General features: G+C 32.1%; 5 protein-coding genes across 6 annotated transcripts; 4 read left to right on the plus strand and 1 right to left on the minus strand.

Annotated features, from left to right (window-relative positions):
* Positions 1-4,293: 4,293 nt before the first annotated feature.
* LOC117908918 lies at positions 4,294-8,943 on the plus strand. Its single transcript, XM_034822770.1, has 6 exons — positions 4,294-4,775; positions 6,761-6,872; positions 6,971-7,142; positions 7,269-7,456; positions 7,880-8,024; positions 8,558-8,943. The coding sequence occupies exons 1-5, from the start codon at positions 4,378-4,380 to the stop codon at positions 8,003-8,005; spliced, it is 996 nt and encodes a 331-aa protein (XP_034678661.1). The 5' UTR covers positions 4,294-4,377; the 3' UTR covers positions 8,006-8,024; positions 8,558-8,943.
* Positions 8,944-9,598: 655 nt separating this feature from the next.
* On the plus strand, positions 9,599-10,306 carry LOC117908919 (putative lipid-transfer protein DIR1). Its single transcript, XM_034822771.1, has 2 exons — positions 9,599-9,934; positions 10,085-10,306. The coding sequence occupies exons 1-2, from the start codon at positions 9,628-9,630 to the stop codon at positions 10,099-10,101; spliced, it is 324 nt and encodes a 107-aa protein (XP_034678662.1). The 5' UTR covers positions 9,599-9,627; the 3' UTR covers positions 10,102-10,306.
* Positions 10,307-10,404: 98 nt separating this feature from the next.
* LOC117908917 (sodium/hydrogen exchanger 4) lies at positions 10,405-16,597 on the minus strand. Its single transcript, XM_034822769.1, has 14 exons — positions 16,412-16,597; positions 16,143-16,261; positions 15,878-15,975; positions 15,677-15,736; positions 15,528-15,574; positions 15,227-15,421; positions 14,253-14,299; positions 14,056-14,122; positions 13,114-13,214; positions 12,896-12,997; positions 11,751-11,895; positions 11,588-11,650; positions 11,360-11,443; positions 10,405-10,987 (listed from the first exon to the last, which is right to left on the minus strand). The coding sequence occupies exons 1-14, from the start codon at positions 16,565-16,567 to the stop codon at positions 10,706-10,708; spliced, it is 1,566 nt and encodes a 521-aa protein (XP_034678660.1). The 5' UTR covers positions 16,568-16,597; the 3' UTR covers positions 10,405-10,705.
* Positions 16,598-31,398: 14,801 nt separating this feature from the next.
* Positions 31,399-39,971, plus strand: LOC117908535 (glycerophosphodiester phosphodiesterase GDPDL4). Of its 2 annotated transcripts, none has more exons than XM_034822171.1 (9): positions 31,399-31,646; positions 33,023-33,316; positions 34,789-34,904; positions 35,019-35,520; positions 36,477-36,515; positions 36,662-36,946; positions 37,823-37,968; positions 38,375-38,858; positions 39,314-39,971. In XM_034822171.1, exons 1-9 carry the CDS (start codon positions 31,541-31,543, stop codon positions 39,613-39,615), a joined length of 2,274 nt encoding a protein of 757 aa, XP_034678062.1. In that variant the 5' UTR covers positions 31,399-31,540; the 3' UTR covers positions 39,616-39,971. The 2 variants fall into 2 exon arrangements, with proteins under 2 accessions (XP_034678062.1, XP_034678064.1); XM_034822173.1 differs by lacking the exon at positions 31,399-31,646 and adding an exon at positions 31,675-32,507.
* A 25,201-nt stretch (positions 39,972-65,172) lies between these two features.
* LOC117908133 (exopolygalacturonase-like) lies at positions 65,173-66,669 on the plus strand. Its single transcript, XM_034821800.1, has 4 exons — positions 65,173-65,316; positions 65,415-65,729; positions 65,832-66,350; positions 66,430-66,669. Exons 1-4 carry the CDS (start codon positions 65,173-65,175, stop codon positions 66,667-66,669), a joined length of 1,218 nt encoding a protein of 405 aa, XP_034677691.1.
* Positions 66,670-71,701: the final 5,032 nt, after the last annotated feature.

Consider the following 71,701-nt stretch of genomic DNA (forward strand, 5'->3'; position numbering starts at 1 on the left):
ACACATCAAAACGAAAATGACACCCTTAATGTAGGATTCGCAACTCATCCACCTTAGTTTTCTCTCATTCGGAACGACCCATTGCTGAAGGCCCATTGTTTGTGTGAGAAGTTTAGTCTCATTCATCATGGCCCATGTTCCTTCAATATTCACATATTCAAACGATGCACTCCCTTTTGCAAACCTAGTACAAGCCCAAAAATTTAAATTCAAGTATTTAACTTCTCCAAAACTCACCAAACACGTTTTGCAGGTCATGCCCATATGCTTATTCATATATCTAACTCCCCACTTTCTGCTCCCCTTAAGCCTTCCTCTCACCATCGGTGGCGCGCCTCTCATGCATGGGATCATAAGGAATTTTCATCTTTGCTGATCAACAAAGACGCCCAGGATCTTAGCTTCCATCCCTTTTTCCTCATTGACTCCCTAAACCGCCGCTCCACCTTGCTCACTTCATACAACATGATATCACATTCCACATTCTTCATCACAACCTCTGCTATCATGGTTTCCACGTCCAGTTTCGCATGCATGGGGAGTGGGGGTTGGGGTTGGGGTTGGTAGGAGAAGGTTTTGGTGATGAAAATAAGTGAAAACTATCGAGTATGATGGGTGTACCTGGATGAGGTGACCATACACATGGCGATAAGAGAAATGGACGTGTGGGTGATGAATGGGGGTGAGAGAAATGGGTGTGAATATGCTTAGAGAGAGAAGTGGGTTTATGTGGGGTGGCTTGATGAGTATATATGCATGGGAGTATGGGATATGGGTATGATGTGGTCATGCATGGCCATGCAAAAGTGGGAAGGAATGGAGTACATGGCGTGGTGTAGAGAGAGAAAATGTGATGAGAAAGAAAGTGAGGGAAAGTGGGTTCGGTGGTAGTGGGTATGTGGAGTGGTGAGCATTTGCATGGGAATGAAGATGAGGGTTATGAGTAGTGGGATGAGTGGTAGAAGATAGAGAAAGAAACGGTTTTGTGGATATTAAAATATGGGTATGTAGGTATTAAAGAAACGATATGCATGGATGGTTAGGATGGGTGAGGTGATGAGCTTGGGTGTGGGTAGGAGACAAGTATGGTGATGAGTATAGTGGGCATGAGGAGTGAGAAAATGGGTATGTGGTGATACGGGTGATGGAGGGCACATATGTATGGTTCCCATGCTTGTGGATAGGAAAATATAGAGAGAAAATGGGTACGAGGGATGTGAGTGGAAATTTCCATGGGCATGGGACTTGGAAAGGTAGTGAGAAAACGGGTACGAAGGGTGGAAGGTTAGAGAGAGAAGTGGGTATAAGGAATGGTTGATGGAATGGGTATGGGGATGTAGAGAATGAATGTGGTGACGAGTACGGTATTAGTGGGGTATGAAGAAAAATGATGATGGGTATGTTAGAGAACGAAGGATGGCCTTATATGCATGGTTACTGTGCACCGTTTCTTGATCCAATATGTTGAAAGGCTTCCTACTTCAAGCCACTGTGAATGTGCATATGAAGCTCTTAAGCTTTTCTTCTTGCAAGATTTCTCATGAAGAATTTTAGAATGTCTCAAAATACTTGGGCAGTTATAATGGGAGTGATCCCACGATTCATCCAAGCCAGCTACAAGCAAACCAACACCATATGGCTGTTTCCAGGACCCGTGAGTGCGAACTTGGACCTTATTGTCAAATGGAATGACCAGTCGACTAACTCAAAATGGTGACTCGTAAATGAAGCTGTAATGGACACATTCAAATCGCATGTACCGAGAGAGGATTCTGCCATCAGAGATGAGGCTGGCGATGGTTATTTGGGCGTGGTCGGTGACCTTAAAAACTACATTCTTTGCCTCATGGCTTTCATGGTGTATCCTGCTTAAGAGAATCTGTCGGTCGAGCTCCATATGGTCATTTCTGTGTCATATTGATTCTTGAACACTTCAATGATACCGTTTCCACAGCTGTAAAATGTATGAGGTCTTCTCGACATTCTGAATCCCAGATTCAGTCACCAAACCATATTCAAAAGCTCTATAAGACCCATATTCAACCGATTCCATTTCAGTTTTTCTATGAGACATCAATCATCAAAGCCTCTAAACCCATTTTCTCTTTGCAATTTCGACCCCGAATCTTGATAGCATTCAGAAAACACCTCTCTATAACAGTCACCTGGTAGCACCCATGATGCTATGCACCCAAAATATCCACAGAGAAATAAAGGGAGACAACCAAACAAAAGAAGAAAAGAAGGAAAACAAACAGAGTAATAAAAAAAACAAGACAAGCCAAAGATAGCCACATTTCATGGTTTCTCAATGAGCCCATGCTGGTGAGAAGAAACATAAATGGATTCAAAACAAAAATACCATACGTATATCCAGATGTCCCACAATGGATATGATAGAGACCCTCATCCATTTTTCAAGCCAAATTAATGAAACAGAGAAGGAACCCACAACATATGTGGAAAAACGTCAAATAAATCAAGCAAGACATCTTGGGGGAATCATACTCAGAATAAAAGAAAGTATGGTTAAATATGAGCATACCTGAAAATGCACTAGATGTCCTCTCTAGCTTCTCTCTGACCAATTCTCTCTTTTGAACTCCTTTTCTCTTAGTCTCTCCCTCTCCAGCCAAAAAGAACCCCTATGCCCTCTTTCCCTCTTCCTCTCCCCTTGACTTGCTCTGTCCCCATCTCTTTGAAAAACTTCCCCTCACCCGTTCCACTGCTCCCATACCCATCATCTGTCATCCATTCCAGAATGAGTCCCATCTCAACCACCACCATGGCGAGGTGGTGGTGTCCTTGGCCATGCGTCCCATGCAGCTAAGCATGGAAGCTGTCCCCCATTCCTCCAAAACGAAGTGCTATCTAGCTCCTCCACAGGTGCTCCCCAAAGGTGGCAGAACCAAAATAAAAATACATAAATAAATAAAGGGCGGTTGGAAAGGGGACCTTGCCATTCTGATGTTCACTAGTAGCCAGTGGAGAACAGTTAAATCCCTTGAACGTGATGTGGGATGCAAGTTTGAGTTAACTAGCCAACTGTCGAAGAGGTTTTGGAGCCATCACCTGAGCAAGTTGCTACTACTCTTAATGGAGTTCATCTCGAGTATGTGGAGTTATTTACCCCAGTTGCACAGAAATTGATTTGAAAAAAAAAAAAAGGGGGAGGGGGGGTCTACAATATGAAATTTATTTTCTTTAAATAACTTTTGGCTATAATTTGCAAATCGCTTTAGGTTATAACTGTGATTTTTACATAGTTTTTGTCTATAAGAATAATATTTACATAGCTTTTGGCTACATAATAATTTGTGTATAACACCCGACAATAATGGTATTAGATGAGATTTGTATATAGCTTTTGGCTATGGCCAAACAAAATAATTTGTTTATAACTTCAACTTTTATATAATAAAATAAACATTAATAGAAATATATGACATATATTCTACATTAATAATCTTAAGTTTAAGATAAATAAATTATCTTTAAAGCAATTTCTTATCGCTAATATGTTATAAAATTAGAAATAAACGAGAAATGAGATAATATAAAATATACATAGGATAATGGGGAGAATGTTTTCAAAAAACATTTTTTTTTAAGTAACTAAAAGTAAGGATATTTAGGGTATGATTGGAACCGTTTTCATTTTTTTTTTTTGAATAAAAATAAGAAAATATGTTTGATAAAAAAAAATTATGATATTTTTTTAATTGTTTTGTTCTTATTATCTAAAAACTACTTTAAAGAGTTGTTATTTTCACATATTAAAGATTGTTTTAAAAAATAATTATAAAAAATAATTAAAAAAGAAGTATTACAAATAAAAGTTATTTAAAAATATAAAAAATAAATTAAGAACATTTTAAGAGTTATTTTAAAAACCAAGATGGAAATAATTTTTAAAAACATAAAAAATAAGTAAACAACATTTTAAGATATAATCCTCTTTTTTAAAAAAGATAAACAAAAAGTTTAATCCAGATATATGAAACCTCTCACTCTTCCATGTCAACATTCTCTTGACCTGATGCACCCTATGAACCATTCATGTCAATTCAGATTGTGTTTCGTACAGGCTTTTCACCAACCAGTCATCACATCAGACGGAAAGCGAGGTACCACCGCTTAACTCTTGGGAACGTGGCAACTCCTGGTTCGTCTTATACCATCCCTTCCATAACAACTATGTCAACCGATCCCCACTCAAGGGCATTTCCGTCATTTTAATATTTATATAGAGAGGAGAGAGAAGAGAGAGGAGAGAGAGGTAGAAAGAGAGAGAGAGCGAGTGGCAGAGAGAGAGAGAGAGAGAGAGAGAGAGAGAGTGGCGGTTATATATATGAAGCTTACGGTGGAGGAGCGACAATGGTTACAGACGAAGCGATAGCAGAAGCCCTGGACTCCCTCATACGCGAATCAACCCCGTCTCAATTCACCTCCATAAACGGTGTTGTTTTACAGCTCGAGTCCAAGCTAGGGCTAAATCTGTCCCACAAGCTCGACTTCATTCGCTCCCAGATCCATCTCTTCTTCCAATCCCACCAGCCACAGTCACAACCGCCGCCCCCGCAGCCACCCTCACAACAGCAACCCCCGAAAGACCATTTTACCCTACAGCAAGCAACCAATTTCTCAACTGGCCCTCCCAATTTCGCCCCTCACCGCACCGAGGACCTCAATTTCCGGCGCGACCCAACTCCTGCCCCTCCGGCCGAGCCCACTGGCGGCCCCGTTGCAGTCCCCGAGGCTCCGCCTCAAGAAAGGTTTGTTTCTTTGTGGTGTTTGTTTCACTTGATTAGCTGTTTGGTTCTTGGGAAATTGGGGGAAATGGGGGAAAAGACTGAAATCTTGAATTCGACGTGATTGGTTGTTGTGGGCAGGAAGAAAGATTGGGTCTTGACCTAACTTTCTGTTTTTGTTGGTGGGCAGATTTGGAAAAAAGGATAAAAAAAAGAAGAAGAAATTTTGACTTGGGTTTGACCATGGACTGAGGTGAATAATTGTAATATGCTCGGGTTAAGTGTGAAGGTTTAGTTTTGCTTCTGTGGTCCAAAATTGGAGAAAAAACAAGGTCTGAAGTGTCAATTTCTTCTCGTCTTCTCATTTTTCCAAGTAGCCAAACGGAGGTTTTTGTTTTTTTATTTGATTACGTGAAATTGGTTTTGGAATCAAATTTCAGTTCTGTTGTTTAGTCATCCTTGAATTTGTCTACGTTTTCAAATAACAAAGCATATATGAAATTTGTCAAAAATGCTATTCTGGCACAAACATCTTTTCACATTGATGGATGGAAATCCACGGGACTCTTGTGCTTGGAGATCGATGGAAAGTGGAGGCAAACATCAAAGTTATGGGGGTGAACTTTCATATGAGATTGATGTAAACTAGCCCCAACACCGATGGTGGTTTTTTGAGTGAAGATATTGTTGCCAGAGTAACAGAGATTTAAGTGGCATTTGACACAACTTTGGAAGCCTCTTAAAGGGCTTTTTAGACCTAAAGGTTTTTTAGAATTGGCTAATCTCTCCAAATGAGTTTTTGAGGAAGTATTTCTTTCCAAATTCTGTCTAGGACAATACCATGATTGGCTAGCTTTTTAAATTTCAAACTCAAGGAGCTGCCCAAGCACTGAAGTGGAATTCACAGGTCTCAGGTCTGAATTTGTCTGTCATAGACTACCTTCATGCTAGTATGGCCACAAATCATAACCTTCAAGAGTGATACAATAGAAGATCAGAAATATACTTGAAGAGAATCTATCAAAAAAAGAAATATGCTTGAAGAGAGGGCATGGGTGGGTCTTTGTGATGATTCAGTTACAATGAGTTAACTTCTCCATTTAAAAAATCTGTCAGTGCGATGAGGGAGGTAGACAAAGTTGTATATGTATACATAGTGTAGTTGAAACCAAAGATTCAAATGAAGGTGGAATACTAGACTTGGCTTTGGGTTTAGCTGGATGCCTCGGTGGAGTAGGTGGTTGCCATGGTGGTGAGGTTGGGTGTTTTTGTGATTTTGGGTTTGAAGGAAATATACACTTGATTCTGCTGATTCAAGTATGGGTATGGAAGATGCTGGTTCTGTAGTTCCTATCTTATGATTTGTGTCACTTTTGTGACCATTGCATCCTTGCTGCCATTTTTATTCCATCTGATGGGACCAATACTAGAACCTAGGGCTATTCTTACTCAGGTTCCATCCTGCTACATTTAGTACCTGATTGAGAAAGGTAATTTTTCTAATTTACTCAATTTTATTCTGCAACCTGATAATTAAAAAAATGGTTGAATTTTATTTTTTTTGGTGAATAAGGATTAATATCTGAAAATGTGATGTAACTTTTTCAACCCAAAACAATGATTGGCAGATTAAGATTTGATTATATGTAGGCTATGGATCTCAATCCTAGCACAATATCCTAATCTAGAAACCTCTTCAAAGCACTGTAAATCCCTTCACATCTCTGTATTTTGGCCTCCCTCGGTCTGGGTATGCTTAGAACTTCTCATATATGCAGTCTGATCCAGGAAGCCTGTGTGCTTGGTGTCCTTTTTCCCTTGGTCATGGATCTGTTTCTTATCTTCTTGCCACCAAGATATCCTTGACAATCTTGGAAAAGATTTTCTATTGAGTTATTAGTCATTATGCAGAGTGTGTATCTGTCACAACCTTTTTTATGTGTTATTATATGCCTATTGCATTCTGATGCTTGGCCTAATGTTTCCATGTTCATGATTTTTTTCTGCAGTGCTCGAGCTGGAACTAAAAGAAGAGGTGGTCCAGGGGGTCTAAACAAAGTTTGCGGTGTTTCACCTGAACTTCAGGCCATTGTTGGCCAGCCAGCGCTGCCAAGGACCGAGGTTCAGATTCGTAAAAGATATATCCTTAACGATTGTTTGCCAGTTTTATATCATTTCCTAATATTATTGGCATCTAATTTCTAATATGTTTGGTTCAGATTGTGAAACAGCTCTGGGCATACATAAGGAGAAACAATCTCCAAGATCCAAGTAACAAAAGGAAGATAATTTGCAACGATGAGCTACGTTTGGTATTTGAGACAGACAGTACTGACATGTTCAAGATGAATAAGTTGCTAGCTAAACATATAATCCCTCTTGAACCTACTAGTATGTGTCTATAATCTTTTCACACAAACACGCACATGATCGTATATCAAAAAATGTTAATACAACAATAAAATAAAAATAAAATCACTCATATGGATTAAGCTTTTCTTGTTTTGATCCTTGCAGAACAGTCAGGTGAACAGTCGAAGAAATTAAAGGTTGATGCAGGAGCTGGAACAAAAAGTTCTGAATCTGGGCCCTATGTGGTAATATCTGAAGCACTTGCAAATTTTTTTGGTACTAGCGGAAGGGAGATGCTTCAGTCCGAGGTGTTAAGACGTGTTTGGGAATACATAAAGGTCAATCATCTGGAGGTGAGTAGATATTTGTCCATTCTGCTGAATATGTTAACGTGTGTAAATTTATCTGGAAGCAATGTTGTTTATTTATTAGTTGTTCAAGCTAGAGCCGCTAGACAGTAAAAAAGGGCCCAATGCCAATTAGTTGTTTGCATATTTGGATTGGTTTATTGAAATTATTTTGAGAACAAGATATTTTCCCCTTTAGACCTACAAAGATGGATTCTCAGCAGGTATATAAAAAAAAAACAGCAATAGAATTTTACAGAATCTAATCCCACAGAAATTCCATGTGTGTGAGCTTTCAATTTGTGTGACTGTGGGTGGGTGATGGGGGTGAGCTGTCATTTTTTGACAAGGTTATGGTCTTGATAATATTACAGTCTTGCTTAATGTTGACTGTTAAACTGTATTAACTTTCTTTTGAAACATTTCTAGGATCCTCTAAATTCAATGGTGATACTTTGTGATGCAAAGCTTCAAGAGATTTTTGGATGTGAAAGCATTTCTGCATTAGGGATACCTGAAATCTTGATGCGCCATCATCTATGTAAGAGATCATGACAGCTGATCAGATTGACAGGTTAGTATACCCTGGGAAAATGCAATCTCTGTTTTCTGGTGCATGATATTCCAAATTCTTTTCTTTTCTTTTTTTTTAAGATTTAAATTTTGGTTGATCTCCATAATGTTGAGACAGAATCTGTGTAGCACCTATTGGAAACCATGTATTCATTTGGAAGCCTATATGATATGGGCCTTAAATTCAGAGCTTTCTCATTGTCTGAATTGTCTCATCAAACACCCAAAGTTTTGTTGATAGTATGGAGCTCCAGTCCCTTAGCTTTGTTTCAGGTTCCGGAAAAGCTTAAAATCTTCATTTAAGCATTCTATGTCACATGCAGTTCCTGGATTATTTTGTCATACAACTTAAATATATTTTAAATGAATGTGCATTAAAATGAATCATATCATCTGCATTACTTCACTAAATTTGTTCCTATCATATAATTTACCAATCATTTTGGCATCATTTAATTCTCTCATTTCTTTCTTCCTTTGTTACAATACAATACCTGTGGGAAACTGATGGCACACACCTGTCGTTGCTTGCAGATGCGTGGTGTTAATGCGAATCCTCTCCATTCTGACATTTTATCTGATACCACTTGGGAAGTTGATTTGGTTTCTGGGCTTTGGTTGTCTACATTTCATGTTGGCAACTTTGTTATGTAAAGAATGAAAATGTACTGCAGGCAAATGGTGATTTTTATCATGTTGTTGGTACCATTGCCCTAGGGTTTGTGCTTTCTACCTTTGACATCTTAGGTTACATTTTCCCTTGGAAGTTTCTAACACCTGTAATGTGCAGACAGTAGGAAAACTCGTGGAAATGTAAAAAGATGATGTTTAACTTTTCTTGTTCATGGAAGACAATGCTAACTTAAGCTGCAATCATCTGCAATTTGCACATGCAATGTGAGGTTTTGAATTGAAATGAAGGATTTCATTCATGTGTGTGTGTGTGGTTTTTTTGGCCAATTTTTTTTTTTTTTTTGGTTAAATGCTTGTGTCTCTGGATGGCACTTCCTTGAGCTAATCGCCTTAATCCATATGATGTTTTGGTTGATTTGAAGCTGGGTTGGAAATCATCTGTTGAAATGAGAAAACCACGGAAAGTGCATGTAAACGACAAAAAAAAAAAAAAAAAGGCAACCTGAATACATGTCTTGTAGACAAAAGTTATTCTTGTCTCACTCAGGCACGGGCAAGTTGAAATTGAAACCAAGCAATTGCCGAAGGGGCTCTTTACTTGCAAGGGTCCTTTTTAACCATTCTTCCCATGCAAGACTTTGATCATGCTTTAAAGTGAGAATCCGATTCACTTTGGGCCCCCCTTGCACTGTTGCACATGCCAAGTTGTCTTGTCTTTGATGAGTTGTTTCCATCAGCGCCACCTGAAGTCATTTGCTTTTCAAGAAAAAGGTCCAAAAGAGGGCCAAAACAATTATCTGACAAAGCCTCTGGCCCCTTGTCTTTTCTTCTGCCGTCCTCTCGTGACTCCCCGCAGACATGAGCCAGTGACTAAGAATAAAGTGGAAAATGTCAGATTCCTCGTCTCTTACATACTATTTTCCTATAAATCAGTGCCCAGTAGTCGTAGATGAGAAGAGAGGGGAAGAGCCATGGCTAGGACTAGCAGCAAAGTTTTGGCGCAGGTAGTGGTGGTGATGGTGCTGATTGCAATGGTGGGAGGGGCCTCGGCTGCTACCATATGCAACATAGACACCTCCAAGCTGGCTGAATGCCTACCAGCAGTGAGCGGGCGTTCACCTCCACCACCTACCAAGGCTTGTTGCACTGCCTTGCTCAGCGCCGACCTTCATTGTTTGTGCAACTACAAATCTGCCCTTCCTGCATTTGGAATCAACCCAGCACTCGCAATGGCCCTGCCAAAAAAATGCGGCGGTTCCCTCCCACCAAATTGCAAGGGTAACAAGTTCAAACTTCATTTTTCATCTTCCTTGTGACGTTCTTTCATCCATCACATAACAACTTTTTTGACATGAGTGCCTATGCCTAGTTGTTAAGTTGCCGATCACTTGGTGTTGTTATCTAATAAACTATTTCATGTTGTTTCAGTGGATGCAGAGCCTTGAAGCGCTTCAAGTTCCAAGCATTTAAGTTACTAGCTTTTTATCCATGCGTCTCCTTTTTCATAAAATCTAGAAGCATCTTTCAATCTTTGTGTTGAAGACTTATGTTTGAAGACATGTTTGTGAGACTTGGTGTTGGTAGTAGTATTGTACTCGCTGTCCCCTTTTTCTGTTATATCTAAGAATGTATAAATTGGGTTTCTGCTCATTTTGCAAGTAAGGAAGATGGCGAGAGACTTTAGCTCTACAAAAGCAGTTTGATCACAAACATTCACTCGCAAATACCTTCTCATAAGAAATACTGAGAGTTACCTGATTCATCTTTGAAAACCCCCTATAGCACAACATCCAATCCAACCATAGAACCCATTATTCTCCGCAGTCAAATCACTCAACTCATTGTTCTCTACATCCCACTTACTTATGGAAGCTGTGTGGTAAGGTCAAAAAGCAGCCGATTCACACCCAATGCTGTGCTGTCTCCAACTATAACTCTCCCCACATCAGCCATGTGATTAGGATTTAATTAAAAAAAGGAAGGCAAACTCTCATATAAAATCCCATCATGGCTTACATTATTAGAATCCTAAGTTAGCTTTTAAGTCACCTAGCAGGCAGACTGATCTCTACACGGCCCACCAAATACTGGTCTCATGTACGTATCATCGAACTTCCTCCAGTAGTTATGTATGGTGTATACTGGCCTTTCTATTAGCATGGACAAACTCTCCTTTGCTCGAAGGATGTTAGTCTCAGCAGATTCTTCTAAGGATAGCAAAGGCAGGCTGAGGTCCTCTTTGGGTGATCTTGGTTCCCCATGGCTGGTATTGTTATTTGTATGGTGAGGTTGCAGAAAACTTATAAGCGGCTTTGTCAGAAAACCAAACACCTGCAATCAAAATTATGGAGTTCTCAGTAAGTAATAACTTGGAAGCTAAAAAACCTTTAAAGATGTTTGAATACATCAAAATTATCCATCTCAACCACACAACAATTACACTTACTTTTCCTTCTACTTCATCACTCAAAAGCATAAATCATAAGTCATCCCAAACAGGCTCCTATTAAACCCAACTAACATGTTATAAAGTAGTGTTAATAATACAAAACCAAACAAATTGTTCCTCTTGATAGCTTAAAAATGGTGGGAGATGATAAGGTTTGCAATTTACAACCATACAAATTGGAAGTATTCGGTCTAAAGACTTTTTTTACATACATGAGTGAAAAAGAAATCATTCAATAAGATACGTTTACATACCAGTGTTGTGAAGAGCACGACTATTATGGTGGTAGAAACCATTGTAGCATTAGCTGGATCCAAGGTAACCCCCGAGTATGTGAACTTCAGGCCAAGAGAGAAACAGTACAGCACATCACATTTCCATTAACCATAGATTCAGTTTTGTGATTGATTGTATTGGCATGCCTATCAAACTGGCTTAAACCATCAGGCATCAACTGCCTCCTAGAAACAGAAAACACACACCTGTTTGAATGCTAGAGCAATAGAAACAGCTCCTCTCATGAGCCCAGCCCACCAAATTATCACCTAGATAACAAGGCAAATTTATACATCAGTTATCATCAAAGAGTAGTCATTTTCAATAGAAGAGGGAATGGTTATAATGGCAACAAACAGAAATTCAGACCTGGTGTTTGAAAGAAATTGATGACAATCTATCAGCACGTCTATGCACATAATTGGAGAAGGTGGACAGAGGAAATACAAATGCAGCACGGCCAAGCGAGATTAGTAAAACTACAGTACTATAGATGCCCACCGAAGTCCTGAAACTGCAACCAAAAAAGTTGAAAGACCATATTCATCTCAGTTATGTTTCCACATGGATAACCATTGCCATTGGAAATTAGGGTGATTTTGAAAGGAAATGGCTTCTATTGCCTACTGCAAACAATTTATTGTACAATCCGACTGGACATCACATGTGATTTTTTCACCCTGTTGCATGAAAAAGCAGGCACTATCTATCATTTCAAAGCTTGCCAAAGAACAGGTCTTTGAATTGCATCCTCAAATACTATATTTTTACCTTCACTGTTTTTCATGAGAAGATCCTGAATCAAAATATACAAAAATTGACCTAGCCTGTCATGGGAATGACTCTAATCAGTCCCAGACAATATAATCTCCTATGAAGGTCATGGAACGAGCAGAGAGAAAAAAAAAGAGGCAATGTGACATAAATAGACCAGTGGAAAGAAAATAAACAGCCAGGAGGAGTAATTACTCGTCAAAGTTGGTTCCAAGCACCAATATTTTGTGCTTAATTTACATGCAATGGCAAAAAAAATCCAACCATAGGTGACCTGCATCTCAAGAAATCTGATTTTGTGATTCGGAAGAACCAATACTCAAAAGCTTCCCAATTCAAATTCTGTTAAAAAAGGAAGTTCAAATCATCTTTAGGTTAATCATATTGAAATAGAAGTCTAGTGGCTGCATGGAGTGCAAATGATTTACAAGCCAAGTATCAGCTTTTTTGCCAGGAGAGAAGCTCTCAATATCAAAGTGAATGACATGAGCCTTTAGAAACACCAAATTTCCTAGATGGATGATGCTACATGCATCACCACTTCTACCACCATTGTTTAACATCCATTGTGGTGATTAGTAGTAGAAAAATGTAATCAAAATACAATGAATGCTTTTGACTCTATACTGTTTTTACAACCAATCATCAGTCAACACATCAGCGGGTGTTGAAAATGATGGTACAAGTAGCATTATTCTTGCCTATAAATGGAATGAATGACACAAGTAGACAAATAGTACCTTAACTTGCTGAGCTTCCACTTCTCAATGTCCAAAGCATCTATTCCCACATAAAGAAATATGAATGTTTCTGCAATAAATGACATTGTTGCAAATATATGCCTGCAGAAGGGAAGGTGCAAGACAAGTTGTCAGATTAAGTAGTCAAATAGAAGCTGTTTCTGTACTGAGGATCTCTTGAAAGTTAATAAAACCACATGTAATGAGTTTGCACATGCCTGGTTGTGATTCTTGAACTTTGAGTCACATTATGCGATGCATAGTGTGACATGAGAATCCCACAGAAGAAGACGGTGAGGATCCCACTTAGGTGAAACAACTGCACAAAGAAATAGCAGTGGATATGAATGTTTTACAAATATCATGAACAAGCATGAGCAGGGTTGGTGTACATCAATAAAAACACACACAACAAGAAGTCACATAATGAGTTATAAAAGCCGTATGTGGGAATTAAAATCACAGTTCTATTCAAATCTTCTTCACTATCTTAGCCTCATTACCAATGAAGCTCTGAAGCTTGTATTGCAAGATAGTTTTTCTTTTTCCCTTTTCTTCCTGTTTTTTTTTTTTTCACTGGTAGTGGTTATGTAAATCAAACCAAGAATCTCCCCATCCCTACCACAGCCATTCCCAACTTTGCCAAGCCCACAAAATGAATTTTTTAAGGGAAACAGAAGGAAATACCTATGTAGCAAAGCCCATACATATTACTAAATTATAGGAGTTGATAAAAATGGTAGATAGATGGGAGAGCATGAAGCTTGTCTTGTAAGATAGTTTGAAATGCCTCCTAACTCAATAAGTCTCTAGTTTACAAATCATCCAAAAATAGTGGCTACCTTCCTGCTCAGCTATGAAGCTTAGTCTCATAATTCAAGATGGCACAGCCTTCCTACAATTTGAAAAGAAAATGTAGAAATCTTCCTCATCATATCTTAAAAATCAGGGATCCAAAGATCCATGGAATACCCCTGGAGGGACACCATGTTCTTTACCATGTAAACTCGTTACATCAGGATGATACAGAAACAGAGTCCAATACCCTTCTATACTTAGATCCCTAGTAGTTGAAGATGAAATTCAACAATCTTTTGGCTTGTCAGGTTCAGATTTTATGACACACAAATTGCATGGAACCTTTTAGCATGTCCAGTTACCTCAGCCAACGTGTAGGACAGATATGCCATTAAAACCATTAAAGCAATTTCACGAACAGTTGAATGTCTGCAAACAAATTGAAATTAAATTTCTCTTTGTTTAGTTCAAAATTCAAGAAACAAGACATTGAAATTTTACATCCCCTTGGCATCAACCCAATAAAAATATTTTTGGGACTGATTAGGAAAGTATTTACCTTCCAATATACAAGGTTTTAAGGGTATATGCTGTCAAAAGCCCAGCCTGAAAAACGAGAAGAAACAAATCAACCAAAATGGAGAAAAATAAGATAAATAACCATACATGGCCTCTGGCTGTAAGTAGATTATAGGAAAAGTCATAAGCCATAACACACGCATAATATATTACAAAAGTTCATTAATGGGAGAGGGAAAAAAAAACAATGTTAGGAAGACCAAGTCTAATGTCATTGTGATTTAAAAAGGAATCAATTAATATCAGAAAATTTTGGATTAGATTAGTCCAAGATTTATCTGTGAGCAAGAGACTAGAGTAACAATTTTGTGGAGTTAAATAAGTCCCAGCTTGATGAAGATGTTCCATGCGATGAAGAGCTTATTTCGTGTAAGATATTTGAAATGCATATAGGATATTTGATCGTCAACACCACTAATGGGTCAACTTGATTGTCCCCGCAAAAATGGCATGGAAAATTTGTTGCATATAGGATATTTGAAATGCTGCATATCTCGCATCTAAATTTATTTATTTTTTTGATGAATATATCTCGCATCTAAATTTATATCTACTAGAAAATTTTACAAGCTACAATGAGAGCAGATTTTTGTGTGCAAAATGGCTAAGAAAGGATGAAAATAGTGTGTTCTCACTTCTCAGCAACACCCTGCAATGTATTTATTATTTATTTTTAATTTACCATAATCCATATGGATGTTTGAATATTAGTTATGATCATCAACATGGAAAGTGGTGTTTGATTTGTCTTGTCCTTCAAACACCGTAAACTTTCTAAAGCAGAGCACCATGGCTTCAAGCTAAGAACATGGTAAATTTATGCATACTGCAGCAAAAACCATTAACTTATAAATGGACGGATAGATAGTACAGTGTAATTATTGATCAATCCAGGTTTGCACAAATACTACCTCGTGTAATAACTTGCGCAATATCTGAAGAAGACAGACTTACAACGACTCCAAGAGCAGTGCTTGTTGAAAACAGGTATAAGAAATCCAGAAGCACTCGAAGTGCTGCCCACCCATTAAGTTTGCTCTTATCAAGCTTTTGAACTGCATTGAACAGAACAACCGATGTTGCGTCATTCACAACTCCTTCTCCGAAGACTAGGCTGTATAGTAAAGGAGTCTCGTCTTGATGCAGAACCTATGAGTGGATATGTGTATCAGAACATCTAACTTTTGAAGCAGTTAGCCAAAAAGAAAATGGAACAAGGCATCATCTACAGCAAAAAGAGAGACAAAATGCCAACCTGCAGTGTACACACTGTATCTGTTGATGAAAAAATTGTTCCTATAGCTGAATCGAAAAAAACAAGAAATACAATTGCAACAGTAAGATATAAAAGTATGGAAAGAGTGTTTAACATATCAGATAATATAAAAAGAAAAAGGATCGCACCAAGATAGTCTTGTGCACTCAGACCGGTAAATCCAAACCGAGGAAACAGCCACCAGGCTCCTATACCAATAGTGACATGGACGGAAATTTAGAAGCAAATTGCAATTAAATGACAAACGCAGTGCATATATGTATCTACATATAAGCAACAGCACACGGCATTTGACAGGGAAATCAAGCATAGGATAGACTTAATGTTACCAGCTGTAATAATGGATGAGGATATAAAAACACCTATCACTCCAAACAGCATAATGGTTATGAAGTTTTGGAAGAACTGTTTCTTCTTGACCTGAAACCTGCAAGAAGAAAAGCCAGATGGGTTTTCTGTACCATCCCAATTTCAATGAATGTCTCGAAAGAGAAGAACCTAGATAAGTCACACTAAGTTCTACGCTATGTCAAAGGAAGAAGGAAAAGAAATCTATTTCAAGAATAGATACAAATAGAGAAAAGCTTCCCTTACCCGGCATTGAATATTATGGGTGGGAGGAGATATATGAAGAACAGTTCTTCATCAAACCTTAGGATGTGAGAGCTTTTCCCTTTGCTCAACAACAAGATTATGGTTCCCGTTATGCATCCCTGATTAAAATGAAAACCCGGAGGAATTAAATCTTTAGAAATGCGCATAGATTTTCATAATATGGATAACACATAAATCCAATTCCACATAAATGGAAATATGTATATGAGAAAAACCCAAAATTCAATGAGGAAGAGAGAGAAGTTTACGATGATAATAGCAGTGGTGGATTCATTGAGCCATCGATTTTCTTCGAGCAAGTGACCGATGACCAAACATAGGCAGAGAACAGCCACGAAAACTGAAATCAGGACGACCTGGGCGTGGTCCCCCGCGATGTTCATAGCAAACCCAGAAGCTGACATTGTTCAAATCTGCATTTCCCGATGAATCAATCAGAGGTGACGACCGAAAGAGAGAGGCAATAGAGTGCAGTGTATTGTAGACTGTACAGGTGGGTGTAGATGCATGAGGTGGATAACACGCGTCAGTATGTGGGACTCGTGTGGGCCGTGGGATCGACAGGCCAAAACGCTGCGTTTCGAGGCCAAAGATAGGTCATCTACATTGATTTGATTGTATTTCCAATACAATAATTTGATAAATGGATTTAAGTTCGTACAACCAAACATGTTCTAAAAACTGGATTTAGAAAATTTTAAAAAAATGTTTTTAAAAAGTTAGAAAAACATTTAAGTGCTTCCCTTATGTATTTTTAATTTTTTTATATTAAATTAATATATAGAAATATAACATTTTTATTTTAATGATATATGTGTTGGTTTTTAATTAGAGTATGTTTGGAACTTTTTTATAACATTTTTCTATTTTTTAAAACAAAAAGTACAAAAAAACATGTTTAGTAACAAAAAAATGTTTTATGTTTTATGTTCTTATTTTATAATACATTAATATATAAAAATATAACCTTTTTATTTTAATAATATGTGTATCTTGTTAAGTAGTTTTTAATTAGGGTATGTTTGGAACTATTTTTTAGAATAATTTTTTGTTTTCTAGAATAAAAAAACATAAAAAACATATTTAGTAACAAAAAATTATTTTATGTTTTTTAATTTTTATTCTTATTTTGTATTAAATTAATATATAGAAATATAACCTTTTTATTTTAATATTATATGTGTCTTGTTAGGTGGTTTTTAATTAGGGTCTTTTTGGAACCGTTTTTAAGAACAATTTTCTATTTTTCAAAACAAAATACATGTTTAGTAACAAAAAAATTATTTTCTATTTTATATTCTTAAGAATAGAAAATATAAATTTTTTAGAGAATATCTTTTAATTGTTTTCAATTGTGTTTTGAGGATTGTTTTAAGAAATAATTATACAAAGGGTTTTTTATGCTTTACTTCTCAATATATAATATATTTTGCATATTACCCCTTTGAGTTCAAAATTGAGCAATGTACTATTTATCATTTATAATTGCATGTAATATGTATTTTTTGAGAAACAAAATTATTTTTTTTTTATGGAAAGTCATGTGCTCTTTGCATAACCAAGGGTAAAAGGGTCAAATTTAAAAAAAAAACCCCTAACCACCCCCTCTTCCTTTTTTTCTTTTTCCTTCTTCTTCTTATTCTTTTTCGCTCTTCACTATTTCTCTATCCTCTCTCTTTCCACTATGGTCGATGTTAGAAAAATTTTTGGGCATCTCTTTTTCACTTGTTAAAAGATACCTACCAACAAAAAGTTTTAATTTTGTTAAGATTTTTCTCAAAAAATTTGTAGAATTGTTAGAATTTCCAAAATCTTTATTTGGGTTTTTTTTTTTTTTATTTAAAAAAAAGCTTTATTTTTTTGGATCTTTGGTTATGAATTAGATGTATTTTAACCCCTTATAGCTATAAACCTAATTTTGTTGAATCGCGGGAGTTGTTAGTTTGAATGAAATGGAATTTAGTATTTTTTTTTTCATCACATCATTCCTCAAGGTCCATCTTTGAATACCTACCATAGTTGATGTTTCAATGCTGAAATTCTAAGAGATGCAGTCATCCCAATTGGCATTTTCATCAAAGAGAGGATTAGGGAGGAGAGATAAATAGTGAAGAGAGAAGAACAAAAACAAATGAAGAGGAGAGCTGGTTAGGGTTTTTTTTTATATTAAAAAATAAAATAAAAATTGACCCTTTTGTCATCGGTCACGTGGAGAACATATGTCTTTTCATCCAAAAAAAATAACGTCGTCTCTCAAAAAATGCACATTACATACAATTATAAAAAATAGAAGGTACATTACTTGATTTTGAACTTGAAAGGGTAATATGCAAAATATGTTATAAGTTGGGGGGTAAAGTGTAATAAATCCTTATGCAAACATTTGAAATTATTAAAAATAAAACACTACAATAAAAATTATTTTTAAAACATATATAAAAATATTAAAAATATGTTAAAAATATTTTAGATTTCTAAACACACTTTTGTTCTACAAAAGCCAGAAAGCAGTTTTCAAAAACTATTTTTTAGAATTATTTTCGAAAATAGTTACAAACAGACCCATAGTTTTTTTTGCTAAATTAAGTTAATTTTTAAAGAAATATTTTTTCTTACAACAAAATACTACTATTTCATTATATTTATTTTTAATGTGGTGGTAACTCGTGTTTATGTTATGTCATGACTAATAATTAGCTTAAAAATAAAAATATAAGTCTATACACATGATGTAATTATTAAATAGGCAACACATTGTATATTTCATTTAATCTATTTGCACATTTAGTCCTTATATTTAATCACCAAATTGAGTTAGGTTTTATATAAATATATATGATTTATATCTCAATTAGACATATTTATAATTGAATTAAACTATTTTTAAAAAATAAATTTAAAATGGATCAAATATCGGTTAAATGGTTTAGATTTATAAAAATTAATTAGCATAATTATTAAATACCTCAATTCAAAATAAATTTGTGTTATGTAGAGTGATAAAAAACTATATATTTATAAAATGTCAAACTTTGTTTTAACCGTTATTGCTAAATTTTACTTGGTATGAAATTCTAGTACTTTTAGTATATTCTAATAAATATAATACAAAAATATTTATTGGATTTTTGTTTATTTATTTTTAATATATTTTATTATTTATATATGAATTGGAGCTCGGTTTTGGGCCTGAGAAATGGGAGAGAAGGCCCGTCCCAAATTCCCCTCTCCCGGCTCAAGAGTGGCTGAAGCCCAAATCCTTGGATGGGTTACCCAGTGGAAAATTGAGAGTTGTTTGATGACTACACCTCATCTTCAACAGAATTGCTGTTCGCTTAAACACAACGTAATGTACATCCTGGACGTTACGCGTAGAGCCGGAGGCGGCATCATAGATTAGGACTCGGCGCTTGCCCCTTCTGCAGAGCGAGGAAACGCTATCTCACAAGTCTGCTTAGTTTGATGTTTATCCATTAGGTAAGATTGCTTGAGTCGAAAATGAGGCGGCCACGACAGCTAGCTTCTTGTTACGGACTTGGAAGTTTCTTAAACTCGCATGCGACACTCAGAAGACTCCAGTGAAGGGCCATTGGAGCTTCATGGGTCTCTATAGTCATGAATCACATCCCTTTCTCTTTTGTTTGGTTGCTGCTCAGTTCAACACCTTGCATTGCCTGCATATTATCCTAAGAGTCGACCCAAAAAAATCATAGCACTTGGCCCTTAAACCTTATTCCAAGTCTCTGGATATTTTTCCAGGTTGGAAAGGGATGTGATCGATACCGTTTGGCTTAAGCTCTGGCATCACAGTTGCTCAGTCACCTTTCAGCCATCCCACTACCACCGTAGATGACTCTGTAAATCAAACCAATACTTTTCAAAGAGGGCATACTGGCGTAGTCATTCCAAAACAAGTCCCTGTTGATTTCATCATAACATCCTTCAGTTTCCAACCCATGCTTGGAACTTGTTGGGGCAAGAGGTCAATCATCTCTTCTTGTGTGGGACATTGTAGTATTGCTTCTACATTAATCTCTATCATTTTCATAATTACCAGGCAGTCACATTATGTCCTTTAATTAGTACCCTTCACATCATTCTAAATACTTTGTGATATCACTACCTCAAGATTTTTATAAAAAATATACTTTTTGAAGTCAATAAAATCGGTTAACTACATGACAAAAATAAGAATCTATTTAAAAAATTCTTAAAAAATAGTTTCTAATAAAACTGTTTTCTGTATTTTTAAAATAAAAGCATAAAAATTTCAAATGTTTTTAACCTGTTTTTATAAATTACTAAATATTTCTTAAAAATAACGCTATGGATAATAATTTATTTTCAATTATTCTTTATATTTATATAATTATTTTTTTACAATAACTCTAAAAAAATGAGTGAAAACAATTAAAGGTGCGTTTTATCGGGTTTTCTTAAACTTATCTTTTAAAAACTATTTTTTATTCTTTAATTTAAATATGATTTTTTTTTAAAAAAACATTATTAAACGGTCCATATTTTTCTTTTGTTTTAAAAAACGAGTGAAAACTATTTTTATTTGTTCTTTAAATTTTTTTTCTCTATTTCACTTTATTTTAAAATTTATTTCCAAAAAATAATGGTCAAATAGTATTACAATTTTTTAAAAATAATTTTTTGTTTTTAAAAGTAAAAAAGGGTTTTTAAAAATTTCTAACATTGTTTGGTTGTTATTATTTGAAAAGAATTTTTAAAAATAAAGTAAAATAAAAATGAATTTTAAAGAAAGTATGAGTTGCTTCTACTAGTTTTTGAAAACAAAATAAAAATATGGATTTGTTATTCATGTTATTTGAAACTTATTTTTAAAAATTATTTTTAAGTTAAAAAAATTTTTTAATTAAGTTTCAGAAAAAATAGCTTGTCCTAATATTTTTAAATCTAAAAATAATATTATCCAACATATTTTTCAACCCTACAAAAATGTTTTCCAATACACTTTAAATATTTCTTTAAATATTTTTCAATAAAAAAATGATGAAAATAGAATGGTATTTCCTCATTTTTTTGGAAATGAATTCCGCCATTCAATGCTAAACCATGGGACACATTTTGGCTTGCTGAAATTGACTACTTTTTTATTATAAGAATTTTTAAATCTAAATATCAATTCGAGACATTAAACAAAGACTTTCATGCTTAGAAAACAAATGCCAAGATGTCTCTTTCCTTTGAATCATTCTACACATCGCTTTTACGCGGCTTTCCTTCCGTCCAAATACTCTAATCATATCCATGCCATCCATGACCGTGACATGGACCAATCATTCTCATCCACGTCAGCCCATGTGCAAACCCATGTGCCCATATGCCTCCATATGGTTGCTACTTGCTAGAGAACGACCTTGTCCCATGGTATCTTCACCTCATATACCATATGAAATCTTCTTTGATTTAGTAAAATATATATATAATAATCTAGGGTTAGGTATATAATTATAATTAAAAGAGTAATAAATTAAAATGTTTTCAACTTCCATCGATAGCCGACTCGAGCTTTATATTTTAATTATTTCTTTAATTATTATTAACATGAATTAAGTAGCTGTTCAAAGTTATAAAATAAAGAAACTCGAGATTTAAAACTTTGATATTTGAATTTAGATAAAATGACAAAAACTTGTATATAATACCGAATGAATCATTACATGTAATCATAAATTTGCATCGTCAGGTTATTTTGTCTTGATTAAAATCAAAATTAAATGCTTGATTGATGATAGGTAAATTAGTGCCCTAATGATTTATGTTGAAAAGTTATCAATTTTATTCACATTAGAAATGGAGAATTTATAGTGGCACATGGATTGATTTCTCGACAAAATTATTAAAAAGAGAAGGCTACCTACCAAATATTTTGTCCTACTTGATAATGGCTTACATCATATAAAACTATATAAAAAAAATTGCAAGAATAAAGTTAATTTTTTATTTGTTGTTTGGTTTTTTTGTCTGGTTAATACTAACTTATTTTTGTTTTCTTGTTTCCACCTTTTTTTGGAGTTAGGTTCAATGACTAAATCAATTTTAATCAACTCATTTTTAATCAAAATTAACTGATTTCATTTAGTTTTGAGGTTGCTTAAGAACTTATTTAGAGTATTCGGAGTACTTTTGCAATGTTTGGTTTTTAGGAAAATATGAGAAAAAGAAAATAGAAAGGAAAAGTGAAAAGAAAGAAAAAACGAAGGAAAATAAAAAATAAATTTAAAGTTAATGAATTATTTTTATATATTTTTTAAATCTATTTCATTTAATTTAAAATGCATAAAATTTTAACTAATTTTAATGCTATTCGATTTTCTTTTGTATTTTTCATAGTAAAACCAAATATGACAAAATAATTTTCTTTAATTTTTAATTTTTAATTTTATTACTTTCTTGAAACCAAGTATAGTGGAAATGATTTCTCTAGTAGTATTTTTAGGAAAATCATATATCTAATGTTTCTCTAAAAAGTATTATAAGTAATTTTTCAACTTCAAAAAATATTTTTTAAATTTTATCAAATATTTCTACATTGTTTATGTTAAAAGTGTTTTCTTTTAAAATGCTGCCAAACGAACTTTTAAAATCTACGACTTGAACCTAAGTCTTCAAATTGGTTTTTTTTTAAGGAGCATAGATCATATTAAATATAAAAATAAAAAATAAAAATAAAAATACTTTCATATAAAGAAAAATAATCATCTTTGTTCTTAAATTATTTTCAATTCCTAAAATTCTTGCAAATTTTTTAAAAAGTGAGAAAATATTTTGGTACTCTTTTAAACCATCCATATTCATGAAATATTTTTAATTTTTTTTAAAAATTGCTAAATATACACATAAGTGTGAGGTAGGTGAGAGTTCTTAACCTTACCTTTTACCAAAAGAATGAAAAAGAAAGACTCACAAAGATCAATCTTTTGCTAAAAGCCTCTTTAAACTCAATGAGAAAGTATATACAAATTCATTTGTTGGGAATCTTCCACATCATAAACTCACTTTCTCAACTTTGTCCCCTAAAGGTAACTTTTGTACATTCTTTTTTCATCATAAAATACAATGTAGTTATATTAAAAAAAGACTATAGACTTGGGACTAGACACTTGTGGAGCCATGGCCAACTTTGATCACATTCCCATTTACCTTTAGGAAAAAGAAAGACCCTTTGCCATGGTCTTTGGCCCCTCTTCACAACTTGCATGGAATGATAGAAAAGCTCAAAGATAAAGCAAACGTGAAAATACAAAAATCAAAGAACCAACTAATGTTACTCTTTTTTCACACCCAATTTTCATGTTTTGGTGCCCCTCGTGATCATAACATCATGGTTTGAATGCCCAAAAACTATGATATCATGAACTCATAATGCCAAGCCTACATTATGACTTGCAACATCAATTTCGTGTTTACTTTTAGATGTAAATTAAAAAAAACTTAGACTTAATAGACACACTTAGTCCTTGTTTGGTTCCAGAAAGTATCAAGGAGAGAAAAAAAAATACAAAAAAAAAAAAAAATGATTCTCTCATGTTTAATTTTACTATTTTCATCATAAAATACAATGTAGTTATATTAAAAAAACGACTATAGACTTGGGACTACACCCTTGTGGAGCCATGGCCAACTTTGATCACATTCCCATTTACCTTTAGGAAAAAGAAAGACCCTTTGCCATGGTCTTTGGCCCCTCTTCACAACTTGCATGGAATGATAGAAAAGCTCAAAGATAAAGCAAACGTGAAAATACAAAAATCAAAGAACCAACTAATGTTACTCTTTTTTCACACCCAATTTTCATGTTTTGGTGCCCCTCGTGATCATAACATCATGGTTTGAATGCCCAAAAACTATGATATCATGAACTCATAATGCCAAGCCTACATTATGACTTGCAACATCAATTTCGTGTTTACTTTTAGATGTAAATTAAAAAAAACTTAGACTTAATAGACACACTTAGTCCTTGTTTGGTTCCAGAAAGTATCAAGGAGAGAAAAAAAAATACAAAAAAAAAAAAAAATGATTCTCTCATGTTTAATTTTACTATTTTCATCATAAAATACAATGTAGTTATATTAAAAAAACGACTATAGACTTGGGACTACACCCTTGTGGAGCCATGGCCAACTTTGATCACATTCCCATTTACCTTTAGGAAAAAGAAAGACCCTTTGCCATGGTCTTTGGCCCCTCTTCACATGGAATGATAGAAAAGCTCAAAGATAACGCAAACGTGAAAATACAAAAATCAAAGAACCAACTAAAGTTACTCTTTTTTCACACCCAATTTTCATGTTTTGGTGCCCCTCATGATCATATCATCATGGTTTGAATGCCCAAAAACAATCATATCATGAACTCATAATGTCAAGCCTACATTATGACTTGCAACATCAATCTTGTGTTTACATCCAGATGTAAATTCAAAAAAAACTTAGACTTAATAGAAACACTTAGGTGGTGTTTGTTTTTTTACTTAATTTTAAATAGAACTTTAATGCTTAATAGTGTTAAATATTAGGTTGTTTGTTTTTGTAGTATTTTATTTTTATTAAGTATTAAAAAATAAAGAAAAATCAATATGTTTTTTTTTCTATTTTGTTTACATTCAGATGTAAATTCAAAAAGGCTTAGATTTAATAGAAACACTTAGATGGTGTTTGTTTTTTTACTTAATTCTAAATAGAACCTTAATGGTTAATAGTGTTAAATATTAGGTTGTTTGTTTTTGTAGTATTTTATTTCTATTAAGTATTAAAAAGTAAAAAAAAAAAAATCAATATATTATTTTTTCTATTAAAAAAAAATTAAATATTTTGGTTTTTTCTATTTAGTAAAAAGTTTATAACTAGTCATAAAAAAATAGAAAAACAAAAAACTTATATTCTGAAAATAAATTACTTTTAGTAAAAAACCAAAAAAACAAACACCCTCTTAATTTTTTTAATTAGCATTAAGAAATTATTATTATTATTATTATTATTTTGGGGGGTGGTGAAGGGGGTGTTTTTTTTGTCAATACCCAAGAAAATGATGAGTAAAAGTGTTAATCTATTTAGGGGAAGGTAGATTTAAAAACAAAAAGGGAAACAAAAACCCCACTTTGCAACATTATGACTTAACATCAATCTTGTGTTTACATTCAGATGTAAATTAAAAAAAGCTTATATGGTGTTTGATTTTTTACTTAATTTTAAATAGAACCTTAATGGTTAATAGTGTTAAATATTAGGTTGTTTGTTTTTATAATATTTAATTTTATTAAGTATTAAAAAGTAAGCAAAAATCAATATGTTATTTTTTCTATTTAAAAAAAACTATATATTTTAGTTTTTTCCATTTAATAAAAAGTTTGTAATAATTTATGAAAAAAAAAAAAAAAAAACAAACATCACCTTAGACTTAATAGAAACACTTAATTTTTTAATTAGCATTAAGAAATAATTTTCATTTATGGGGGGTGGGTTCTCTTTTGTCAATACGACAATACCCAAGAAAATGATGGGTAAAAGCGTTAATCTATTTAGGGGAAGGTAGATTTAAAAACAAAAAACACTTGCCAAAAGTAAAAGGGCAGGCATAGCCAGCTAATATTGCTTTTTGCCAAACAGCTCATTAACTACTAGTCTAGAAACAACATCTTGAATTTGGGATGCCTTCAAATCATGGGTTATCCATTTCCATGCCCAAAAATTATGGTCCAAGTCAACCTTCACCAAAACATACTTCCTCATTTATGGTCCGTCCACATCTCAATTCTATCACAGTTGTTAGCCCTTCACACCCCACTTCCACCCTCATATACACCAAATAAATTTTGACATTTTCTTACTAATAAATAATATGAAATCAAAAATACTTACACGCGGTTTCCTTTTAAAAAAATCATTTTGGATAGTATGCTCGAAAGGTAGGGGGTATTTACGTAATTTCTCATTAGAGATTTATGTGAAAGGATTTTACAAGATTAGAGTTGAGTCAGGTAGAATTACGTAATCTGCCATCAGGGAGGGACCATTGGGCTTGGGTGAAGTAGGAAATGGGTCGGTGGGTTACTGCCATTGACTCCCATCGCTGGAGTCTTCGATTCTTCCACACTGGCTCCAAATGGTTCACGATCCGTTTTAACTCTCAAAAGCGCAAGCTTCCCCTTGTCCTGGGGCTCCTGACGTGGTCTCCACCAACGGCTCATGGGCCTTCCCCAGAGTGGTGGGCCCCAGCTCATAGTGACCCTTCTGCGCGTTTTTGCTGACGTCTTTGTGATCGCCCAATGGGGGAGCGACGCGTCGGCAGTTGCCAGAGTGGTGGTGCTCATCATGTTGCACCTGTTGCGGTCTACTCCCAGCTGTCATGCTATCATCAGCCCAGCCCGGCTCGGCTAGGCTCAGGCCTGAATGGAGAGCCATGGATGATGTTCACATCCATCCAAGGTTGTCTGTGGATACAAAATGATCTCTATCACCTTTGGCTTCTGGAAAGTCGTTGGAAAAGAGGAGAGAGAAATAAAATAAAAATAATCATGATTTCAAATTCATTATTTGATTTATTGTAGAAAAAACATAAAATGAAATTAAGTACACTAAAAGTCATTAAATTTTTTTTTATGTATTTTCATGTTTAAAAAAAGAAAAAATTAAAAAAATTATTTTGTTTAAGGCCATGTCTGTTTTGGTTAATTGTTTTTTAAAGCAATTTTATGTTATTTTAAACACTATATTTTAATTGTTTTTAATTATTTTTATTTATTTTTTAGGATTATTTAAAAAAATAATAATATAAATATCAAGAATGATTATAAATAAGGAACTTTATATAAAAACCATTTTTAAATCATTTTATATTCTAAAATATTTTGTTTTATATATTTTATAAAACATTATAATACGGATTTAAAAAACCATTTTCAAAAATTGTAGTCCAAAATTATTTTTGAGAACATTTCCCGAGCATAGTATATATAAATATATTAAGAATTAATTGATTAAAAGAGATGAAATAATTATCATATTTGTAAATTTAATCTCTTCTATATTTTTATTTGAAAAATAACTCATTTTTAACCTAAATATCCTTAATTATTTTAAATATTTGCACGTATATTTTGAAAAAAATAATATTTTTACAAAATAAAAGAGCATTTTTCTTAAAACAAAACTAAAAAAATAAAGGGTTAAATATTCAAAATTAGATTTTTAATTATTCTCTTAATCAAATAATATTTTTTCAAAACGTTCTGTGTACATACAAAATATTTGTACTATCTTATAAAAGTTATTAAGAGCTTGGGAATAACTTTCTATTTTTAATTTTAACCCAAAGTTGAAGTTAAAACTAAAATCATAATATTAGTTATGTAAAAAATTTATTAAATATCAACTTCTTATATAAGTGAAAACGTACTTTGTCTATCATGGAAAAAAAAATAATCTTTACCTTTGTAAGTTAAGCATCATTAATTGATTATTTATTTCTTTTGAAAAAGGGTCACCAATTGCATTAAATCCAGTGTTGCACTCTGAATGGGGGCTTGACATTTGTAGCCAAGTTAGATGCCTTACAGGGAAGCACTAAAACCCATTTATTGCACCTTCAACGTGGGGGGATCACAGCTGAGGTGAGACTTGAGATGACGATTTGCATTGAATGTTACAATTTGCATTGAATGACAAACAGTTGGACCACTTTTTTGCTTCTATCACCTAATCACCCTTTTTCTATTTGCTGACACTCTTCCACCAGACATTTATTTTCATAACCAAACGTTTCTAATGTTTCTAATATTTAAAAGATAAAAATTTTAAATATTACAAAAATTAAAAGCGTTTTTTAAAATCACCGTCAAACACACTTTTAATTACATTATCACTATACATAGAAATTTTATAAAAGTCCTGTAAAATTAGTAAAACAATAGAAAAAATACTACAGACAAAATATTTTATTTCAATTGGCAAATTATGAGGTACAATATTTTACAAAAGAATATACCCCTTTGATTCTTTCGCTTTAATCATAATTTAGAAGACGATGATGACATTTTCTTGCTTTCAAAGATCAATCAAGGATCACAAGTGACTTATTCTCGAATGAACTTGTTGAACGATGAAGATCGTGTGTGTAAATGATGAAGATATTTTCTTTATTTCCAAGGTCAATTGAGGGCCTTGAGTGGCTTGTGTAGTTCTTCTACAATTTCTTAGAGTTGTAGGAAGATTTATGCCAAGTTCGGTGATTTGAATGTCCTTTGGTGAACAAGTTATATCGAATATATGTCATTAGAGCACATATTTTGGCTCCAATCAATTATACATTTGCTCTTACTAAAGCACCGGTTAGTTAGAAATCTACCTTACAATCTACAGTTACTTTGTCTATGATGGAAATTGAGTATATGGCAATTACGAAGGTTATAAAGGAAGCTATCTAGCTATATGGGTTGCTTGAAAACTTAGGGGCTACACATTAATGTGTGTTGTGATAGTCGAAGTGTTATTTACTTAGCAAAGAACCAAGTCTATCATGCACATACAGAGCATGTCAACGTTTGACATCATTTTGTATGAGAAATAATTGAAGAAGGAAAGATATTGCTTCAAAAGATCGAGATTGTTGAAAATCCAATAGATATGATGATTGAGGTTGTGTTGATGATCAAGTTTAAACACTGCTTGATCTTGGTCAACATCTTGCAAGTTTGAAGGCACCAAAAGGTGGATTTGGAAGCATTGATGTTCATTTGAGGATTCGTGGAGTTGAGAAATTATGTGGGATTGGATAAAGTTGTCAAGGTGGATATTTTTGAAGGCTAGGAGGTAACTCCTTTCCCATCCCACATTAAAACAAAAATAAAAAATAGAATAAAAAATACAAAATGAGAAAGGAGACAACATATATGCTATAAATAGGTGCTCACTTCTACTTATTTATATTATCCCATAAGAATTTGTAGCGGATGATGGTCTTTTTACCTAAAGCCTCCATAGTAGTATTTTCTCATTTCCATATGTATCTCATTCCTATTTATATTTCTCCAATTTGGTAATAGTGAAACTGATCAATACTTGAAGACGTAAGTGGATTTCACTAAACCTCGTAATTCGTGGTGTGTTCTTTCATTTTTATTCCTTGCTTTATATTTTGCATTACAATTATTATATTCCAATAACATTTCTAATTGTTTGATTTGGTTAGTTGTGTGAATACATATAATTTAAGGAATTTTATCTAAGGAAGTTGTGTTTTAAGTGGGGCCATTTGTGACCCCTCAATTCTTTCCTAGGAGCTTTGGTAGAGAGTATAATTCATACTTAACCATATATTACAATATTGTGTTATGAGTTCTTGTGCTTGAGTACAAGAAGAAGAAGAATGATGAAAGTTAAGATTAAGGTTTGATAAATGTAAATAAGTGTGAGAAGAATAAGATGCCCAAGATATTTTCGGCCTATTATTGATTTTTTATTTAAAAAATAAATAGTAAAAATTAGGTGGATGTAAAGAGTTTTGACAATTGTCTTTCACATTTCTCTTTCTTAAATGGAAAACTCGAAGAATTACATATATGAAGAATCCAAAAAGTTTCATGAAAAATAGTTAGGATAAAGCGTATACACTAAGTTTCCATATTCTTTATGACAACCATCCAAATAATAGTATTTGGTATGTCATAAGGTCACACTATGTTACATAGAAATTGGTTATAAAGTCAAATCATGACTAATTATATGTATGTATGAAAAGTCAAGATAGTTTGGTAATAATATCATTCCATGGAGTGATATGGGTTTGACATCATATCATATGTAGAGATTCTAAGTTACAAGGGATCTAAGATCAATATTATTATGCTTGGACAAAGATAAGTGCTTGGATGAGATATTGAATATATAAACATGTGTGGTTGTAGAACAATTTCTACACTTAACAAATAAAAGGTTTCATTCTTAGCAAATCGCAAAATCCAAAATGTAAAGATGCAATTAAGGAAATGGATAAAAAAGGTTTGTTATGCACATGTGATTAAAAATTTGATTATGCCATGATTAGTACGAGACCAGATATATGCTATGTTATTGGAGAAGATTGAATTAGCTTTGCTAAGGAATTGAAAGCATCCAATCAACTTTGATTAGTAGATATCGAGCATATATTGGAAAAAAACACTGACAAGCTATATAAAAAAAGCATTGAAATATATTCAAGGTACTAAAAAATAGAAGCTTATTTAAATGAAAGCATACTTTTTAAGTAAGGTGATTATGAATATTTAAATGCAAATTTTGCCAAAGGTCATGATGATGGAAATTGCCCTAGTAGCCAAATATTCTTATTTGGAGAAGATGTAGTAACATGATCAAGCAAAAAACAAGCACACCATTGACAACTACTATTTTAAGTCTTTATTTTGAGCACAACTACTTAATATGTTATATCTATAAAGAGAAAAAAGAGAAGAAAACAAAAAGTAAAAAATAAAAAATAGAAAAATTTATTTATTTATTTTTTCTATTTTAAGATTAAATAATTTAAAAATATATAAGATTTTAAATAATTTTAATCATATTTTATATTTTATAATGAAATTAAATATGAGAAAATCTTTTTTTAAAAGATTTTTTTTTCCCTTTTCTTAGTACTTTTTGGAAACCAAATTTAAATTTAAAAATACCGTCATAAGCCCTAAAATAATTTTTTTTATGATAAAGTTCTGCAACTAGAAAAAGATTATAATATATTTATATTATTCAAATATTATGCAATTAAATAAATGTCTTTAATTTTATAAAAAGGCATCACAATGAATTTTTTTTTTCTTTTACAAAATATATATTTTTTGAAACTGTTTGATTGATTTTCTTTCTCCATCAGCTCAACGAAGTGTTATATAATTTTTCATAAAAATAATAGAAACAAGGTTGATATTAAATAAATCATATTTGTTTGGTCTGGACACCTCCTTTCATCCTCTTGTCGGGTAGAAAAATAAAGGGCAATGGGTGTGGAAAGAGAAATAGTGGGTGTATTTAAAATATTATTATTAACGAGTGGGCCTCAAACATATGATCGGCTAAGCAGCGGAATCCGAGCCGAGCCGGTTCAGACAATCAATTCGTGGGAACGCGTAATAATAGAAACTTTCTTACACACTTATAAATGAATTCATTTAATAATTTATTGATTTTATAAATTATTTGCAAAATGTACTAAAAGCCAGCTTGGATAGCCACAAACTCCTCACAGGCCTCATTGCCAAATCTCACAGTTCCCAACGTTATCTCACAAACCTCACCGGAGAGATCGTCGGAACTCCCACACCTTTGAGGTTACTCCGGCGAGATTATCCGGCAATGTCCAAGCTCCGGCTGGTCATTCTCCTGTTTCTTCTCCACTCAGTTGCTTTGGTCTCTGCTCAGGGATCTACAAACGGAACCAGCTCTTGGCAGACACTCAACGGTAAAGTTCACTCTCTCTTCCTGTGTTTGGTTGCTGAGAAAGCTGAGGGGAAGGGAAATGATAGTGAAGATTGTTGTTATTATTGTTTATTTATTTTCTGTTTGGGGAGAAAGTGGAAAAACAAGTGGAAAGCTGGAATCAGCTGGGCTGAGATTGTGGTGTTGAGCTCATCTGAGTCGATGAAAATTTGAGATTAAGAAATTTTTTTCTAATTTCGTAAGTTTCTAATAATCTTTGGCGATTTAAGTCTAGGATGTGAGTTTTGCTATATTTGGTGGAAAAATGGTGTCAACTATCTCGAGTGATCAGCTTGAGACCATTTCGCTGTTGATTGAAAAAGGAATGAGAAATTTTATGATACTGAACTTCGATTTCTTTGTTGAGAGTGAGAAAGAATGTTGATTTGGTAAATTAGGAAGGTTTTCTGAGCTCGTTATGAAAGATTGAAGCGTTTGGCAGATTTGTTGATGTCTAGTACAAGATCTCTTCTTGTAATGGCTCCGGACCAAGACCTGTTGCTAGGCGAATTTGTATCCTTAATAGTTCTTAAAGAAGTTCTATAGTGGTCATTTAGCTTGCTTGGCAACTAAAACGATGGTTTGCAGATCTGAAGTTGGGTTGAATAAATTTGCCTTCTTGGAGCTCTTCTTTTAGATTTTTTTTTTCTTTTATGGCTGTTAGCAGTTTTTTTATCGTGGTCATTAGGCATGTACTTAGTTCTATTAGCTGGATTATTTTTGTTGTAATTTTTTGGTGACTGAATTTGGAGAATGATCTCAAGGTAAAGTGTGGAGTTCCGAACAACATTAGTATTGGTTGTGGTGGTGTCAATTGTGTTCCAGCAAAAACTTAGTGATTCAGGTGCGTCTTTGACTGTGTCAAAATACATGCCAATTGATTTCTTAGTTGTAAAGGAAAAGGATGCTCTGAAAGGTTATTTTATTTTCTTTCTATTTTCCCTTTTATTTTCTGTTCTATTCTTTCACATGATCCAATTGTGAAATTTTGATTATCATAACCATATTTTTGAAGAAGCTAAAACGCTTGTATGTAGCATCCCTTGCTTTCTGTCTGCATATAACTTTTTAATGTTTCAGTGAAACCTGAATGAAACAATGTACTTTATTGGGTTGAGGATTCATAGCACACTTGCTCTCTGTTCCTTTGACTTATTGTCAGGTAGCTAAAGCAATGAACTTGTGGAAATCATGTTAGAATAATATAAATTCTTAGTAGGTTTAAAAATTTTAAGTTCCGTCAACATTTCTGGCTTGGCTTATTCTTAATGCTTTCTGAATGTTGTTCTTGTACCCCGTCAGACATTTTCTCTGGCCACATGTTAACCTAATTAACTAATTAATTCTTTCCTTTTGTAGGAAATGCACCTTTGGTCATAGCACGTGGTGGGTTTTCAGGGCTATTTCCTGATTCTAGTTCAGCTGCATATAGTTTGGCATTAATGACCAGTTTGTCCAATGTGGTCCTCTGGTGTGATGTGCAATTAACAAAAGATGGAGCTGGAATTTGCTTTCCTGATATGAAGCTAGACAATGCTTCCGATATTTCAGTTGTTTTCAAAAACAGGAATAATGTCTACCTTGTCAATGGAGTCTCTACGCCAGGATGGTTTTCTGTTGATTTTACACTTACTGACCTCGAAACTGTTGCTTGTAAGTTGAAATTGTATTTTTTTTCTTAATATTGACTGTCCATGAGCAAATATGATGCTTTGATGTCATATTTATTAGTTCCTTGGTATATGGTCAGATGTTTCATCTTTTGTCATTGTTTTGTTTGAAGCTGCCATATAGGTAAACTGGGAACTATGGGGTTGTAATCCATATATCAACATCTGGGGCTTCTGAGATTTCTATGGGTCATTCTTTTCTTTGTGAGGATATTTTACTAACCCTTAAGAAGAGACAAAAATACACATCCTATTAGGATGACTAGTTCTCCTTCTGAATTAAAATTGTGCTCGAGGCCTTGGACTATCATAGACAAGAGATGTCCATCATGTGCTTGTTGAAAAGGAATTTCAATTATGCATAAATTAATAATTTCTTAGACTCTGGCTGTAGACACATAGTGACATGATGGTCATTAACTTGCTGTTAGGGTTGTGCTTTATTCTGTGTTAATTTCTCCTATTATCATAGTCCATAAGATTGGTGTCCGCTCATCATTGTCCAAGCCTTTTCTCCACAGCTTTAGGATTGATTATTTGGATCCTGTTCCTATTCTCTCAATTCATTTAGCTGTATATTCTTTTATCTCCTGATCTTTAAAATATTTCACTTGTTTCATAATGTTATATTTAGTTGTTTTCTTTTCATATTAGAAATCCCCAAAAATGGCAGAGCATTCCTTCTCATTGGTGTTGTCTGCAGAGATCATTTAACTAAACCATGTCAGTGCCCCTCTTTGTTTTGTTCCCTATGGGAACTACTCCCTGGGTTTTCTCTTAATTCATTTCTAGCATTGCGTCCAGTCTTGCTACTGCATACTCCTAAACACTCATCTCAACTATGTGTGACATTTTACTTACATATTCTTTAAAACATTTTTCTAGTTGAATAGGTTGCCTTAAACTTGCAATTATTTATACTGAATTGAACTCTCTTCTCTCTGTCTCTCTTGGGGAGGATGAAATCTCATAAATCTAACTGGTTGGTTCATTTTCACCTGCCTAATTCAGAAAGTTTAATGGGTGAACCAATTGGGCAAACAGTTAAGTTTGAAATTGAGAAACGCCTTTGTTGGTCATCAAAGCAACCTCTCTCTGTGTGTATGTGTGCGTGTGTCTCTCAGGATAAAATCTCACATTTCTAACTGGTTGATTCATCATCATCTGCCTAGTTCATTGTTCAATGGGTGGACCAATTGGGCAAACCGTTCATTTTTAACTCAGATATGCATTGTTTGATGGTCAAAGCAACCTCTATGGAGATAGCATCCTTGATTTGCCAGTTCAGTCTTCTAGATTGTCTACTTTTGAAATTCTGAAACTAAAAAATTGGTTCTTATAAAGAGTTCTACTGATACTGCTTCTGGATGCTGGTCAACTTGTTGCTTTGCTTGCTGCAATTTTAAGTGATCCCTTATCTAATAAATACTGACAAAATCTTTGTTGCCCTGGCAGTAAATCAAGGAGTTTATTCTCGAAGTAATAGGTTTGATGGTAATCTTTTCCCAATTCTTACCGTTCAAGAGATGGTTAAGCTAACAAGGCCACCAGGTTTATGGTTGAATGTTCAGGTAAATCTTGAATTATAAATATTGCATTTTATTGGTTTTGAGATTATACTGTTTATAGGATTTGGTGGCTCAGTTATGTTTTGGCCAATCTAATTTGTTTTAATGCTTCTGCAGCATGATGTATTCTATACAAAACACAATCTGAGTATGAGAACCTTTGTACTTTCTGTATCTAAAAGTGTTATAGTTGATTATATCTCATCACCAGAGGTGGCTTTTCTGAGAGGTGTCTCGCAACGATTTAAAGCAACGAAGACGAAATTGATCTTCCGATTTCTAGAAAAAGAGGAAACAGATCCCTCAACCAACCAAACTTATGGTTCTCTTCTAAATAATCTTACATTCATAAAGACATTTGCCTCTGGAATTCTTGTTCCCAAAGGTTACATATGGCCTGTGGATAAGAATTCATATTTGGAATCTTCTACCTTAGTTGTACAAAATGCTCATAAAGAAGGATTGGAAGTTTTTGGATCAGATTTTATCAACGATATTCCTTTTAGCTACAATTACAGTTATGATCCAATAGCTGAGGTCTTGAATTTCATTGACAATGATGCCTTCTCTGTCGATGGTGTACTATCTGACTTCCCAATAACTCCATCAGCAGCCATAGGTAAGTTGTTCTCTTCTTCTGGTTAATGAGAATAAGACTTTTAAGAAAAATGGAGTTATCAGTTGAAATTTTGAGAAATTGGTTGAATTCTAAGTCACTTTGTACATGTTGCATTAATTATTCATGTTGGTTGTTGCACAACATTACTTTGTGAAGCAGAAGTAGTTTTTTGTTCAAGTTGTCCATTTTTCTTTAGATAAACTGGAAAAATTTAAGCTAGCTATTGGTGGTTCAAAAAACCATAGACTATAATGCTTTTCCCTCACTGCATCCTCCCACATGCTTTTAGGCTTTCATTTTCTCTTTGTGTTGCCTTCTTGAATTATGTGTAGTCCATGAGTGTGCAGTTGTTAATTGTTTTGCAAATGGCTATACTACCTCAAACAACTTCCCCTCGTATTGTCCTCAATTGGTGCTCCCTATGGTTTCTCATCATTAAATTAATTTCTTGTAGTATGTGTTTTTTGTTGTATGTGCTCCTTATGTGGTTTTTGCATCCCAGCTACATGGTAGTGTTCTTTTGTTTTTTTTTGTTTTCTGGGCAATGTAATAGTTTCTAACAATTAAGACACTTCCCTACTATATCTTATTGTACTTCTAGGAGATTTTCCAAATTCATTCTATTAATGATAGTTCTACTGTAGGTCAACTCTCCCATGTTTTCACTATTGTCATCAAGGTCAAGCAAAATTCAAAACCTATACTTCCTTTAAGGAACCAAAATGATTTTATTCCATTTGGATTTGGATAGTGATTACTTCTCCAACATGAAAAAATGAGCTAGAATTTCATTACGGTTATAAAGGAATGAAACTGCCTTTGTTTAGAATTGCATGTGATTTCTATAATACTTGAAATTCATGTCATTTGTTCCACCTTTTTTGTAATTTTACCATTAAACCACTGATCCCTTGGTTTGAAGTATTTTTCTGGTTTCTGATGTCCTAATACTGCAGATTGCTTTGCTCACATTGGCAAAAATGCTTCAGGACAAGGTACTCACTTTATTATGTAGTGCTTCCTTTTTAAAGAATTTACTCTTCTTCTTTGCCTATGGCTTGTATTGAAGCTTGCACTTTGCTGGAGTAGTACAATTATTGCATCAGTATCAACTTATTTCTTTTACCTTGTCATGCTTCAGAAAAGCCTCTAATTATCTCATACAATGGAGCAAGTGGAGACTACCCTTCTTGTACTGATTTGGCATATACCAAAGCCATTTCAGATGGTGTAGATGTTCTTGATTGTAATGTTCAAATGACAAAGGACGGCACACCAATTTGCTTAAGCTCTATTAATCTTATGGATAGCACAAAAGTTGCCCAAACACCTTTCAGCAATCTTACAACAACTATTCCAGAGGTTCAAAAAGGCAGTGGAATATTTACCTTCAACCTCACTTGGGAGGATATTAGTAGCTTGACCCGTAAGTTGAAGCTGGAACATGTTTTAAGTGATACAACTGTGCATGCATACACATTTTAAATTTTGATTGACACTTGTTATGTGGTTTAGTAACCTTGTACCATCAGAGCTTGGCTATTTTTCTTCTTAATAATTAAGGAATAATATATGCTTGAAACAGAAAAAAGTATACATTAACAGATTAGTTGGTCTCTTAACAGATTTTTTACAATAACCTGATGTTTAACATTCCTTACTTTTGCTGATTATTTGGATGACAATTCTTACAATTTTGTAGTTGGGATTGTTATGACTTAATGTGGGGGCAGAAAGAAGGCATGTTATGGGATAATTTGCTTGCATTGTCCTGCCAGGCAGCCCTATTTATAATGTTGTACATTGGAGTTGGGTAGGATATTTCCAGACCTGGACTGGACTCTTAGCCAGGATCAGTTTAGGTCTTGTTATTTTACATTCATATTCTCTGTATTATTTAATATGCACATGTTAGATGCACACACATGCATGATGAAGTAGAGAGCTTTCTTCAACCCTGCCTATAAGGGACTACAGCATATATGTTCTGGATAGGGTGGATTTTGAGGTTTGATGGTATCATTTTGTTGAAATATGGTATAAAATTTTGGCATGATGAAGTATTCCTTTTTGTTGTCTTTTCTGTTGAGAATGGTTTTAGAAAAAAAAACATATTTTGTAAAAGCGTCATGGATGTATGAAGAGCATCACATCCTTTCTGCCCCTTCCAACTCTTTCCTCAACCCCTTTAGATGATGAACTTTAATTACTGCTCCTCTGGCATATGTTGTATTCAATAAAGTAGAGACGATTTAAAGGATTCAACTTCCCTGTATTTATTGGCCTCTGATATTCATTGCAGCGGCAATATCAAACCCATATTCAACTTTCAGATTGTCCCGAAATCCAGCAGCCAAAACTGCTGGGAAATTGGTGTCATTGTCAGACTTTTTGAGCATTGCAAAAGAAGCAAATTCTCTTTCTGGTGGTGTCTTGATCGGCATTGAGGTGCGTGTGCTACACCATTCCTTGAATAGAATTCTTGCACCAAGAATTGTTTTACATGCTGAACATTATAAGCTCTCTGCACTTCACTTCCTCGCCACATGATTGGATGCTCCAGTTGATGTGGCTAAAGGTGATGAGTGGACTTGATAAGTAGTGACTAAGGTGCCTGAATATGTTTGCCTTACAATGTTCCTAAGCAATACTGCCAAACTTCTCGTTTGGTTGCACATCCTTAGGGACAGTGTGAAACCCACCTTTCAGTTATCTCACCATGCCAATGGCTTGTTGGCTGCTGATTTGTGTGATAGTTACCTGTTTTGCCCCAGTAGGGAATGTGGTGACTTCCTGCCCAGAATTGAATCTATGCTGGGAAGATTAACAATTCAGACTATCTTTATTCTTTCAGCATGCAGCCTTCCTTGTGAAGGTGGGATTAAGCGTCACAGATGCAGTCCTTGACGCCTTGAGCAAAGCTGGTTATGATAATGTAACCACACCCAGAGTAATGATTCAGTCCACCAACAGTTCTGTGCTGAAGGAGTTCAAGGAAAAGAAGAAGAATTATGAGCTTGTGTACAGAGTTGATGAAAATATCCGTGATGCCTCTGATGCAACCATTGAGGACATCAAGAAATTTGCCACTTCTGTGGTTATCAGCAAAGATTCCATCTATCCTGAGAACAAGGCATTCATCACTGGTGCTACGGATATTGTATCAAGGCTACAGAAGAATAATCTCCCCGTTTATGTACAACACTTTGATAATGAGTTTATATCTCAGGCATGGGACTTCTTCTCAGATGCAACCGTAGAAATCAACTCATTTGTCACGGGAGCTGGAATTGATGGTGTAATCACAAGCTTCCCTCAAACAGCTGCTTCATATAGAAGTAAGATTCCACCTTTCCATTTAAAACTTATTTTCAAATTATGCAAGACTATTTGCTATGGTGTTCAGATTACCTGGCTTGATTCCCGAGCATCATACATCATCATTTTATTTGGGTTATGTTTACCTGTCACAAATATCTTATTGTCGTTATTTTAAAAATCCTGCTTAAATTCACAGTTCATCCTTCAGTTATGTACTAGGCGGGGTTTTGCATTGAAATACTTGTGACTGTTCTAAGAAATACAAATGTGCTGTTTGCAAAACCATGTTGCTCCATAATGATAATAGCAGTTGTAATCTTTTGTTTATTCAGTCATTAAACCCTTTTATTTTAATTGTTTTGGTGTGGGTGAGGGATTTAAAATAAGTTCAGCTATTCTATACAGCTATTCATCTGTCCAAGACATCCCACCTTGAAATAATACACAAAATTTACTGTCTTTGGTTATGCAGAGAACCCATGCTTAAAGTACAAGACTCTACCGTCATACATGAGTCCTGTTCAGCCTGGCAGTCTCATGCAAGTCATCACTAGCGACGACATGCCACCTGCTCTGGCTCCATACCCGGTGCTGAAAGAGTCTGATGTGGCTGAACCTCCACTACAAGAAGTCGCACCAGCTACCCCGGCTTCCAGCACAAACGCTGGAACTACAGCACCTGCTCCCACCTCACCAAACGGGCAACCTAGAATTGCCACATGCATTGTCCTGTCCAATCTTGCTGTGCTCCTTGTGACCGTTCTGCTGCTATGAAAAGGTTACAAGATCACATGCAGTCATTTTAGATCACCAGTATGTCCATCCTCCACTGCCTGGATCTTTTGCTGCCTCGTCACAGAGCTAATTCAGATTTTCCCCCTAAACCGCAATGATCATCTTCTGGTCATCAATATATATTGTAGGTATGTTCATTCTTCCTCATGTATTCTGAGTACTTATTTCAGAGAGACGTATCCACGAATGGATTCTTTGTAGTCAGCATTGTTTTCTGTTTCATTATTGTAAGATTTGTCCATGATTGTTCTTTGGGTATGTATGATGCATGTATGATTTTGAAGTTAAAACCTCGACAGGATCTCCCTACTGACTGAACATGTGCAGTTGTTTAACCTCGTTGGAGAATCTGCACGGAGAAAGCCATTGGTTTTTCTTCAAATTGATGAATGATAGTTTTTTATTCATACTTTCTTTCGTTCATGTACAAAGTATATATAGAGGGTAATCACCATTATAAGAATGGGAAAAGATGATACAAGGAAAGATTAATATAAGGAAATAACAACTAATATCCTAATATCTCTAACTTTCCTAATATCTCAATATTCATAATATCTTAACTTTCCTAATATCTAAACACTAAATGATATAAGGAAATAATGATATAAGGAAAGCATTCCAAATATCTCAACACTCCCCCTCAAGTTGGTGCATAGATGTCACACATGCCCAACTTGTCTAAAAAATTTTGAGAATACTTGACTTGAGGCAGCTTTGGTGAGGATATCGGCTAACCAATCTTGCTTTCCACCTTGGATCAACTAAGGCTTCCTGCACACATTTTTCATATCCATCTTCTGACTCTTTTGGTAGATTTGTCTTACCTCGGATGTAGGAAAGTTTTTCCCGTTCGGCAATATGCATCTCCACGAGTTGTGACCAAACGTCATAGTTTGATTCCGTCAAAATAATTTCTGGATTGAAACTACCTTCAGATTGAAAAACAATAGTACTTTTTTTCACTCATTTTTTTTTTCTCTCTCACAAAGGAGGGACAATTGTTAGCCTTACGGCAAAATATCCAGGATTTCAGTTCCCTGGCTCTGATACCATCTTCAAATTGATGAATGATAGTTTTTCATTCATACTTTCTTTCGTTCATGTACAGAGTATATATAGAGGGTAATCACCATTCTAAGAATGGGAAAAGATGATACAAGGAAAGATTAATATAAGGAAATAACAACTAATATCCTAATATCTCCAACTTTCCTAATATCTCAATATTCATAATATCTTAACTTTCCTAATATCTAAACACTAAATGATATAAGGAAATAATGATATAAGGAAAGCATTCCTAATATCTCAACAGTTTTGATTAATCTTGAGCTTGCCTTGCAAAACTGGATACTTTTTTTCTGCATTTAATCTTGAGCATTGGTTATGAATTACGATGTATTTTCGGGATTTCGTTACGCAAATTTCAGGCGAGAAGCTTCTGGAAGATATTTCTCTGTTTCAGAACACTCTTATATTAGTTTATTATTCAAAGAATATGGTTGATTTGGACCACACACATATCCAAAGTTCTCTTTTATTTTTGGTAGCAAAATCGGTTACTGAAAAATCACAAAAATATATAAAAATATATGTATTACAGATGCATTCATAAATAATGCAAAATGCATCATCATTGCTAGAAAGCAGAAAAGAAGTCAACTTATAATGAAAGTGCAGATATTATATCATGAGATGGGATAAGAAAGAGATTATTATATCATATCTCATGTTTTGATTGGTGATAGGATGAGATAAGTTCTCTCATCACTTATCCTATCCTATATTGAACGGGATATTATAACTTTTATTTTATTTTATTTATTTATTTTTTATTCCTTCTGCATAAGATATGTTAATCCCCCGTTAGGATATGAGATATTCATATCTCATGTATCGTATATTTTTTTTTTACAAAGATATAAGAGAAATTTAAAATTTTTAAATAGAAAACATTAAAATGCGATATAATTTTTATTTTAAACAATAAAAATAATATATATTTCATATTATTTTATTTATTCATTTAACAAATTAAATATAAACATAATATAATATAACATATCTATTTGGATATGGTAATTTAGAATATCATGTTCATAGGATATGATTTTTTTTAAATGAGATATGATATTCTTGGATATATATATATATATATATATATATATATATATATCATCTCATATCCTATCAACCATACGTAGCCTATTAGCCTATAAGGATTTGAATAGAAACATAATTAAAATAGTTTTCTTTTTTATTTTATTGCATTTATAAAGCATGAATATTCCAAAGGTAATTATGAGGATCACTATAATTCAAGTTCCTAAGATACTTCCAATAGTTCTTCTCTTGAAAATTCTTAAAGTAAATGCATTGATGTTTAGATCTCATTCATGTAAATTAGATTGTGCACATCACGTATATCTTTCCATCTTCCACGCATATGCAATCCACCATGCTCTAATCAATATGTTTGTCTTGTATTTGATGTTGAAGTATCTATGGTTTAATTAGTTGAAAATTGATTACATCCATAAACTATTCTTCTTGCAATTGAACTTTTAATAAGCATTTGTTGAACTCTTCAACTTTGGTAATGTAATGAAGGATAAAATTAGTGTTGTAAGCAAAATTAATGTGATTGAAACAAGTGGCAAAAATAAAAACATTATGAAAAAAAGTTGTTTTTATTTACCAAGCTTTTTACCATGAAAATAATAATAATTAATATACAATCTTTTGTCAAGTTTTTAATAACGGTACATGTAATATTTTATCACAAAAATTTTGGTACGTAAGTTATGTAGTGACCAATTTAGGACTTTGTCCCTAGAAGTATATTTTACTAACGAGTTTAGTATTTTGTCTCCAAAGTATTGTCAACCGTCCTCCCTCTTTTTGTTTCTACTTCTAATGAAATATGGTATAAAATTTTTATGTCAAATTCGATTTTTGAAATTATTCTTCTTCTTCCTTCATTTCTTCCTTTGCCTCTTCTACTTCTTCTTCTTCTTTTTTCCTCCCTTCTTCCTTCACCATCTTTTTTTTTCCCCCATCCTTACAAAATGTTCATCTACTCTTTATTTTTTCTATCACATATATAAAAAAATAAAATAAAATTGAAGATACAAGGTCATCATCATCTTCTTCTTCTTCATGTTTTTATTTATTTATTTATTTATTTTTATTCATCATCATCTTCTTTTTCTAAAAAAACAAAACACTCTTTTTCTTCTTCTTCTTCTAAAAATAAAATAAAATAATCATATACTCTATTTAATTTTTTTTTCTACTCCTTCATGGTCTTCTTTCTATTTTTCTTCTTCTCTAAACTTCTTCCTACATGGATGTCTTCTTCTTCATGGTTTTTTTTTTCTTTTAATAAAAAAAAATGGTTATCTACTTCCTTTATTTTTTTTCTTTATTGTCTTTTTTTTTTCCTTAAAAAAAATGGTCATATTTATTTATTTACTTTTTCATCATTATCATCATCATCTTGTTGTTGTTCTTCTTATTCTTCTTCTCCATCCTCATCTTCTTCCATCATCATAATTTTGTTCTCTTCTTCTTCTCCTTCTCCTTCTCCTTCTCCTCCTCCTCTTCCTCCTCTAAACTTCTTCCTTTTCTTTTTTTTTTTTTTTGTGGTTACCTCATTCTTTTTCATAGTATTTTCTTTTTTTCTTATTCTTCATGATCCTGATTTTCTTCTTTTTATTCATGGTTTTTTTCTTCTTCTTCATGATCTTCATCATCATCTTTTTCTTTTTCATAGTCTTCTTCTTCTCCTCCTTATGATTTTCTTCTTCATCATTTTCTGCTTGTTCATGATCATCATCATCTTTTTTATGGTTGTCTTCTTCATCTTCTATGTTGTTTTTCATAGGTCCTAGGAGTTCTAAGGAGATTCTTGGATTTTTTGAAGAAGTTGCTTTAGAAACCATTGTTATCTTAGGAAATGAAGCAACTTTCACTTTGCTTTGAGTCATTGGACCAAAACTTGTTTTAATTCCAACCACTTTGATTGGATCTGAATAGGTAGAGTTGATTCCTTAATGACCACATTTGTCTTCTTCTTATTAAGACTCCATATGATGTAGTGTAGATTTCTTATAAGAAAGAGATGAGAGATAAGAGTTGTTCTACTAGTAGGTGTGCTAGAAATTTGTACACATAAATTTTCTCAAATAAAAAAATTATGGACAAAATTTTAAATTTGATAATTTGAGAGGACAATCTCCAATATCCTCTTTGATTCTTCTCATAAAGACAAAAACACAATTTTAAGTAATTTAGTACTTGATTTTGGATCAAAAGATAATAAATTATGAAGTTTTCCTATAAAAAGAATTTTTTTAGTCTTTTTTTCTTCAAAATAAATCTTTTGAATCTTCTTGAAAAAGAAATCTTGAGTCTTCAAGGATTTTCTTTAAAAATTTTGTAAATTTTCTTTGATCTTTTGAAGTGTCATTTGGAATGAGAGGTATTAATTAAAATAAATAAATAAGATAATTATCTTTAGAGAATCAAAAGATAATATCAAAATAAAATTCTCAACCTAAAGTTCCTCCCGATAATTATCTCTAAAAAATCAAAAGATAATATCAAATTAAAATTTCCAAGGAACACTGAATGAGAAAGGTTGAAAAAAGTTTAGAAAGAAAATTAAGAAATTCTTTAAAGACTCAAGATTTCTTAAAGACTTCAAGAAAATTCATAAATTTCTTGAAAGATAAAAATGATTTGAAAATTTCTTAAAAAAAAAAAACGAGAAAATTTCATTTTATGGAAAGACTTGATAATTTAGTGTTTGTTGATGAAATCCTTTTTCGTCCAAAATTAACCACTAAATTACTTAAAATGATGTTTTTATAATATCAGATGACATATTTATTTTTATTGGAGAAAATTTGTGTATATAATATTATATTCAAAATATTCAAAAAAAAAAAAAAAAAAAACAAGTCTCCATCATGGAAGAATTGTAGCCAGCATCAAATAATTGAGGAGGGTGTTGGCTGTTGCAACGGTAACTCCACAATATTATAATATCCAATTGAAAGTTGAACCAAATTCTATACTACAATAATTCAAAAGGGTGGCTCAACAAACCAAATTCAGGTTCCACCCTGGCTTTGTGCTTCGAACGTCAAGTGCGTCTGGAGTGTTCATGATCCTACTCACCTATGAAAATATGGAGCACGGAATTTTCTTGAGAAAATTTTTAAAAAAAGAAAATAATAGAAGAAAGAAAGAGAGAGTGTTACCGTATCAATCAAAGCCATCCGAAAGTCAATTTCTCGTCATTCTAAAAGAGCAAAAATATGATGGGGAACGTATGAGAAGGATGAGGTCTATTTATAGGCTCAGTATTTTTCAAATGACATTGCCACTTAGGATTTTTAATTTTAATTTTCAATTAAATTTTCACTCAATAAAATAAAATTTGATACTTCAAATCCTTTTAGGATTAAGATTTCTAATTATCAATTAAAAATTTTAAAAAATCAAATCAAATCAATAAATAAATAAAACAAAATTTTAAAAGAAACTTCGTTGGCTTAAATTTTTAGTCTATAAAATTTCATACTTCAAATTCTTTTAGCACTAGGATTTCTAATTGTGAATTAAATGGGAGCATTTGAAGAGACACGAAATTTTATATACTAATTACCACATGTTAATAAGTGACATGTCTTAGTGGGTCCCACATAAACCAATTTGATAAAGAAAATGATAGACCAATTAATTGTCATAATGCAAAATAAATTAAGCCTATAAATATATTATTCCTCTCATCTCAAAGGATACTTGAAAGATTGAAAAAAAAAAAAAAAGAAATTTTCGAAGATTTCTTGAAGAAATTAAAGATTTAAAGTTTTTTTATTTTCATTTTATGAAAATTGAGAGAATTCATTAGAAAATTGGGTGTTCATTTATGAAATCCATTTTCAACGAAATTAAGTATTAAATTGCTTAAAATGACATTTAAGAAGAGTTTAGAGGATAAATTAGAAATTGTCCTCTCAAATGAAAAACAAATCAAATTTATAGGAATGAGTAATAAATATTTGGATCATTATGAAATGGGTAAGAAGTGTTATGAGTGATTATTGAATGGGTAATGGGTAGTTGGTTGAATTTTGAATGAATATTGGTCCCATTAAGTTTATATGAAATTTATAGAAATAAATGAGATGCTTATGTGGGTATAAATTGGAAATGGATATGAATGTTGTCTTAATTTACTTACTTTCATGTATGGTGATTCAAATAAAAATAAAATTGATAAGTCTTTATTTATTATAAATATTTATGGTAGTTTATGGATGATAACACTATTACCATATTTGTTATGTTACTTGATATTATTCTTTAGCCTATAAATAAGGGTTTATGAATTAATAAAGAGAGTCTTAACAATTAAGCTATTCTCTCTTTTTATTTTTTTCTTCTATTTTAATTTTCACATTTATTTTATATTATTATTATTATTATTATTATTATTCACCACAAGAAATAGGATTTTAGGTGACGATCACTAACCATCAACAATTCTTGTCAATTCGTGACTAAAACCTATTGTCACGGTCTTATGGATCTGTGATTGAGCGTCACAGTAGGAGGCACAGGTAAAGGTATTGGTCATGGTTTCCTAAGTGACCGTGATCATATGATTTTATTTTATTTTTTTATTATTATTTTTGTGACGGTCATACAAAAATTGTGACCAAAAGTTAGGAATATTTTGTTATTTTTTAGCTGATTTAGTCACGATTAAGTAATCATTAAGTAATCAATAGTGACTATATGTTAACCTATAGTCAAGGTCAAGTAATAAACTGGACTAAATGTGCACTTATAGTCATGGGTTAAGTTAGCGATCGTGACTATATGTAAGCTTATGGTCATGATAAAGTAAATTACCATGACTAAATGTCAACTTGATGGATTAAATGTAAACTTATGATCATGGGAACGTGAGTGACCAGGGCTATATGTAATCTTAGGATCATGGTAAATTCTTTAATCATGACTAAATGTAGGTCTATAGTTACGATTAATTAAGTGACTGTAACTAAATGTAATCTTATGATCACGGTCAATTCATTAATCGTGAGTAAATGTAGGTTTATGGTCACGGTTAACTAAGTGACCATGACTAAATATTAGGTCTATGGTCACGGTTAATTAAGTAACTGTGATGAAATGTACACTTATGGTCACAACTGTTAACGATCGTGACTAAAATTAATCATATGATGTTATAGATCACTAAATTTGGGTCACGGTCCATTATGGATTGTGACTAAAAGTAGACTTATGGTCACAAGTTTTTAATGGTCGTAACTAAAATTTGTTATATTTAGACATTGGTCTTCTATAAATTCAGATTTTTCAAACCTGTTATAAACATGAACAAACTCATTTTAGACTTGTATATGCAATTAAGCAATTAAAATAATTTCAATAAAAAATTAATAATTTTTAAAAACAATTTAAAAAAATTAAGGTAACAAATCATTTTTACTACATCAAATTTAAAAAATGTTAAAACTAATTTTTAAGAACATAAAATAAATTCATAGTTTTATAAAAGAATTCTTACATTTAATATATAATTTATTATTGTTTGTTTATAATAAAAATAGAAATTATATGCAAATTATGATCCAGTAATGTGAATGTGTGGTGTGGACTCCTATACATATCATGATTCCAAATCACATTCTAATTAAAAAAACAAAACAAAAATAACAAATCAATTTATGTATTATTTTTTCCATAAAAATAATACTTATTTTTCCCCATATATCATTATAAAAATTCTTTGGCAGCTTGATGTTCACTTCAAACTCAAATTGTTTATCTTCAATTATGGAAAATGAAAATTTAAAGGAAAACGATATTGAGTCAAATGTGCATGTTTCATATTATTTTAAAGATAATTCAATAATCCTATATGAAGATAATGTTGTATACATTGTATAGATTAAAAAAAAAAATGCATTAAAGGTGATAGAATTAAACATATATCACCCAAGTTCTTTTACATTCATCAGCTCTAAAAGAGTGGTGAAATTATTGTTCAATGAGTAAAATCAAATGACAATTTAGTAGACTTATTCACAAAGACATTGCCAACTACAATACTCAAGAAACTCATATATAATACTGGAATACGTTAACTCAAAGATCTTCATACTGAACTATTAGAAAGTATAATCATGTCAATACGAGAGAGAACTAATTGACAAAAATATCACTACATTGTACTATTTTTCCCTTTGTTCAAGTTTGGTTTCACTGAGTTTTACTGTCAAAGTTTTTAACGAGATAGTCATAGTAGTTTAAAATAATATTATACTCTTTTTCCTTCATTAGAGTTTTTCCCATAAGGTTTTTCTTGGTAAGGTTATAATAAGGCATATTCTAAAAGTGGTTGTCATCCAAAGGATAGTATTATAAATATTTATGGTAGTTTGTGGATGACAATACTATTGTCATGTTTTTACTCTTTCTATATTGGTACTATCCCTTAGCCTATAAATAAGGCTTTATTCTAAAAGTAGTTGTCATCCAAAGGGTGATGTTATAAATATTTATGGCAGTTTGTGGATGTCAACACTATTACCATGTTTTTATTTTTACTATATCGGTATTATCCCTCAACCTATAAATAAGGGTCTATGAATTAATAAAGAGAGCCTAACAATTAAGTTATTCTCTCTTTTTATTTTTTCTTCTTGTTTTTTAATTTCCACATTTATTTGACAACATTATTATTATTATTATTATTATTATTTATAGTTGCTTTATTTTGAGTATATTTGATAGAAAATATAAATTTATTTTTGTTAAAATTTCATTATTCATGGTTGCACTTTTAGTGTTAGAAAAATACATTTTAAGATTTTAACAACATTTATTCTCAAACAAATGTGTCATCAAATAATTTTTTATTTTTTTTATTTTTTAGTTATTACATATTAAAATGATTTTCATTTAGCAAGCTATAATTCCAATGTTTTCTAGACCAATTATAAAAAATAAAAATAAAAAATTGTATTTTAATAAGAATTTGGTATTTGTATTGGGCAATTGGTTATAACCTCAATAATGAATTGTAAGTGATTGGATCATGATCAATGAGTGAGAGAGAGAGAGAGAGAGAGAGAGAGAGAGAGAGAGTAATTTATAAAATTAAAATTATATAAGATTTTAATATGATAATAATTTCCATAAAATTAATTTTAAACTTTTTTTTATACAATTACATAAGTGATATGCATTTAATTTGGTTATTTTTAGGGTAAAGTAATACTAAGATAAGAAATTAACAATAATTCGTAACAAGAATTTAATAGTGTTAAATATTAGATTGTTTGTTTTTGTAATATTTTAGCATTAAAAGATAAAGAAAAACCAATATATTACTTTATACATTAAGAAAAAGCCAAATATTTTAGATTTTGCTATAAAAAAAATTATTATAAATCATAAAAAATAGTAAAACAAAAAACCTAAGTTGAAAAGCAAATGACTTCAAGCAAAAAGCTAAAAAATAAAAAACATGAAATGATAGATTTCATTATTACATTAATTATTTTTTGTCAAAATGTGTTAATAACTTCCCATTATGAGAGTTCAAATTCATGCAACATCAAATTATTTTATGATGTTATATGTCAATATAGGTTAATGGTAATAAATGTTTTTATTTTATTTTATTCTTTTTTTTTTTTTTTTTTTTTTTTTATGGAAAGAAACTACATAATAGAGTATCTACCCATTCAATCGAAGGAAATATCTAAATAATCTTCAAAACCAAATTTTGGAACATATCTAGGAAAATCTAATATTTAAGTGAGAGACTCTAAATTACATATATTTTGTTTAATTAAACAAATTGTTGTTTTATTTACTTCTCTATAAATAACAAATAAAAACATTAAGGTCTTGAGTTATCTTCTAAATATCTATCACTACTTTGAGTCACCTTCAATCTCTAGATTTAATAACTCATCATTCTTAACGGCTAACACATCATTTCTAAAGCAATACATGATAATAAATGCTTTAACTTCTATTTTAGGAGGTTCCAAATTGACATCCAAGTCTTATTATTTTATGATATTATTATGGGAATATAAAAATACTAAGAAAGAGTAGAAAATATTCAAAATTAAACATTTTCCAAAAACCCTAAAACATAACGTAGGAAATTTTGAGAAACAAGCCTTTGAAATTACCAACTAAAAACCTAAAAATTGAATACAAGAATCTAAAACAAATAAGAAATCTAAACAAGGAAAAAACGTTTTTGAAAAAATCTGTTTCACAATTATTAAAGTGTTTTTAGCCTAAAAAGCGTTTTTGAAAAATACGGGTAATGTTGAAAAATCACTTGTAGTATATTTTAGAAAACATTTGATAGTTGATTATTTTAAAAACATTTTCAGAGAAAACATTTTTACTAAAAATACTTTGAGTAAAAATATTATCAAACATATTCTTATATTTATCTGAGCATATGTTGTAGATTTTGATAAATGTTGAAATGATAAGTGTTGTTTTATTTGGCAATTAAATAATTGACAGAGCCAATTTGTCCACTAATTTGAGGTTGATTTCTATGTCATTCAACAATATTTTCTAAACAAAATTAATTTTCATAACCCCATTTAGGAATTTAATTATGTGAGGCAAAAATGAATTCTTCTTAATATCTTAAAATCAAGCAATTGATTGAATATATTATAGAAAAAAAAATCTATTGTGAATTGAAAATTTAATATTTAAAAAAAATCATATAATTACATTGCATTTCTGCTATTAATATTCCATATATATGCATAAAACATCATTTTATGAGTCACACAAAAAAACAGCAAAGGAGGAAAAATGGCTTGGAGTTCATTAGGTCTTCAAAGGCCTTCTCTATTGATGTTATTATTGGTATTGATTACTAGAGTTGAAGTCCAAAGCAAACATTTCAATGTAAATAGTTTTGGCACAATTGGAGATGGAAAAACCAAAAGCAGCCATATAATTTTATCTAATATTTTATAATACATTAGTAAGTGTGTATTTGAAAATATTTTTATTTGAAGTGTTTTTAATTGAAATTTATTTACGTGTTTTCAAACATTATAAAATAATTTTTTAATTATTTTGTTTTTTTCTTAAAATGTTTTTAATGCTAAAAGCTATCAAATGGACTTTAATTCAGAGAAAAACAAAATTATGATAAATCCGATGACAAAATCTATTCATGTGAAACACTATGAAGAGTTTAGTCTGTTACACACTTTTGTTTTTAATTTTACATAAATGCTAAGAGTGTAAAATCTTTTTCAGAAAATCACTTATAATACGTAGCATCATAATTTATTTTTTGATTTTTTGAAAGTACTTTCTAAATTTTGTAAAACTTCTAATTTATTTTTTAAAATAATTTTTACGCTAAATAGACAAGAGAGTTGAAAAATAAAAATAAATAAAGAAATAAAATAAAAACAATTATTTTGTGTCCATATGTTGATTTCTTTTTCACTTTTTATTTTTTGGTGGGGTTTGCAGGGATTTTTGAAGGCATGGAAGACAACATGTGGGTGGAAAGGAGGGTCAACAATGGTTGTTCCAAGAGGAAAATACTTTGTGAGAGAAATGATATTTTCAGGCTACTGTAAAGGACCTTTTAGCTTTAAATTGATGAGGGATCTTCTGGCCCCCAAATATGAGTCATCCATTAATTCTAAGCCTCTTGATTTTTGGTTGAAGTTCAACTAAGTGGAAAACTTCTCAATCTATGGAGGTGGGAAGCTATATGGTGAATGATCCTCAATATGGTCTTACAAGGGCAAGTGTGTACAAGAAGGCTGCTCTATTCCTTTTCCCCATGTAAGTGCCCATATAATTGCTTTCCCAAAAATAAAATAAAAGACAAATAAACATATTTAAAATAATAATAATAATGCCTACTTCTAAATCTTCTTGAAGGAGTCATTGATCACTCTGACGCTCAAGCACTAATCTAATCGTTCGACAAAAAAGAAGAAGGTTGGAATATATGCTAAAACAATTTTATTTAATTTTTTTTTTTTTTGTGAACTTTTTAACTTTTAAGCAACGTGAGCAATAAAGGTAAGTTTCCATTATCTACTTAGATTAAAAAAATGGTATGTTCTCATTTATTCATTATTTTTTTTAGCAATATTCCTTTCCATACTTGATAAAGGTAATTTTAATATTTTATTGAAGTTACTATTTGAATGCATATAGGAGGAATTAATGTTTCCATCATTCACCTCTATAACAAAAGTGATATATGGAATCTCATTCTTTCAACATTGTCCCATTACATAATTGATAATTCTCTCAAATTTAATTTTTATCACTAATATTTTGTCAGGCTCCTATGATTCTCTCTTTAATTTAATGCCTTCAATTTGTTCAATCCTTCACTAGTCACGAGATAGCCTTCAAAGATAACTTATCTTAGGAGGTCTTAATTATGTGTCAGAATTCCTTAAGGATATAAGTCAATTGTATATTCCATTAAGACAAAGACTTAAGAAAAACTTTGTTCCATGGAATGAGGAACACCCTAAGATTTTCTAATACAAAAAGTAATTTTTGGATACCTATCGAAATGGCACTTTGATGCTATGTATATATATTTTTTATCTTATTGTTTGTACTTAGTTTCATTTGTTTATACCCATATACCTAAATCGTATTAGTTTGTATCTTATTATATTGTTTAAATCTCACCATACATATGCTATTCTCATATCTTATTTGGTAGGTACTTTTTTGGTAACTTCTTCGATAAGTACCGCTCCCGTACATTGGCATTTTCATATACATGTAGTTAGATGAAATTCATGACTAACATCTTGTGCTTATGAATTGTTCCTGAGATTGGAATTCATCAAGTTTGGGAGTGTTTCAAACATTAAATCAATTGATAGCAAAGACAAACACATAAGTATTTTTGGATGTAATGATGTGCATATGAGAGGTGTTAATGTATATGCCCCTAGGAACTGTCCCAACAAAGACGGGATCCATATCTCACATTCACGCAACATTCAAATTGAGCACAACATAATTAGAACTAGAGATGATTGTATCGCCATTATTTTTGTGACCATGGAATCAGCATTGGGAGCATAGGTGGTGGCCCAAACCAAGATCCTATAACTAGAATACACATAAAGAACTGCACTTTTACCAATAGTCTGAATGGGTTTCAGATCAAATTATGGGCTAAGAATCCCAACTATCCGACCCTTGCTGCAGATATTAGTTTCTAGGATGTTGCTATGCATAATATAGGCAACCCCATTTTCCTTAACCAACATTATTGCCCTGGCCAAGGCTGTGATCCAAAAGTATGTAGGCGTCTCTATACTAAAATATGTTAAATGGGACAAGTGATATCTCACATTGCATTTGGAAAAGTTGCTAACATTTTATATGCATTGCTTCTTTTAATTATAAATATGCGTTTTAATCCCGTGAGAGCTTATCAGGTTTCGAACATACAATATCTACATAGTTGAGAGGATGTATCCTATAAAGAAAGTATTCTATGGGATACAACATCCCGGTATGAGAACTTGTTTGGGGGTGTTTCATGTGGGACACAAGTTCACAAGTCTCTCCTAGGTATGGGGGTTATTTGGCTATGCAAGGGGTGTATGATCACGTTGGAAACAACGCAATGAGGTTCCTAGTATGAGAGTTTGAATGACCCTATAAGGGGTGTACCTTAAGAAGGGGTGGTTGTGATATCTTATATAAGAAAAAGTTTGGGACTCCTCTTAACCATGTACTCATGAACAATATTTATATGATTGGAAACATTCATTATATGACACTAACTCAAACATATCCAAGGAAGGCTTGAGATCATATGGCATTGAAGGATATACTTTGATCTAAATGGGCTAATGACTTAACAAGGATTTTTGTTGATTTGATTATCGATTTATCTATTTGGTGACTATTGTGTGTGGGCTATGTCGCGAGTTTAGATCAGAGATGTTAAGTTCATTAACATTTGGGGCAGTTCCAACACCAAAGTTACAGTTAATCTTTAGTGTAGCAACATCAAACCATGTCAAAATATCGCGCTTGAAGAAATCAATTTACGATACAGAAATCCCAAAACAAGCCGGTTACAATATGCAATTTCTTCATGTTCTAATGTCAAAGGCTTCTCTTGTGGGATACATCGGCCTTCCTCTTGCATATAGGCCTCTTTTTTCATGCAACTCCATATATAACATTAAGCTGTTGAAATTATTTGGCATCCATCATTTTCTATTTTTCTTTTTATTGGTTTGCAATGGAGACGTACACATAAAAAATTTTAATGAAATAAGTTATCACTAAATTATTATTTAAAAAAAAAAAATTGATTCCCCAATTCAAATAAATTTGGGATCAACAAGTGATAGGTTCTACACACATTTGACATGTGATATATATATATATATATATATATATATATATAGATATTAAAAAGATAACATGTGACCAAATTTGAAAAATTACAAAATTTATTTTTACAAATAAAATCAAATATTTTAATTGATGTGAAAATTTAAAAGAAATAAATATTCTCTTATCCACAAATTTTCTTGATGAAAAAGACAAATTGCTAAAATCAAGTACTAAATTCTTTGAATTAATCAATTAAATCTTGGGGAATTCCAAAATTTAATTATTTAATGGGTGCCTTCCTTCTATGAAAGGACTTCTTGGATTTATAAAAATGACTCAGCCCAAGAAAAAAGGTTTCATAGAATTTCCTTACAAAATCCAAAAAACAACAGAAGTAATATACATGGACAATCTTAACTTTTCAACAAGTTCAGGAAGAAGCCACTTGTGGCCCTCAAATGATTTCTAAAATCAATAAAACATTTTCATCATCATCTCTAAAATTGTGATCAAGGTGAAAAAAAATCATATATTTCACCAAAATAAAAGTCTTCTATATTGGTTTCAACTTATAAAAGTTTTTTTACTTTTTTAGGAAAATTTTGAAAATGCCAAAATAACTTTATCCACTTATTAGCTTAATTTAAAAAAAAATTAAAATGAAAAAAAAATATCATCCAAACATATTTTTCACATTTGATGTTTGTTTTCTTTGAAAATAAAAGCAAAAAATGGATCAAACAAACAAATTAGTCATTACAAAGGTTTGAAAAGTGATCATGAAGATTTTAATTTGACAGAATAATTTAAATTAAATTTGAAAGTTTTATATATAAATTAGTTTGTTTAAAAATGATTTAAAGTATATAATATTATGGACTTGTGTTTTTCACGTGCATCATCATTCAATGGCAAGAATCACTTTTTATTTGGTGAAAATTTGATTTTTTAGAAAAAGATTTGGAATCGTTACTTATTTTTGTTTTATTTTTTTTTTAAGGGAAAACAAAATAATAAAAAAACCCTAAGTGTGACTCCTTATTTGGAAAAGACAGTCTGTAGAAAACCAAAGTCGGGTCAGGGGTCAGGTTACCTATTGGGAAGGTAGAGTGGTGAGTCGTAACACCCCTCTAAACCCTATAATAATGTCTCTACTAATAAAAGTGAAGCAAGTGTGATAATTGCTAAGGAAATCAATGAATACCAATGAAATGATCAAATAATAAAATGAATCATACATGAGAATAAGCAAAGTGAGAGTGAGATCATACCTTAGCAACAAGTAATGATGTGCTATCATGAAACGGGATTAGTACATAATAATGAATACAAAATATATCGCATGTGTCACAAAACAGAATAAGAAATCCTCAATGGCAATTATGCACTTCATCCAAATTATTTTTAAAGAAAAACATCATGGATATTGGGCTCCCACCAAAACCCAATTTATTTTGCATGAATTAATCTCATAAATTCCATTATTTTGGAATTATGAAAATTTCATTCATGCTTATTAAAAATCGAGAAAATTGAAAATTATTTGAAGATTAAAGAAAATTTGTGAAGGTGTTTACCTTGAAGAAAACGACAGTAAGTTTATTAAAAAAAAAACGGGATTTTTGGTGACCCTAATCCTTAAAGAGGGAAAGAAAATTGAAGACTTAAAATTATTTGAAAAAATACGGGGTGGCGTGAAAAATATTTTGAAAACCGGAATGGAATTAAAATTATTTAATAAACTGGAGTTTTGAAAATTGAAGTTTTGAAAATTATTTGAAGATTGAAGTTTTGAAAATTAAATCTAGAAATTAAAGTTTTGAAAATTGGAATTTTGAAAATTAAATTTAGAAACTAGAAATTGGGAAATTAAATTTTGATATCAAAATATCAAGAAATAAGAGAATGACATGTGGCCGCTAGAATTGCATGCCAAAGGTGGCCATGCATGGCCATGTAGGAGTGGAATGGGTCCCATAGTCTGATTTTGCCTTGGATCAACCTGGTTGGGGACATCTCTTGCATATTTCTTCCTCTTGAAGGTGTAATTAACTTCATTGAAAATGGTCAAAATGGTTCCTTCAAGGGTTCCCCAATCTTACGCCAACTTGCTTCCCACACACGCACCATCAATGCCTTTCCCATCAAATCCTTTCCTTTAGGCTCCAATAGTTGCACCAAGTTTCTGCAGCATAGGCCACAATTTGTCTTTTTGATCATTCATACTAGTGTTGATGATTTGCTTGATGGGTCCGTTACAGAGTCGAATAAAACCATGGTTCCAGGTAGGATGACTAGCGTTCTTCTTCGTCCATTATTCGGTATCAGCGTCAAAGAAAATCCCACCTCACAACCTTTCCATCATCTCAAATTCATTGAGTTCATGTTCCAACTAAAACCACCATCAACTTGGAGTCCATATTGGGTAAGCATCTCAGCCTACTGCAACTTTTCCCAAGTTCACTTTGATGCACCAATATTAATAATAAGCTTCCTTGCATCCTCCATGCAACCCTCAGGGCACCAAAAATTTCTCCTCAAAGCAAAAACATTCTTTCTCAAACCTAGAAACTCTTTTTGGATCAATGCCAAGCCCACTCATTTGCTATCATGTCCATGGAAACCAGCTCTAGTGTGACAAATCAATGGGAGTCTTTTTAAATGAATTGTGTGACAAGCTTGTGCTTTTAGTCTTTGAAATAAGATATGGTGTACACTTCTTAGCCAACAAGTCAAGGTCCGCATCAAAACAAAATATTGATTCTTTCCGAAAATCAACCTCGCAGCATCGTGTTGCACCAGCGAGAATCCCAGGTGTCTCCCCATTTAGAAGAACAACTGGAACCCAAGAATGTGGCTGGTATAGGGGATGTCTTTCCAATTCCATAATCCCATGTATCTGTGTGCTCCACATAGAAACTCTCTCTTCCTTGTTCACTCAAGTGGTCCGCTAACTTCTCTCGTTCCATAAAAGGAGGTGCTAGCGGTATCGACAACGCAGTTGGATGTTTTCAAAGGTGCATTTCCGACAACCCAAAATTGAATTCTGATGGCGCATTTACAATCATATTCCACCTTGAGCATGTTTTCTTCTTCATGAATATCCAAAAATGTCCTACAAACTGCCTCTGTAATGATAATCTAGATTTCCAAATTTTATATCATGCCATGCATGGAGACCACTAGGATGGAGAGCCATTTCAGTGCATGCAAGGTTTTGAACCTACTGTGCTTAAGGATTGGCAATGAGAAGACCATTCAGATGGGTGTATAAGTTTAATGGATGTGATGAATGGGAATATGAGTGATGGAGCATGCACCCATGGCAAGTTATTAATGGCGGGTATGAAGGATGGGGATACGTGTGGTGGAGCAAATAGGGAGTGGATGATGAAACTTGGTAGTGTTGAGAGACTGAACCTGAGTAGTGTCAAGTGGAAAATATGGAGCTGGGTTGGGTAAAATTGAGGAATGTTTGGCTTGGGATTTGGGTTTGATAAAGAGGCTTTGATGGAGGCTTTGCAAAGCTGGCAATGTAGGAGTAGGTTGGAAAAGTGAGGTTTTGGGTACGAAGAGTGCTGGAACAGAACAATGGTGTCTTTGATCTACAAGCTTTGAGCTTTTTCCATTCATGTTCGATCCAGAGACGAGCATTTTTCTTTCAGTAGAGTGCTTTTATGAAAATGTCCATATTAATGTGCATTCTTTGAACCATGTCACTAGGCGTGTGTTCTCCTTAGGCCGACTCTCGTCTCGTACTTTTCTCCTAGTGATAAGTTTCATCAAAATTACCCCAAAAATGGAGACATCCAATTTAGTAGTCACTCCCATTTGTTGCATACTCCAGCGTCAAATATCTAAAAGTACCGGCAATTCTTGTTTCAATTGAGCCCTTCTCATCCAAAGCAAGTCGCGCAATAACACAATTAGCAACCTTAGCTCTCATATCGTCCTCAAGAAGAATGTCTGAAGGCTTTAGGTCCTTATATGTAAAACTCCGATGACCTAAACCATGGAGGTACTCAACACCCCTTGTTACATCCAATCCAATAGCCAACTTTCCAGTCCATTCAAGTAGTTTTAGGTCTTGTTCAGGCTAGTTGAATAGATACCCATTGAATGTCCCTAGAGGCATATACTCGTATATAAGAAGCCTTTCATTTCCATCCAAGTAGTACCCGAGAAGAGTGATTAGATGTTTGCGCCAAACCTTAGTGAATTATGCCAGTCTCTTTCTTGTTACCAACCCAGACTCCATTCCATTTTCTACAATTTTTGTACCATCATACTTTTTTCACTGAAGTTGTTTGTCACATTCCGTAAAACTTGAATTGAAATAATCATATTTCCTACTCCAACCATTTGGATGTCATTGGGCTTGCTACTAGGACGAGTATGGGTTTCACTTATGTCACCAACATTAGCACTCGAGCCTACAACTGCGATCTGGGAGGTTAAACCATGAAGGACCCAATGCAAACAAGTCTCTCTTACCATTTGACCCAAGTCCTTCAAAGTCCTTAACACAAATGAAGGATTAGTTCCAACTCATCTCTTATTAACTCTAGGCAATCCTCATGAATGACACCTAAAACTAAAGAAAAAACTTCTCAGTACTTCGAATTTGTGCTATGATAGCTTCATCCAATTTTGTTGAAAGCATTAAGAAAGCCTGAAGTCGGAGAAATCCAAATTATGCACTTACCACTACTATACTCCTACGTTTGTCCAGAAGTTTGCTGATTTGTAAAATTCCTTTGTTTCTAAGAAGGTGGTCATGCATAGCAATCAGAGGGCATGGTGTCTCGTTTCATACAAACCAACTAACATCATGATCTCTTAATAAGAGATATTAGAATCCATATTTTTAATGGCGGGGAGCTCACAACAAACGTAGCTCATTGTATCCCCAATCGAACCCAACGAAACTCCAAAAAGCAATGTGGAAATCAAAGGTATGATTAACAAGAACAAATAAGCAAACAAAAAGATCCTTAAAACCAAGCATCATTTCAGGAGTTATTCATATGCTTATAAATGGTTGGGGAAGAAATCTCAAACCAAATTTGAAAATAAGAATAGAAATATGATCTCCAATGCATAATATAGTTGAAATGAAATCAAATTATTCCCAAGCCAAAAGCTAAAGTAAAAATAAATAAATAAACTAACAGCAACACACCTATGAATGGCTCATAAATCCAATAAATTCAAACACATAACTTGATGTTCATGCTTAGCAAACAATCCACAAAAAGAAATAGCAAGAAAGAAGAATCACATATTATGATGAAGCAGAATCAAGAATCGACAACAGTCATACTTGAGCAGGTATTCTCGGTTGAAACTCACCCCACTTCCCAGCTTTCTTCTTCTTCCTGATCAAATCCCAATCAGCTCCACTTCTCATTTCTTCCAAAAAAAACCCCCTACTCTTGCTTTCTTTCTAACCCCAATCTACCTCCCTTTGCTCTATTTTTTTTTTCTCTCAGTTTTCACCAATGTATTCAGAACCAGACCAATCAGCAAACCAAAAAGTTACTGGTTCATGATTTAGTGGTCGGACAGGTGATTGAACTGCGGTCAAACCAGTGACGTCATAAATATATAATTTATATTTTATTAAATTAAAAATAATTTATATTTTATTAAAATTAAAAATAATTTAAAAACATATAAATATAAATAAAATTTAAAATAGATAATATTATTTTTTTCATCTTTTATATAAATATATTAATATTTTAAAGTTTATTAAATAAAACATATATAATATTACATATGGAAAATGAAAGTGATTAAAAAAATATTAGATATTTGAGATGATTTTATTAGTTTTTTACAACATTTGGCACAAACCAATTAGCAGCAGGTTGGTGCAACCATGCTCACTTTGAACCCTTGGGCCAAGGTTCAAGCCTTAGGGCTGTAAACTGTACATATATAAATGTTAATTTTTTTCTATTAGACTTTGTCCTGTCCCACATCAGAAAAACTGGGTTGGGATGTGAATAGGTGTCCAGATTCTTAGTTGAATCGAATCAGACCAGGGTCCGGTCTGATTTTTAAAACATTGGTTTTCACCTTCTTTCCCAGCTACTCTACTGCTCCCAACCACCACCATGGCAAGGTGGTAGTGTATTTTTCCACATCCCATGTCCCATGTAGCTCGCTCACTTGTGGGGGCCATCCCCTACCCCACAAGATGGTATTTTAAAACATTGGTTTTCACCCTCTCTCCTAGCTATTCTATTGCTCCCCAAAAAAAGTCTATCTCAACCACTACCATGGCAAAGTGGTAGTGTATTTTTCCACGTCCCATGTAGCTCGCTCACTTGTGGAGGTCATTCCCCACCCACAGAGATGGTATTTTGCTATCTTGCCCCCTCTCACTAAAAGGCCAAGCTCTCCCGATGTGGTAAGAAGGTGGTGAGAGGAAAAGAAAAAAAAAACAAATGAAACAAAAAAATACCCCCCAATAATGATGATAAAAAAAAAAGTCTACAAATATATAAATATATAAATATATAAAATGACACAACACAATTATTTTCACTATACCATAAATAATTGAAAATGCTTAAAAAAATATAAATAGTTTTTAGATTCTTCAAACATTTTAAAAACAAATTCTTAAAAGACATTTAAAAAAAATTCTTAAAATATTTTTTTTATATATAAAAAAAATGCTTAATCGATATTTTTTTCTTGTTAATAATTTCTTATTTCTATAAAAATAAAAATAATTACTAATAAATATTTAAAAATAAATTTAAAAATTCTTTAGTTATGAAATAGTGCAAAATTTGAAATTTAATACAATCCTTAAAATCAATGGAATATAATCTTTAATCCATAAAACTGAAATCTGATCAAAATGAAATCCAAACATAAAGGAGGCAAGCGATTAGAAGGTAGACATGAAAAACTCCAATCCGACATGGGCGATGGAGCAAAATTGGCAGTCACCTTAGACAAATGGAGCAAAAATGATAGTAACATTTAGGGAAAAATCATGCAAAAACAGTAGTAGCATTAGAGAAAAAATCATAACTACAAAGAATAGCGAGCACCAATAGCATTACCAATCCATTTGAATAAAAAAAAAAAAAACCCTTGGAACTTACAAAATTGAAAACAGATAGAAAAAGGAAAACATTAAGAGAGCCTTATATATATATATATATATATATATATATATATATATAAAGAAAAAAATATAAAATGGGAGAAAATAGAAAAGGGAAACATACTATCAAAATGAGGGAAAGTGAAGGAAAATAGAGAATGTCAAAGGAAAATGAAAAATGCATTATATAACCAAGAAAAAAGAGATAACCAAGCAAAAGGAGAAAAAAAGAAAATAAAAGACTTTGCGTTAAAGTCAATGATGTTTCCAAAAGACAATGCAGTGGGAGGGATATGACCATATGGGTAGATGTCGATTGAAAAAAATCATCACCAATTTATAGTAGGTGTAAATTGAAAAGTTTTTCTTGGACTTATAAGATAATAAAAAAGTTTAAGGGGTATATCAAAACTTCTACAAGTTATTATTATTATTATTACATGGTTATATATTATTATATTATATATTATATTTTTTAAATCTTAATATTATATTACATTTATTCATTATTTTTAATTTTAAAATATTATAAAAAAATTAATATATTTATAATTAATCAAGTAAAGTGTTTTAATATGAAAATCTATTCATTTATAATGATAGAATCCAATAAACAAACAAAATATTTGTTTTCAAATATATATGAGATAATATTTTTTTATATTAATATTTTTATATGAATAATATATATTGGTTTCAACTTTTTATTTTTTTTAAGAAAATTTTGAAAATATTGAAATGATGTTTTTACTTTTTCCACTTTTTAGCTTAATTTTCTACAAAATTAAAATAAAAAATATCATCCAAACGTATTTTCAAACTTGGTTTTTGTTTTCTTTGAGAATAAAAACAAAAAATAGTCTAAACAAATAAACTTTAATCTTCAATAATCAATAAAAACTAGTTGAAGACGCATTTTAAAAGTGGATGTGATTACAAAGGTTTCAAAAGTGATTATGAAGATTTTAATTTGATAGAATAATTTACATTAAATTTGGAATATATATAAATAATTGAAATTTCTTAAAAGATATTTTTTTTCTTGTTGTTAGTAATTTTTATATTTTTATAAAAATAAAGATAATTACTAATAAATATTTAGAAATAAATTTAAAAATGTTTTATTTATAAAAAATTTATTTATTAAATAGTACCAATTTTAAAATTTAATACCATAATAGAATATAATCTTTAATCCTTAAAATTGAAATTGGATCAAAATGAAATCTAACATAGTCAACATCAATCCAATCAAAATTTAATGCATTTTGTGTTTCAAGAGAGCTAAAAGAGATCATAAAAGGCAAACGGTTAGAAAGGAGGCATGAAAAACTCCAATCCATTGTGGGTGACAGAGCAAAAATGGTAGTAACCTCAAAAAAATGGAGCAAGTTATTCTGGGGTTTTTTTTTTTTTTTTTTTGGTAGATGTCAATTGAAAGGGTTTTTTTTTTTTTTTTTTTTGGGGGGGGGGGGGGGGGGGGGGCTTATAAGGTAATAAAATAATTTTAAGGGATTTTGGAATAAAATTCTTTTACAAGTTATTGTAGTTTTATTATAGTATAAATATAAATAAATATAGATATAGATTTTTTATTTGGTTTTACTCCCATGATGATAGCAAAAAAAATTAAAACCATATTAATTATCTTATATAATTAATGGACAGATCATAAAGTGACATATCCGGTAGTGACCAAATCAAAATTGTGTTGTAAAAACGTAGTCATGAAGATATATGTGACAAAATAAAAGTAGCCTCATGCATGATTCTTATAAATAAAATTGAGATAAGAATAACATTTCAAATGATTGATGAATATCGATTTATGTTTTTCCAAATCTCTCCAAATAGGGTTTATCCCAAGTCTTCAAGAGACTTATACCACGTAACATTTGAAGGTTTTTCAAGTTTAAAGACCTAAAATTTCTTAAGAACAATTTTGAAAATTTGAAATTATTTAAAAACATAATCGAGTCTCAAAGTGTCTTCAGTATGAAATCAAGTACTCAAGCATTTGAGTTGACTTTTTTTTTTGTAAAGAAGAATTAGAGGATAGAACGAGGATGGTATCTACTTCGTCAATTTAATAAAATTTACAATTTGATCATATTTTTCTATAAGCAAAATTTGTGTATATAAATTTCTAACATTAAAATTGAGTTGTCACTTTATATATATATATACACACAAAATTAAGATTGTTTAGAGTTGTATAAAATTTTTTAAAAAATAAGTTTACTTTAATTTTGTGTGAAAATTTGGATTTTAGTATTATAACAAAGCAAAGGGTTACAAAGAGAAAGGAGAAAAAATGAATTATTTTTTCGTAAAATAAAGTAATATATATATATATATATATTTCTAGACAAAATTAGTTTAAAATGATAAGTTAAAAACCAATTTACTCTAAAAAATACCTTTTAAATCTTAATAATCACTTAAAGAATTAAGCATAAATAATAATAATAATAATAAATAAATAAATAAATAAAACCATTCCCTAACCGTAACAATTTTATTAGCGAAATTTCAACTTGAAATTAGACAAGTTCTTACCATCCTAAGGGGATAAAAACAGTTATGTTATATTTTATTTTAAGAAAGTATTAAGAAAAAAAAACAGATAAAAGAAATATGATTTTCTCATATTTTGTTTTACCATAAAAAAATATAAAAGAAAAAAACAATCAAAATTAATTAGAAATTTATATATTTTAAAATTATTTAATTTTTTTATATAAAATGGTTAAAATAAATTAAATAAATTTATGGTAATATATAAAAATAATTTATTAATTTCAAATCTATTTTTTATTTATTTTTCTTTTTTTTAACTTTTGTTTTCTTTAACTCGCATTTTCTCCGAGAAACGAGCAAGGAAACCATATCTATTGTACTTATAAATATTGTCTTTTTAAACAATTAGGAAATGTTTCAAAAATGGCATTCACGTTTTTTCCTCCACTATTATATGGACAATTAAATCAGAGATAAAAATAATGTAAAATTTTTTCCTACCTTATTTTGCCCCTCTCCTTCTCCTCTATACCTTCTTGGCTCCAAAATTTCCAAAAACCCAAATTACTTAGCCACTCGTTACCATAATTTAGTCCTTAAGATTCAAATTTTGTGAGATTCCCACCTTGATCACCATAATCTTCTGGTTAAGGCAGTTTCTAAAAAGAGACATTAGCACCCATTTATTATTTCCTATAATATATACCTTATCATAGGTCAACCTTTTTTATTGTTCCCCTTACTAAAATATTTAAATTAGAATAATTGGAATAATAAGATAAAAAAACAAAGAGTATGTTTGACCTTTATGATTTAAAAACAGTTTTCTATTTTTAAAATCAAAAAACTGCTTTTAAAAATTTCTAATACAATTTAATCATTATTCTTTGAAAACAATTTTTAAAAACAAAGTAAAATGAAAAATACTTTTTAAAGAACAAATAGGAATTGTTTTTATCAATTTTTAAAAACAAAATGAAAACATGACCGGACAGACCAAAGCTTCCTTAAAAATGTTATACCTCAAAATTTATCTATAACATAATCATACCATTAAACGGCATTATTTTTTTACCAAAGGGCTTTTATTTTTTATTTTTCCAAATTTGATCGATGACAAAATCAAAATTTCATAAAGTCATTACATATAAAATATGGTAACTTCGTAATTGAAAATCAATTATCCTCCTTATCTAAGATACTAACGTCTAAACTTACCTACAATGGATTATGAAAATTCATTGATTGTTACCATTCATTTATCTCCCTACTCCTATTTTGTAAAGGAATGGATTTCCACAATCCATTTATTCATCTAATAATAGGCAATTAATTAACACCAATAGATCTATGGGTATATATAGAGGAGACAAAAATTAAATTCCTCACATCATTGGAACAATTAGCAGTAGGACGCCGAGGAGATGATGGCATGGAGATCAGACTTTCTAGTATTCTGCATGCTGATGTTCTTCTTGGTGTCGACCAGTAGTGTTGTTCTAGGAAAACCGGCGGTTTTGAATGTGAAAGATTATGGTGCAGTTGCAGATGGGAAGACTGACAACAGTCGGGTAATTAATTTACTTAGTTGATCTGTAAATATACTGCTGAATCTCTTGCAGTAATGTTCTTGGATTTTTTTATTTTTTTTTTTTATTTCTTTGGTAAGGCTTTTCTGGAGGCATGGGAAGCAGCATGTGAACAGGAAGGAACAAGTGTTATCACTGTTCCAAGAGGAGGAAAATACTACGTGCGCCAAGTCGCATTCACAGGACCCTGCAAAGGCTCCATGACGTTCCTAATTAAGGGCGATCTTTATGCCCCTACTGATAAAAGTTCTCACACTCTTACGCACTGGATCAAGTTCGGGTATGTGGACTATTTGACTATCGCCGGACTTGCCAACCTGTATGGCGGAGGACCCTCTGCTTGGCCTTACAAGGGCTGCGGACAAGGTCAGGAGTGCTTACAAGTTGTTCCCCATGTAAGTCTTCCCGGCTTTAAAACAAATCTATAAAGTTAAAAGAGAAGTTCTTACATTGTCAAAAATTACTTTTTCCCTTATTCTGTGTGTGATTATGAACAGTCACTGAGATTGGAGTTCGTCAATCATGCATGGGTTCATCATATAGGATCGATCGATGCTAAAGATAAGCACATCAGCATATTCCAATGTCAGGACGTGACGCTTAGTAATATTAGGACAACGGCCCCCCACGACAGCCCTAATACAGATGGAGTACACATAGCATTATCGGAGAGAGTTAAGATTTTGGATTCGACATTTAACACCGGAGATGATTGCGTAGCCATCTTTTCTGGAAGCAAGGATGTGAATATCAGCCAGAGTATTTGTGGCCCGGGGCATGGGTTTAGCATTGGGAGCATGGGCAAATCCCCAGATGAAGACCCCATAACCAAAATAAATATACGCAACTGCACAATTAGCCATACTGACAACGGTTTTAGGATTAAAACATGGGCCGCCTCCTCCTACCCGACCTTTGCTTCCGATATCACTGTTCAAGATGTTATGATGGATAACGTCCGCAATCCCATCATCATTGATCAACATTATTGCCCTCGGGGAGGTTGTGATCCGACGGTATGTATTTATAGTGAGTTTAATCTACCATTTTTTTATTGCTGAAGATAATAATATATGATCAATTGTGTATGTGTAGGTTGGGTCACAAGTTGAGATCAAAAACCTTCAGATAAAGCGAATATGGGGGACTTCAACCACGGAAACTGCAGTGAATCTCCAGTGCAGCAGCCAAAAACCATGTCAGGGTGTTGAGCTTGAAGACATCCTTTTACTTTTCAGAAATCCCCAAGGTGGCAAACTACAACCTGCAGTTTCCTCATGTGCCTATGTGGTGGGCTCCTCCCGTGGCAAACAGGTCCCTAAGCCTTGCATATAGGCCTCGTCCAGGCATGAATGAAGCACCATAACATTGAGTTGTTGATACATATGCTTGCTTTGGGCTCCCTATGTTCTGTTTGCTGGCCGTGGAGAAAGAAAAATACTATGGTTTTGCATCTCTGTCAATTGTAATAACATATGATGCAATTTTAAGTAATTTGTATCATTTTAATTTGTTAGAAAGTGGGGTATAGAATGATTAGTATAGCGATCAAAATTTTGATCTGTATCAGTTATATCAAATGGGGTAAATCACAATCAAGGCCTGGTTTAGGAGATGGAATTACCAACCTTTATCTACGCATCATTGCCCACCACAAATTTTCAACCATTATGATAATTATCTGCATCACAAATCATAGTATTTGCCATACAAATTTAATTAAAAATCATTCTTAGGATTTATTTCATTAAAACCTTACTAAAAAACCATATGACAAAAATCTAGCAAATTAAAAAGAGTCCAATATTCTTTTAATGCTTTTGGGACTACTATAATAAGTAATAACATCCTTATCAGTCTACTCTTTCTCATATAGCCATGATTATACTTTCTTCAATAGCTCAATATGAAATATTTGAGTTTATGTATTCTGATGTTATACATGAAAGTGTTGCAACTAACAAATGTTTTTGTGAATATCCATCATATTGTCATTTAATCTTATTTATTGAATCTTTATTTCGCCATTCTTTTGGAACTCACGAGTGTAAAAGAAATTTGATGAGATATGTTTAGTTCTATTACCTTTAATATATCCTTCTTTTAACATACGCAATATATACAACATTATCTTTATATAATATTATCTTATTGTCATGAAAGATTGTTTGTTGAATTACAATAAATTTCAACCACACACATTCTTGACTAGCTTAATGAATTACAATAATTTTTAAAAAATCTAGAAAAAAGGTAGTTAACATTGTCTCCTTATTAAAATATTCCCAGAAATAAACAGATATGTATGGAATTTTGAAAAATAACCAACATATATATTCAAGTTACCATAGTTTTGATCATCTTGAATAAAATAATTAATTATAAATCAGTTGTTCCACAATGCATATTTGATCTAGATCCAAACATTTTGTGTAAGTGCAAAATCATATCTTGCTAGAAAATTGATAGAGATTTTTATGACTAACCATATACAATTTGTAAAATACATTAATTTATTAATTGCACTCATATGATTCTTCTGGACTAAGCACTACTTCATTTTCTTTTTTGGGATGAAATATATTTTTATTCACTTCAAGTAACTGAATAACACAATTGAATGGAGTGTGATTGTTCATATGAAAGTAATACTTCAAGACTTTGCCTATACAAGTTAATTAATGGGCTAAGAGTCCACTTGGTTTTGTAACGTCTTTTATTTCAAATTCTTTTATTAGATAATTAATCATTCTTATTAGCTCTTAAGAAGTGGCAACAAGATTATAATAATTATAAATCCTCACTTTAATCCATATAAAGACGTCATTTGATAAAGTATATTATCATTATACTTTATCTAGAATGTGATATTGAGATTTTTAATCATTGTAGCAAATATTTTTAATCATTTAGGTCAAATTTGGTAGATAGGATAAGGGAAATGATATTTTATCCTATCTCATGTTTGGTTGATGATGGGATAGAGCAAGTTATTTTATTGCTTATTTTATCATATATTTAATCAAACATGAAATAAGATAAGTAGCTAAATATATTATTCATCTTTTTTTTTTTTTTTAATCCCTTTTACATGAGGTTATCATATCTCATTAGAAATCATATCCTAAGATATGCATTTCCTGTTCAATGAGATATAATATTTTAGGATATGCATATACTATCATATATTATCCCGTCAACCAAATGTAATCTTAGGGATTTTTGAATCTTTTAAGGATATTGTTTACTTTAAGAACTATTAACCATGCCATTAAAGCATTACTAGAGTTAATATAAGGTCTTTATAGGAAACTATTAGCCCAAAGGTTCTCCTAATCAGGTTTTGATGATAACAAACAAAACATGGGGCTCCAATTTTTACGGGAACCAACTATCCCTATTGGAAAACTAGAATGACTTGGTATTTACAATCAACCGATTTAGACGTATGTGACATCTTGAAGGTGACCCAACTTTTCCTACAAAACTAGTTGATGGAGTCTTGGTTCCAAAACCCAAGCAAGAATGGAATGATCTTGATAGAAGAAATTTTTAATTAAATGCTAAAGTCATTTTTACTTTGCAATGTGCTATGGATAGAAATGAATATAATATAATATGTCAATGTAAATCGGCTAAAGAAATTTGGAGATTGATTGAAATAACTCATGAAGGAACAAATCAAGTGAAAAAGTCAAAAATAAATATACTTGTTCATAACTATGAATTGTTTGTGATGAAAGAAAATGAGACTATTGTTGAGATTATTACTAGGTTCATCGACATTGTCAATGGTCTTGAAGCATTGGGAAAGACCTATAAGGAATTCGAAAAGGTGATGGAGATATTGAGGTCACTCTCATCAAAGTGGCATACAAAGGTCACCGCAATTCAAGAAGCAAAACACTTGACCAAATTACCTATGGAGGAGCTCATAGGGTCATTAATGACATATGAGATCAATTTGGCAAAGAATCTACAAGAGGGTGAAGACAAAAAGAAGAAGAGCATAGCTCTCAAAGCTACAACTAAGGAAGAAGAAGATGTTGAAGTAGAAAAACCAAGTGAAGAAGATGGTGATTTAGCCCTCATCACAAGAAAGCTCAACAAATACATGAGGAGTGAAAGGTTTAGAGGAAGAAAATTCACTTATAGAAGAGACCTTTCTAAAAATGAATCTTTATCTCATGGTGATAAGGACAAATGGGAAGAGAAAAGAGATTTGGTGTGTTTCAAATGCAAAAAACCGGGACACATAAAATATGATTGTTATTTCTACAAAAGTAAAGCCAAGAGAAGAATGAAGAAGACAATGATGACCACTTGGAGTGAAAGTGAAGAATCATCCGAAGAAGAAAATGAGAAAGAAGTGGCAAACATGTGCTTCATGGCAATAGATGAACTTGATGAGGTAAACTCTAACTTTAGTGATAAAGATATGCATGATGTTTTTAAAGAATTATATGAGGATTTTGAAAAACTTAGTTTGAAAAATAATTCTCTCAAAAAGAAAATTCAAGAACTTGAAGAATTGAAAGAAAAATTTTCAATTGTTGAAATTTCTAAAACTCATATTGAAAAAGAAAATGAGATTTTGAGAAATGAAAATGAGATTTTGAAAAAGAAAAATGAATGATGGACCTCCTTTCTTTCAATTTTTTTCTTGTGGACAAAAATCTTTTGAAATGATTTTAGCTAGCCAAAAATGTGTTTTTGACAAATAAGAGCTAGGATTCAAATCTTCAAAAAATCAAAAGTATTTTAAAAACTACTTTTTAAAAGAATCCTCAAGTGAAAGTCCTTCTACCACTTGCAACTTTTGTGAAAGGGGATGGCACATTAGTAGTACATGTCCCTTAAGAAATGGTTCTCAAAAGAATTCAAATGCAAAAGCTAAAAAGGTTTGGATTGAAAAATCCAAGGTCACTAACCCTCAAGGACCCAAAAAGATATGGGTACCTAAATCAATTTGAATTTTATTTTGTAGGGTTCAAAGAAGGATAAGTGGTTATTGGATAGTAGATGCTCAAGACACATGACCGGGGATGAATGCAAGTTTGATTTCCTTACAAAGAGAAATTGAGGATGTGTTACCTTTGGAGACAATGCAAAATGAAGAATCATTGGTTAAGGCAACATTGGTAATGACACATCATCTTTTATTGAAAATGTTTTATTAGTGGATGGTTTAAAACATAATATTTTGAGCATTAGTCAACTTTGTGACAAATGTTTTAAAATGATTTTTGAATCATCTTATTACATCATCAAGAATATTCAAAATAATAAAACCATCTTCATGGGTCATATATGTGATAATGTTTACGCTATAAATATTTCAAAATATGATAGCCATGATAGATGCTTTTCAAGCATGCGTGATCAAAGTTGGTTGTGGTATAAGAGGTTGGGACATGCTAACATAGATCTCATTTCCCAAAATAAATTTTCAAATTTGTGAAGCTTGTCAAATGGGAAAGCAAATCAAAAACTCCTTCAAAAACAAAATATCATTTCAACATCTAAGCCTTTTGAATTATTGCATATGGATTTATTTGGTCCCTCTAGGACACCAAGTCTTGGAGGAAAATCTTATGCATATGTTATTGTGGATGACTTCTCTAGATACACATGAGTCTTGTTTTTAAGTCAAAAGAATGAAGTCTTTTATGAGTTTTTAAAGTTTTGCAATAAGATTCAAAATGAAAAAGGTTTTACAATTGTTTGTATAAGAAGTAATCATGGGAGAGAATTTGAAAATATTGATTTTGAAGAATATTGCAATGAGCATGGTATTAACCACAATTTTTCGACTCTTAGAACTCCTTAACAAAACGGGGTAGTTGAAAGGAAAAATAGAATTCTTCAAGAAATGGCTAGAACCATGCTAAATGAAAACAATTTACAAAAATATTTTTGGGCCGAAGCGGTTAACACCTCTTGTTATATTTTAAATAGAATATTATTGAGACTCATTCTTAAAAAAACTCCCTATGAGCTTTGGAAAAACAAGAAACCCAACATTAGCTATTTCAAAGTCTTTGGGTGCAAATGTTTTATATTAAACACCAAAGACAATCTTGGAAAATTTGATGCAAAATCGGATGTTGGAATTTTCCTTGGTTACTCAACTTCAAGTAAAGTCTTTAGAGTTTTCAACAAAAGAACCATGGTTGTAGAGGAATCCATCCATGTTATTTTTTATGAATCTAACAATTCTCTCCAAGAAAGAGAGAGTTTTGATGATGATTTAGGCTTGGAGACCTCCATGGGAAAATTGAAAATTGAAGATAGAAGGAAACAAAAAGAAATTGGAGAGAATCCCAAGAAAGAAGAATTACCTTTGGCACTACCCCTTCCTCAACAA

This window comes from Vitis riparia, chromosome 19 (genome assembly GCF_004353265.1).
Source record: "Vitis riparia cultivar Riparia Gloire de Montpellier isolate 1030 chromosome 19, EGFV_Vit.rip_1.0, whole genome shotgun sequence".
Classification (NCBI taxonomy): domain Eukaryota; kingdom Viridiplantae; phylum Streptophyta; class Magnoliopsida; order Vitales; family Vitaceae; genus Vitis; species Vitis riparia.

Excerpts from the sequence above, each read along its gene's own strand:
- LOC117908535 (XM_034822171.1), top strand. The coding sequence starts at position 31,541 with ATGTCCAAGCTCCGGCTGGTCATTCTCCTGTTTCTTCTCCACTCAGTT. Across the intron at positions 33,317-34,788 it reads TGACCTCGAAACTGTTGCTT|TAAATCAAGGAGTTTATTCT; the intron begins GTAAGTTGAAAT and ends TTGCCCTGGCAG. Across the intron at positions 37,969-38,374 it reads GTGTCTTGATCGGCATTGAG|CATGCAGCCTTCCTTGTGAA; the intron begins GTGCGTGTGCTA and ends TTATTCTTTCAG.
- LOC117908918 (XM_034822770.1), top strand. The coding sequence starts at position 4,378 with ATGGTTACAGACGAAGCGATAGCAGAAGCCCTGGACTCCCTCATACGC. Across the intron at positions 6,873-6,970 it reads CAGCGCTGCCAAGGACCGAG|ATTGTGAAACAGCTCTGGGC; the intron begins GTTCAGATTCGT and ends TGTTTGGTTCAG. Across the intron at positions 7,457-7,879 it reads TAAAGGTCAATCATCTGGAG|GATCCTCTAAATTCAATGGT; the intron begins GTGAGTAGATAT and ends AAACATTTCTAG.
- LOC117908919 (XM_034822771.1), top strand. The coding sequence starts at position 9,628 with ATGGCTAGGACTAGCAGCAAAGTTTTGGCGCAGGTAGTGGTGGTGATG.
- LOC117908133 (XM_034821800.1), top strand. The coding sequence starts at position 65,173 with ATGGCATGGAGATCAGACTTTCTAGTATTCTGCATGCTGATGTTCTTC. Across the intron at positions 65,730-65,831 it reads GCTTACAAGTTGTTCCCCAT|TCACTGAGATTGGAGTTCGT; the intron begins GTAAGTCTTCCC and ends GATTATGAACAG. Across the intron at positions 66,351-66,429 it reads GGGGAGGTTGTGATCCGACG|GTTGGGTCACAAGTTGAGAT; the intron begins GTATGTATTTAT and ends GTGTATGTGTAG.
- LOC117908917 (XM_034822769.1), bottom strand. The coding sequence starts at position 16,567 with ATGTCAGCTTCTGGGTTTGCTATGAACATCGCGGGGGACCACGCCCAG. Across the intron at positions 15,976-16,142 it reads CCCATAATATTCAATGCCGG|GTTTCAGGTCAAGAAGAAAC; the intron begins GTAAGGGAAGCT and ends TTCTTCTTGCAG. Across the intron at positions 15,737-15,877 it reads CTCATCCATTATTACAGCTG|GAGCCTGGTGGCTGTTTCCT; the intron begins GTAACATTAAGT and ends CTATTGGTATAG.